Genomic DNA, 71,820 nt, shown 5'->3' with positions numbered 1-71,820 from the left:
GACAGGGAGTACATGATGAAAAAATGTTGGAGAAGTTGGCCACACATGACGTGGAAACTGTCCCCACGCTCTTCGCTCTGGCCGACAAGTGTGCCAGAGCCGCCGAGGGCCATGCGTGGCACTCGGCCCCACAAACTGGAGCTGCCCAGTTGCGTGGCTCGGGGCCGTCCTCTGGGACGGAAAGAAGAAAAGGAAGAAGGACCGCGACTACCAGAAGTCGCGGTCCACCGCTCTGGTGGTCGCAGCAGCGACCAGAGGCCAGGGTGACCCCAACAAACGCCTGCGGCCGCAGAGGGGTGGCAGCGGTTCATGCCTAATGCACTCGAACGGTCGCCATAGCGCCGCGGAGTGCCGCAAGATCATTGACCTCGCAAAACACGTCAGCGAGCGGCGCGAGCAGTCTTCCAAAGACGGCTCCTCGCCTCGCCGCCGCCCCGGCAAGGAAAAGGTGGACGACGGCGAGGTGGCCGCAGCTGAGCGGGACCTCGGGTATCAGTCGCCCGAGGGGGACCTGAAGGATATCTTCGCTGGAGGCTCCTACTCCGGTGAAGACAACTAGACGGACCTCGGAGGGACTCCGTGTTCCTCGGTCTACGAAGCTGAAGCACGCCTTCCTTTGGAGGCCGTTCCGGACCCCCACGGGTCCGGACTGCAGACAGGTACATGCAGAAGTGACCACAGCCAGAGACGAGGGCTCCCCGTGTCAAATGTAGACGGGAACCCTGGGTCAGGACCTAGCCCCATGGCAAGTACCATACCAAGGAGGGCTCCGCAACTCTCCCCCGGCTGGGAAGGACCCTTCGAAGTAACGGGAGTGCACCGACCCAGGGGCAACCATCTAGCTACGACTGGAGGAGTACCTTGCCCCGATGCCAAACATCTCTATAAGTTCTATCCATAGAGCAAGGCTAAGGGGCCGAGTATGTTTCCCTTTTTTGTAACTAGGTGACGCATATGTGTACGACAACCCGGTGGGGTCTGCCCCCATGAACCCGGCCTATTGGTCTGCACACATGCACGACAAGTTATAAAGAGGAAATACCCCCCTCAGCTATGCTCTTGTGATAGTTCCATCTTGCTGCTCCATGGTCCTACCTTGTAGTCTTTCAGACAATACTTTTTAGCTAACCCACCCTTACGGTTTCCATCTGTCTGACATGGCGACATCCGAATTGAACAACCAGGCTTGCAGTTTAGGGCCCCTGATACGAAAGTAGGGAGGTCCGACATCCTGGGGGCCGGCTCTAGAGAACGGGACCCCCGTTCCATAGGGTGGTCCGGAGCCCGTGTAGCCGCTCAGCCAGGTCCTATACCGTGGGCCTACATGCTCCACCACCCCGTGACGGGAACTTAGTATCTAGAGTTATAAGTCCTGCGGGTCCGACAACCTCGAGACCGGAGCTAGAGAACGGACATTAGTCTCCTGGGGTGGTCCGGAGCCCGTGCAGCCGCTCAGCCTGGTCCCGTACCGTGGGCCTGCATGCTCCACCGCCCTGCGACAAGTGTCCTAGTATCTAGAACCACGACCTAAGGGGGTCCGGACACGCAACTTGGCCACCCGGACTAAAACCTGCGGGTCCCGAGCATGTATCAAAGGGCGACTAATGTCAGACGGAGAACCCTATGAGGTGTACTACTAATGCTTCCTAGCTAAAAGTTGTGTACAGATCCAGATCCCGGCGAGTTTGCCTCCCGAGGATTGTTGACAACCTTTTCAGAAACGCTGGTATCCAACCTCAAAACATCAAGCCTGCATCCCAGGCGGGGGGCCAGGTACTAGGGAGGAGTCAACAACATCGCACACAGCAGGAACAGGCGTTGCATAGATAAGTGTTAAATGCTGCTTAGAAGAAAATATTTATTTCTTTACAAAAACAGGGAAAGGCCTGGGGGCCGGTTCTAAAGAACGGAAGCCCGTTCCATAGGGTGGTCCAGAGCTTGTGTGGCTGGTTAGCCTGGTTTCATACCCAAAATCCTGCACACTCCACCACTCCGTGGTGGGTGTCCTAGTATTTAAAACTAAAGTCTCGTGCGCCCAACAACCTGGAGGTCTGGCTCTGAAGAACGGGCACTTGTCTCCTGGGGGGGTCCGGAAACTACGTAGCCGCTCAGCCTGGTCCCGTACCGTGAGCCTGCATACTCCACCGCCCTGCGACAGGTGTCTTAGTACTTGAAGCACCATCTAGGGGGTTCGGACACACAACTTGGCTTCCCAGGCTAAAATCCTGCGTACATATGTTATTACATTTTGCTCTCAAGCAAATGTCGTTACATTCCCTTACAAGCGGGATCCTAGCTCCATCTCTGCAGGAATGGACTACGCTGCACCAGCAAGAGTCGCGCTAGAAGCTGGTTCCAGACAGCCCCACCAATGACGGCGACCACCTCTGCACTAGCAGCGACAACGACCTCTGCTCCGAGCGGCTCGCCAGCAGCAGCGATCACCTCAGGGGGAGCGCTACTGCGGATAGGTCCTCGCCCCCGTCCTCCTACGGGGGGTGACAGCGAGGCCATTAAAGCCAAAGGGCCAGAGGTCCGGCGGCAGGTGGCACTAACGTTCTCACCAGCGGAGGCAACCACCTCTGCAGTGGGCAGCCTCACCAGCGGAGGCGACCATATCAACCCCACCAGTGGCAGCTATCACCTCTGCACCGATGGGCAGCGGCTGCACCAGCGTGCACGAAAAGGTCTTTGCTCCCGTCCTCACTACGGAAGCGAGGACAAGACCATCCAAGAACGCCGCCCCCATGGCGTACGACGCCTTGTACGACCTCCCGGTGCGACCGGTGGCGCGGGAGAAGTCGTGGATGTGGCCAACCCGCGCATGGCGCGACCGTCGCCCGTGCGGTGGACGGGCAGCCACGCTCCGCCCCAGCGGCAGGAGGCAGCGCCGAAGGCGGCTGAGAGCACCTAGAGGGGGGGTGAATAGGTGATCCTGTAAAACTTAAACTTATAGCCACCAAAAACTTGATTAATCGTTAGCACAATAATTGCCAAGTGGCTAGAGAGGAGTCAAAACACAATAACCACAATAAATCAATCACAGAGATGGCACGGTGGTTATCCCGTGGTTCGGCCAAGACCAACGCTTGCCTACTCCACGTTGTGGCGTCCCAACGGACGAGGGTTGCAATCAACCCCTCTCAAGCGGTCCAAAGACCCACTTGAATACCATGGTGTTTTGCTTGCTTTTTCTCAATCCCGTTTGCGAGGAATCTCCACAACTTGGAGCCTCTCGCCCTTACACTTGAAATTCACAAAGAAATACGGAGTAAGGGAGGAACTAGCAACGCACACAAGACTCAAACTCAGAGCAACAGCACGCACACAAGTCGCAACAAGAGCTCGCAACACAACTCAATGAGTTCACAACTCAACAAGAGCTCTAGATGCTATCACAATGAACCAAATGCGCGGAATCGATGTCTTGGTGCTTAGGAGTGTTGTAGGAATGCTTGGTGTACTTCTCCATGCACCTAGGGGTCCCTTTTATAGCCCCAAGGCAGCTAGGAGCCGTTGAGAGCAATCTGGGAAGGCTGATCTTGCCTTCTGTCGACTGGCGCACCGGACAGTCCGGTGCACACCGGACACTGTCCGGTGCCCGATTTCTTTCCTTTTTCAGTGAAGTCGACCGTTGGCAGCCAGAGAGCCGTTGGTGCACCGGACATGTCCGGTGCACACCGGACAGTCCGGTGCCCCCTTCTAGCCGTTGGCTCGGCCACGTGTCTCGCGCAGATCGCGCGGCCGACCGTTGGCCCGGCCGACCGTTGGCTCACCGGACAGTCCGGTGCACACCGGACAGTCCGGTGAATTATAGCCGTACGTCGCCGGTAAATTCCCGAGAGCGGCCAGTTCGCCCGAGTCAGTCTGGCGCACCGGACACTATCCGGTGCACCACCGGACAGTCCGGTGCTCCAGACCGAACAGCCTTTTGGCAGTACACAGCCAACTTTTCTCTGACTCGATTTCTCCTGTTTCAAGCACTTAGACACAATACATTAGTCTTTAAAACAATGTACTAAGGCTTAGAAACATACCTTTAATCTTGATTTGCACTTTGTCCATCCATGGGTATAGATTCACATTTAAGCACTTGTGTTGGCACTCAATCACCAAAATACTTAGAAATGGCCCAAGGGCACATTTCCCTTTCAATCTCCCCCTTTTTGGTGATTTATGCCAACACAACATAAAGCAACTAGAACAAGTGCAATATCACTTCAAATAAAACTCAAATTTATTTTGATTCAATTTTGGCATATATGGATCATCCTTTGCCACCACTTGGTTTGTTTTTGCAAATCAAACTCAAATTTCTATCTCTAAGTCAAATACACATGTTAAGACATAAAGAGAGTCATTCCAAGAGAAATTGATTCAAGATTTCAAAAACTCCCCTTTTTCCCATAATCAATATTTCTCCCCACAAGAAGCCAACTTTTGACAAGAGAGACAATAAAAGAGTTTTGACAAACCAAAAGCTCCCCTTTTTCCCATAATCAATATTTCTCCCCACAAGAAGCCAACTTTTGACAAGAGAGACAATAAAAGAGTTTTGACAAACCAAAAGCTCTATTCTACTCTTTTCAAAATCTCTCAAGTGGTAGCTGATCCAAAACAAAAACTCTATTCTACTATTTTCAAAATCTCTCAAGTGGTAGCTGATCCATTTATCACTTTGGCCTTTATTTTCTCCCCCTTTGGCATCAAGCACCAAAACGGGATCAACCTTGGCCCTGTAACCCCATTGCCTCACCAAAATCTTCAATTAAGAGCAAATAGGCAATAAGAGTTAAAAGATGAACTTGGAAAAGTTACTCTTTTCATCAGAGTGCAGTGGAAGTCTTGCATGGTCCAAGTCCACCTTTTCCCTTTTAATTCTCCTTCGAGACTAAAACAAGCAAACTCAAGCATATGGTTAGTCACAAAGGGTCAAGTTGTAACACAGCTCCCCCTAAATTTGTGCATCACTTTGCAACGGACTTGTGAGGTCCAGGGAGTGTTTGTACAACTTGAGCACCATACTAAACAACAAAATGCAAAAAGGAACATGATCAAAAGCATAAATACATGTATGCTACAATTCAATCCAAGTTCCGCGAATCTAAGACATTTAGCTCACTACGCAGCCTGCAAAAGGTCTTCTCATCTAGAGGCTTGGTAAAGATATCAGCTAGCTGGTTCTCGGTGCTAACATGAAACACTTCGATATCTCCCTTTTGCTGGTGGTCTCTCAAAAAGTGATGCCGGATGTCAATGTGCTTTGTGCGGCTGTGTTCAACAGGATTTTCCGCCATGCGGATAGCACTCTCATTGTCACATAGGAGTGGGACTTTGCTCAGATTGTAGCCAAAGTCCCGAAGAGTTTGCCTCATCCAAAGTAGTTGCGCGCAACACTGCCCTGCGGCAACATACTCGGCCTCAGCGGTGGATAGGGCAACAGAGGTTTGTTTCTTAGAGTTCCACGACACCAGGGACCTTCCTAAGAATTGGCACGTCCCTGATGTACTCTTCCTATCGACCTTACATCCAGCATAGTCGGAATCGGAGTATCCAATTAAGTCAAAGGTAGACCCCTTTGGATACCAGAGCCCGAAGCAAGGCGTAGCAACTAAATATCTAAGGATTCGCTTCACTGCCACTAAGTGACACTCCTTAGGTTCGGATTGAAATCTAGCACACATGCATACGCTAAGCATAATATCCGGTCTACTAGCACATAAGTAAAGTAACGATCCTATCATTGACCGATATGCTTTTTGATCAACGGACTTACCTCCTTTGTTGAAGTCGGTGTGTCCGTCGGTTCCCATCGGAGTCTTTGCGGGCTTGGCGTCCTTCATCCCAAACCGCTTTAGCAAGTCTTGCGTGTACTTTGTTTGGGAGATGAAGGTGCCGTCCTTGAGTTGCTTCACTTGAAACCCAAGGAAGTAGTTCAACTCGCCCATCATCGACATCTCGAATTTCTGCATCATAACCCTGCTAAACTCTTCACAAGACTTTTGGTTAGTAGAACCAAATATTATGTCATCGACATAAATTTGGCACACAAAAAGATCACCGTCGCAAGTCTTAGTAAAAAGAGTTGGATCGGCTTTCCCAACCTTGAAAGCATTAGCAATTAAGAAGTCTCTAAGGCATTCATACCATGCTCTTGGGGCTTGCTTAAGTCCATAGAGCGCCTTAGAGAGCTTACACACGTGGTCGGGGTACCGTTCATCCTCGAAGCCAGGGGGTTGCTCCACGTACACCTCCTCCTTGATTGGCCCATTGAGGAAAGCGCTCTTCACATCCATTTGGTACAACCTGAAAGAATGGTGAGCGGCATATGCTAGCAAGATACGAATTGATTCTAGCCTAGCCACAGGAGCAAATGTCTCCTCAAAGTCCAAACCTGCGACTTGGGCATAACCTTTTGCCACAAGTCGAGCCTTGTTCCTCGTCACCACCCCGTGCTCGTCCTGTTTGTTGCGGAACACCCACTTGGTTCCCACAACATTTTGCTTGGGACGAGGCACCAGTGTCCAAACTTCATTGCGCTTGAAGTTGTTGAGTTCCTCCTGCATGGCCAATACCCAATCCGGATCTAGCAAGGCCTCCTCTACCCTGAAAGGCTCAATAGAAGAGACAAAGGAGTAATGCTCACAAAAATTAACTAATCGAGATCGAGTAGTTACTCCCTTGCTAATGTCACCCAAAATTTGGTCGACGGGATGATCCCTTTGAATCACCGCTCGAACTTGGGTTGGAGGTGCCGGTTGCGCTTCTTCCTCCATCACGTGATCATCTTGTGCTCCCCCTTGATCACACGCCTCCTTTTGATGAACATGTTCATCGTCTTGAGTTGGGGGATGCACCGTTGTTGAGGAAGAAGGTTGATCTCGTTCATCTTGTTCCTGTGGCCGCACTTCTCCAATCGCCATGGTTTGTATAGCGGCTGTCGGAGCATCTTCTTCATCTACATCATCACAATCAACAACTTGCTCTCTTGGAGAGCCATTAGTCTCATCAAATACAACGTCGCTAGAGACTTCAACCAAACCCGATGATTTGTTGAAGACTCTATACGCCTTTGTATTTGAGTCATAACCTAACAAAAACCCTTCTACAGCTTTGGGAGCAAATTTAGAATTTCTACCCTTCTTCACTAGAATGTAGCACCTGCTCCCAAATACACGAAAGTAAGATACATTGGGTTTGTTACCGGTTAGTAGCTCATACGAAGTCTTCTTGAGGAGGCGATGAAGGTAGACCCTGTTGATGGCGTGGCAAGCCGTGTTCACGGCTTCCGACCAAAAACACTCGGGGGTATTGAATTCTCCAAGCATCGTCCTCGCCATATCGATTAGCGTCCTGTTCTTCCTCTCTACCACACCATTTTGCTGTGGTGTGTAGGGAGCGGAGAACTCGTGCTTGATCCCTTCCTCCTCAAGGAACTCCTCCAATTGAAGGTTCTTGAACTCGGACCCGTTGTCGCTCCTTATCTTCTTCACCTTGAGCTCAAACTCATTTTGAGCTCTCCTGAGGAAGCGCTTGAGGGTCCCTTGAGTTTCAGACTTATCCTGCAAAAAGAACACCCAAGTGAAGCGGGAAAAGTCATCAACAATAACTAAACCATACTTACTTCCTCCTATGCTTAGATAGGCGACGGGTCCGAAGAGGTCCATATGTAGCAGCTCCAGGGGTCTTGATGTGGTCATCACATTCTTGCTGTGATGCGCTCCTCCCACCTGTTTACCTGCCTGACAAGCTGCACAAGGTCTATCTTTTTCGAATTGTACGTTAGTCAAACCTATCACGTGTTCTCCCTTTAGAAGCTTGTGAAGGTTCTTCATCCCCACATGTGCTAAGCGGCGATGCCACAGCCAGCCCATGCTAGTCTTAGCAATTAAGCATGCATCTAGACCGGCCTCTTCTTTTGCAAAATCAACTAAGTAAAGCTTGCCGTCTAATACACCCTTAAAGGCTAGTGAACCATCACTTCTTCTAAAGACAGACACATCTACATTTGTAAAAAGACAATTATATCCCATATTGCATAGTTGACTAACAGATAGCAAATTGTAACCAAGAGACTCAACTAAAAACACATTAGAGATAGAGTGCTCATTAGAAATTGCAATTTTACCTAACCCTTTTACCTTGCCTTGATTCCCATCTCCGAATATAATTGAATCTTGGGAATCCTTATTCTTGACGTAGGAGGTGAACATCTTCTTCTCCCCCGTCATATGGTTTGTGCATCCGCTGTCGATAATCCAGCTTGAACCCCCGGATGCATAAACCTGCAAGGCAAATTTAGGCTTGGGTCTTAGTTACCCAACTCACGTTGGGTCCTACAAGGTTAGTGCAAATATCCTTAGGGACCCAAATGCAAGGTTTGTCTCCCTTGCATTTTGCCCCTAATTTCCTAGCAACTATCTTCCTATCCTTTCTACAAATAGCAAAGGAAGCATTTAAAGCATGATAAATTATAGAGGGACAATTCATAACTTTTCTAGGAACATGAACAATATTCTTCCTAGGCACATGATGAATATTTTTCCTAGGCATACCTCTACCATGCATATAGGAAGAACTGGAAGCATACATAGCATAAGAGTCATAGGCATGTGAATCAAAAGTATTACAACTCCTATGAGACTGTCTTCTATCATTGTACATAAAGGCATGGTTCTTTTGCACACTACTAGCCATAGGGGCCTTCCCTTTCTCCTTGGCGGAGATGGGAGCCTTATGGCTTGTCAAGTTCTTGGCTTCCTTCTTGTAGCCAAGTCCATCCTTAATTGAGGGGTGTCTACCAATTGTGTAGGCATCCCTTGCAAATTTTAGCTTATCAAAATTACTCTTGCTGGTCTTAAGTTGAGCATTAAGACTAGCCAATTCATCATTAAGTTTGGAAATTGAAACTAGGTGTTCACTACAAGCATCAATGTCAAAATCTTTACACCTATTGCAAGTTTCAACAATTTCTACACAAGATGTTGATTTACTAGCTATTTCTAACTTAGCATTCAAATCATCATTAACACTTTTTAATTTAGAGATGGATTCATGACAAGTAGATAATTCACTAGAGAGCATTTCATTCCTTTTAATTTCTAGAACAAGAGAATTTTGTGCTTCTACAAATTTGTCATGTTCTTCATACAACAAATCTTCTTGTTTTTCTAAGAGCCTATTCTTATCATTCAAGGCATCAATTAATTCATTAATCTTATTAATTTTAGATCTATCTAATCCCTTGAATAAGCATGAGTAATCTATCTCATCATCATCACTAGACTCATCCTCACTTGAAGAAGCATAAGTACTAGTATCATGAGTGCTTACTTTCTTCTCCCTTGCCATGAGGCAAGTGTGACGCTCGTTGGGGAAGAGGGATGACTTGTTGAAGGCGGTGGCGGCGAGTCCTTCATTGTCGGAGTCGGAGGAGGAGCAATCTGAATCCCACTCCTTTCCGATATGTGCCTCGCCCTTGGCCTTCTTGTAATGCTTCTTCTTCTCCCTTTTGTTCCCCTTTTCCTGGTCACTTTCATTATCGGGACAGTTAGCAATGAAATGACCAATCTTACCACATTTGAAGCACGAGCGCTTCTCCTTTGTCTTGGTCTTGCTTGGCTGTCCCTTGCGACCTTTAAGCGCCTTCTTGAAGCGCTTAATGATGAGGGCCATCTCCTCATTATTTAGCCCGGCCGCCTCAACTTGCGCCACCTTGCTCGGTAGCGCCTCCTTGCTCCTCGTTGCCTTGAGAGCAATGGGTTGAGGCTCATGAATAGGACCATTCAACGCTTCGTCCACATATCTTGCCTCCTTGATCATCATTCGCCCGCTTACGAACTTCCCCAGAACTTCTTCGGGCGACATCTTGGTGTACCTAGGATTTTCACGAATATTGTTCACCAAATGAGGATCAAGAACGGTAAAGGACCTTAGCATTAGGCGGACGACGTCGTGATCCGTCCATCGCGTGCTTCCGTAGCTCCTTATCTTGTTGATAAGGGTCTTGAGCCGGTTGTATGTTTGAGTTGGCTCCTCGCCCCTTATCATTGCGAACCGTCCAAGCTCGCCCTCCACCAACTCCATCTTGGTGAGCAAGGTGACATCATTCCCCTCATGAGAGATCTTGAGGGTGTCCCAGATCTGCTTGGCATTGTCCAAGCCGCTCACCTTATGGTACTCGTCCCTGCACAAAGAGGCTAGCAACACAGTAGTAGCTTGTGCATTTTTATGAATCTGTTCATTAATAAACATGGGACTATCCGTTCTATCAAAGTGCATTCCACTTTCTACAATCTCCCATATGCTAGGATGGAGAGAGAACAAGTGACTACGCATTTTGTGACTCCAAAATCCGTAGTCCTCTCCATCAAAATGAGGAGGTTTACCAAGTGGAATAGATAATAAATGAGCATTAGTACTTTGAGGAATACGAGAGTAATCAAAAGAAAAGTTCGAATTGACCGGTTTCTTTCTCTCGTATTCGTTGTGGTCGTCGGCCTTTTGGGAGGAAGTAGACTCATCGCTGTCGTAGTAGACGATCTCCTTGATGCGTCTAGTCTTCTTCTTCTTCCCATCTTTGCGTCTGTGGCCCGAGCCCGAGTCGTTGGACTTGTCATCCTTTGGCTCGTTGACGAAGGACTCCTTCTCCTTGTCGTTGATCACGATTCCCTTCCCCTTAGGATCCATCTCTTTGGGCGGTTAGTCCCTTTCTTGAAGAGAACGGCTCTGATACCAATTGAGAGCACCTAGAGGGGGGGTGAATAGGTGATCCTGTAAAACTTAAACTTATAGCCACCAAAAACTTGATTAATCGTTAGCACAATAATTGCCAAGTGGCTAGAGAGGAGTCAAAACACAATAACCACAATAAATCAATCACAGAGATGGCACGGTGGTTATCCCGTGGTTCGGCCAAGACCAACGCTTGCCTACTCCACGTTGTGGCGTCCCAACGGACGAGGGTTGCAATCAACCCCTCTCAAGCGGTCCAAAGACCCACTTGAATACCACGGTGTTTTGCTTGCTTTTTCTCAATCCCGTTTGCGAGGAATCTCCACAACTTGGAGCCTCTCGCCCTTACACTTGAAATTCACAAAGAAATACGGAGTAAGGGAGGAACTAGCAACGCACACAAGACTCAAACTCAGAGCAACAGCACGCACACAAGTCGCAACAAGAGCTCGCAACACAACTCAATGAGTTCACAACTCAACAAGAGCTCTAGATGCTATCACAATGAACCAAATGTGCGGAATCGATGTCTTGGTGCTTAGGAGTGTTGTAGGAATGCTTGGTGTACTTCTCCATGCGCCTAGGGGTCCCTTTTATAGCCACAAGGCAACTAGGAGCCGTTGAGAGCAATCTGGGAAGGCTGATCTTGCCTTCTGTCGACTGGCGCACCGGACAGTCCGGTGCACACCGGACACTGTCCGGTGCCCGATTTCTTTCCTTTTTCAGCGAAGTCGACCGTTGGCAGCCAGAGAGCCGTTGGTGCACCGGACATGTCCGGTGCACACTGGACAGTCCGGTGCCCCCTTCTAGCCGTTGGCTCGGCCACGTGTCTCGCGCAGATCGCGTGGCCGACCGTTGGCCCGACCGACCGTTTGCTCACCGGACAGTCCGGTGCACACCGGACAGTCCGGTGAATTATAGCCGTACGTCGCCGGTAAATTCCCGAGAGCGGCCAGTTCGCCCGAGTCAGTCTGGCGCACCGGACACTGTCCGGTGCACCACCGGACAGTCCGGTGCTCCTAGGGATGTAATATGGTTCGGAAAATATCCGTCCGAATCCGGATTCGAAGATGGTGAACGCTGGTTCGAATGGAATTTTCGGATATCCGGACTTTTTTCGGATAACGGATACGGATACGGATATTCTGTTCGGATATCGGATTCGAATACAATATGTCTAATATCCGTCGGATATCGAATATCCGGATATTTTCTCGGATAAATTTTTCGGATATCCGGATATCTTATCCGGATAGCTGTGTGTATTTTGTTGATTTTTTAGAAAAAATTTAATAATACACAAATAGCCTTAGAAATTCATGAAATTTTATGGAGGCATAACATATGTCCAAATATAACCCTCTAAAATATTTGGACCATAAAATCCACAATATGCTAGTGTTTTTTTTATTTCAATTTCACTTGTTGCGTGAATTACACATAAAATCACTCTAAGTATCCAAGTTTCAACATAATCAATACTTCACTTTATCATTTTCACGTGGAGACTTGAGGTTATATTTTTAAAGAATGTTTATTAGTCTTAGTAACTTATTTGCATTTTGATGATTTTATGCAAAATAAATTAATAATGCGCATATAGCCTAAAAATTCATGATTTTTTTAAAAACGCGACATATGTACACATATAATGCTAAAAAAATGTTTGGACTCAAGGAGTGGATACATGATTACAATCATGATATGTGTGGAATGATGTCTTACATGGTATCCGACAAAAAATTCGTTACCGACAATATCCGTGTCCGACTAGTTCCGTATTCGACACACATCTATCCGTATTTGTATCCGAGAACATTCGTATTCGTATTCGTATCCGAAGTTATCCGTATTCGAATTCGAATCCGAATAAAAATATAAAAACAAATATGGTTTCGATGATATCCGTCCGTATCCGATCCGATTACATCCCTAGGTGCTCCAGACCGAACAGCCTTTTGGCTGTACACAGCCAACTTTTCTCTGACTCGATTTCTCCTGTTTCAAGCACTTAGACACAATACATTAGTCTTTAAAACAATGTACTAAGGCTTAGAAACATACCTTTACTCTTGATTTGCACTTTGTCCATCCATGGGTATAGATTCACATTTAAGCACTTGTGTTGGCACTCAATCACCAAAATACTTAGAAATGGCCCAAGGGCACATTTCCCTTTCAGCGGCACCAGAGCCACCCAGGCTGGGGAGCCAGACACGCGGCAGCTGACGGCGCCACAGACGGTCAGCCCCGTGTACCCGGAGTTCGCCTCCTCCGCAAAGCCGGCGAACGCCCTTCTCCCCCGAATGCTGGAGGAAGAAGCGTACCGCCAGCCCATGTGGAAGGCAAAGCTCCCACTCGGCTCGCCCTCCTCCCTAGCGCGGATGATGAACATCCTTGAAGCTGAGGGCAGGGGGGAGGCCGCAGCCCGGCTCGCTTCTCTCCACCACAAGGCTGGTAGTCATCCTTGTGGATGACCACCGGCCGGAGGTTGCGACCGGGCTGCGTGATGAAAATCCTTGAAGCTGAATGATGGTGGAAGGATGACAACTCCCATGGGTTGCACCCCTCCAACAACAGCAAGAAGAAAACAAGACCGACGGTGAAGTCGCCGGAAAAGACGGCCTTGACGCGGATCCCTCCAGAGAACACCGACGCACCCCATCTGGAGGCCCAGAAGGCGAAAGGGTGTGATGGTCGCAAGAGGAGTGAGGCATGTCTACTGCCCGGGAGATCGACCCCTTTCTAAAGGCAGATACCCCCACTCGCGCCCCTGAAGCATCACGAGTGAAGTCTCCCCCGGCGTGCACCAAGGATCCCACCTTATGACACGGGGGCCAGGCCCCGCATGTCATACAGACTAGCCCTAAGAAGGAGCGTGCAACTGCCCAGCGGTTACGCGCCCCTTCATTTTCGGGGCAACCAGCGGTCGGGAAGGCGAACCGCCGTGCAAGGGGCATGCAACCGCCCCACGATTAAGCGCCCCTTCATCTTCGCCGTTTCCAGCGGTCAAAGAGGTGAACCGCCGCGCAAGAAGCGTACAACCGTCCCACGACTGTACGCCCCCTCAGCTCCGCTGCAACTGGCGGTCCAACTCGGGGGCCCAGGCCCACATGTCATGCAACCGGCGCGCCGGTTACCGAGTGCAAAAAAAACGCACCGCCGCTTGCGCCAATGCCAAGCCTTCTCGGGGCCGTCACGGGAGTCTAAAAAAGTAAATTTTTCAAAACCAGTGCAGCGACTCGAAGCAGCCCCGCGCATGGCCCAACAATGCCATTAAGTACGATGGTCACGGGCCAGTCAGCCGTGGGAATAGGCGCGACAGTTGGCATGGCCATAGGCGGGCCGACAGTAATTGCAGCAACAGGCGCGCAGGAGCAGCGGTCCAACCGCCAATCAGACTCTGGTCCCACCTGCAGGCTCGCATCCTCACCTGAGGCGGGCCCGGGGGCCACTGTCGGTACCCTAAATCAGGGGTACCCTCTTCTACAGCATGACCCTAGTATAAGTCCGGGGGACGGCGCCTGACCCCCCCCCCCCCCCCCCGCATGGGCAGGCCAAAGGGTGCCACGTGGCAAGGAAAGACAACACATCCTGGTAAGTCTGAACCCCCACCGAAGGACACCGGACCCCTATACGTATAAGTCCGGGGCCTCCGGGCAGGTCCGAACCTCAGCAGGGTCCCGGAACGAGGAGGACCCTAGTATGAGCAGGGGTCCGGTGTTGACACGTGTGTTGGCCTTGCCCTTCACGTCCTGCTCAGGCGGAGACCCGCAGCTTGTGGCCCATGACATAAGCTATCGGGCCGAACCTGACGTGAAGTCGTGCAACCCCTACATTTATTGAGGAAAGGACGCGCCGCCTACCACTGCGCTGACGAGTGACGTGCCCTCTCAGCATTTAATGTGTCCCGTCCCATCCGCTGGCAGGCGGCGCCAAGGTCATCCAGCAGGCGGCGCGCCTGCTAGGTCTGCTGGCAAATAGTGCGCCCGTGCCGAGCGGCGCGCTATACTCATCCTGCCTTCTACAAGAAGCTTCCTCTGCACGCCGAGGATACGCAGATCTCGGGTGTCAGGGCACAAGAAGATTGTCTCGGCAACAAACATTAGTAGGCTCCAAGCACTATATTCCTTATGTCCCTGGGCCCACATGTCGGGGCCTAGTTCCTTTGTGCATGCCCCCCTTTAGCTATAAAAGGGGAGGCATGCGATGTTACACACACACGCAATCTTAGGACACATCTTAGACTCGCAAGTTCACAAGCAATACATCTCACAGTGGAGTAGGGTATTACGCTCCGGCGGCCCGAACCACTCTAAATCCTTGTATGTTCTTGATTTCTTCCCGTTCATTCCAACGATCAAGCAAAACGCCTAAGCCCCTCCTCATCTCAGGATTTAGGGCGGGTGCACTCCGCCACACGGCCGGAGATTTACTCTTCGACAGCTATAATTAAACTATTTTTTGTCAAAATTATGTAAGTATAAATCTTCTATAATAAACTAACTATGTGCATATTTGGAAGCTCTCAGTTTTTAAAAAAACTGAGGTGGTTCCAAACGTACTAGTTTACGTCCCAGTTTATAGAAATTAAATTACTAGTTTTTAAAACTGAGTTACGTACCAGTTTATAGAAATTGAATTACTAGTTTCTTAAAAATCAAGAAGCTAGTCTTCTTTGGCTAAAACTAGTTTATGTAGGGGCGAAGCCAGGATCTGAAATTAGGGCGAACCATTTAACTAGGACTCATCGAGGCCCATTAAACATAGACTTAGTATTTAACTAAGGTGTAATAAAAGTCATCAAATAAAAATAATACATTTAGTTATTGATGATATTTATGGTAATTAATTTTCTTTTAAGTGTTTGTTATTTGTTTGCCTTTGGAATGATTTTTGATAATTGATTTTGGATATCGAATAGCATTTCTTGTTAAGTAAAAATCCAAATAAATAATATAATAAGTACTAGTCAAAAAATAGTTATTTTATTTATAAATAATTTTGGGTTAATTGTTATGAATTTTATGGTTATTTAAATTTATATTTTGAAATTAGAAAAGAAATAAAAAAACAAAACCTAACTAACCTAATTGGCCCATCTGGCCCATGTAAGCCGCGCCCCTGCTCCCCCTAACCCTAGCCGCCGCGCGCCCTATCCTCCCATGCCGCCGCCGCCCTCTGCTCCTCTCTCTCTTCCACCCGTATCCTTCTCTCTCCTCACCCTCGCTCCTCTCTCCGACGCGCCCCGAGCCCAGCGCCTGAAGCCTCCGCGCCCAGGCGACCGTGACCCCGCGCAGTGCCGCGCACAGGAAGTCCGCCCGCCAAACAGCGCCTCCAGCCGCGACGCCCGGCCACCCCTGCCGCGCCCCTGTGCCACTCCCATGTGCCACGACCGACGCCGATCCCACTTCCCTCTGTAACGGATGTGCCATTAACGACAATAATAGTTGCGGGTTTCTTCCTTCCCCAGCTCTCTCTCCTCTCTATACGTACGGATGCCGAACCCCATGGATCTGACCCTGGCCACTCAACTCATCCACACAGCTTCTCTCTCCTCGCGAGTTGCCACCGTCCGACACCATCGTCCGTCCCCACAATCCGACATCACCGTCTGTCGCTGTGCCCACCGGTGATCTCGACGCCGCCTGTGTCATCCTTCTCTGTCTGTCGACCTCCTACTCCCACAACCGACGATCGTCCGTGCCTCTGCTCCCTCACCGGCCCGTTCTGCTTGTTGACATCGCTGCGCAGGAACTGAGACGAGGTAGAAGAAGCTGAGTTCGTGTTGCGATTAATTCTATTTAGCTGTTTGCAATAGTCTTTGTTTAGATGTAAAAGATTATTTCTAGCTCAAATTAAATATAGATCTGTATTACTAAATATATAGAAATATCTTTTTACAACCATTATTGTGTGCCTACAAATTAAATATGTTTATAATCAATTCACGTATGAGTTTTCTAAATTAGCAAGAGTAAATATTAGATCACCTTTTTAGTAACAAAAACATTTAGATAAATAATTACACGATTATCTTTGCATAAAGGGTGATTTAGACATTAATCAAAGTCTTATATATTTTGTTAGATATTTTTCTATCCACAGTAAGAAAGAATAGAATTTTATAATAATTTTAAAATGACCTAATTAGGTTCTCATACTTTCATAATAAAAAAATGATAGTTTATATTATTAAACATAGTTTTCTTACTAATGAGTTAGATAATTTGTTTCTAATTTAAAATGACTTAGTTAGCTTTCTAGGCATGGTTATTCTGTCCCTCAAATCGAATCCATGTTATTTACACCACTTAGTTTTTCCTAAAGAATATAATTAGTATTCAAGTTGTTTCTATAATTAAAATGTTAGTGTATATATTGACTATGAATATAGCTTTATTAAAAATAATATAGGCCATGTGTTTTATTAAATAAAGATAAATATTTATTTCATTTATATTTCCACATAAAACATGTTTAGGCTTATATATTAGCTATTCATAAAATTACTGTTTAATAATATGTTCTATAATCTTGTGAACACTTAACCTTAGATATATAACATATATCTTTTCTAAAAATGTTAAAAAAAGGTTTAATATCGTTATAACGTATTTTATCATCTTATAAACCCTTAATCTTAGACATATCACATATGACGTTTTATAACAGATTAATTTGGTGAACCTAATATTTGTATATTCTAAATTAAGATATTTTTAGCTCATGTCTTGTTTTATAAAGTATAGATCACACATTTTTGAAAAGAATACCCTCTTATTATAACTGTTACTTGCGGTGTTTTTGAAAAATGAATGCTCTTTTCGTTAGTCTTTCTTTTAGCTTTACGTATGGTGAATGTTGTATGTTATTGAGTAGTGTTTGTTCTTCTTGTTTGTTTGTGTGATATTCAGTGGCTGATCTAGTAGTTAAGAATCAAGTTCTATTCCGATCCGTGGAAGAAACTCAAGTTTTCTATAATCAAGGTAAGTGGACTTCTCCCTCTGCATACTCTGTTTGATCCCAAACAATACATTTAATAAAGTTTATTCTTGGATATATATGCATAATTTGATGGGTTACCTATTTAGATACCCCTAACCTTTCCAACATTACTCCTTGTTTAACCTAGATTATGATCTAATCAAGTAGCTATGCTATTGCTACTACTTAACTTTATGCAGTCACTCCTGTTTATGATATTAATGCTCCAAATGGTAAGTTTACTTTATTGTTGTTAACCCGATGGTTAAACAAGATTATTGCATATTAATTGGAACATGGAGTGATCACCCGGGAAAACAGTGCTACCATGAGAACTATCATGGCTCTGGTCTTGGCTAAATAACTAGGGAAGTCTTATGTTGGGTGCTGGTCGTGATCGACCGGAACGGGAGCATCTAGCAAGCGCTTATAGTTCCGGCTCAAGCAAATTGGATATGGGCATAGTTCCCAAAGCTTTACCCTGTAGTCTGTACTATAAGTTGGTTACAATAGGTGTACCTTATGCAGTTGACCATTTCCATCATTTGCATAATGAGGACTCAAGGGAGAAGCCTCGTAGTGAGACCCTGGCCATTCACCTCGGAAGTGAATACGGGTCTAGCTAACCCGGGCTAGAAGGGAATCGCGACTCATGGGTAAAGATGCGCCACCTCTGTAAAGTGTAAAACTGATATATCAGCCGTGCTCACGGTTATGAGCAGCTTGTATTCCTCACATGATAATTGAACTTGAAGATGGAAATAAATCGAGATCCGATGATCTGCCAATGGTTTGCTTAAGTGGTTTTACTTAAGTGTTTTTTATATACTCTTATACCTTTGTTTAATGGGAATACTTGTGATTCACACTTATTAGTAAGACAGGTGTTGTTAATAAAATGTTGACCAACTAAAATGCTTACTGCTCAACCTTAGCCTCACCTTGTTAAACTTGCATTAGTTTTTCCCTCACTTGCTGAACCCCGACCATAAGTGAGCTCACCCTTGCTTAAATTTTGATCAGAAGTTTGCAGATGAAAATATGATGCTGAACTCCATGGATGCTAGTCTAGTGATACCCCCGGTCATCTTCCTGTGGATGGATGTCCATGTTTCGCTGTACTTTGATGAATAAAGGTTAAGACATTACGTCTGTTCAAAGTGTAATATGTTAATATAATCGTTATTTACGCTTTTATGCATTGATCTTTTGATATATTACACTTGTGACGTCAATATATGTGTGGAAATAGATCCTGGCACACATATGCTATGCACCCGGCTCTGCCCCTTGGAAATGGGTGTGACATAAGGCCGGTCAAAGCCCACAGGACCAGCACAACTTGGAGAAACTAGAGCTTCAATAGGCCTTCGAGAACCAGTACGACTGTACCAAGATGAGGATAGTGAATAGTGATGATTATCATTGTATATGTATTTTGTATGACTATATAGTACTCAACTAAACACTGAACAGAGAACTGAATATTATTACTGTGCTAGTTGTACTATTTTTTCTTTCTGACCAAAGTATTTTAATATGTAGCCACAAAACATATTAGTTTATTTTGGTCATATATACATATTATACTTTTTGTTTATGTATTACTATTGTATGAATATGGGTCGGTCTTGCACATTAAGGTATTCTAGGCTATTTGGGTCGGCTTAGCACACATAACTAATTGTGGGTCGTGTCGTGGCCGATGACTAGGCCCACTTGCTGGCACGACACGACCCATAATTAGGGATATGCTTTTGCAAGCCGTACCTTTGTGGGCTGTACTTTTGTTGACTTGTGTCGTGCTGGGCCAGGCCGGCCCAACATGTACAGGTATAGGGGATATTACCCCATGTGCCCCTGCCGTCGCCCCTGAGTTTATGAAAGTTGATGTGGTTCTAAACACCATTAATCAGTTTTTTAATAAATCGGTTTCTAGAAACTGGCAACAGCATTTGGATTCTTAAAAACTAGGTCGGTTCCAAACATGGCTTATATGGTGTAATTTTAAATGGAGCGATTTTAATAGGATCAACAATTCAGCTTCAGCATAATTTTGGACTAATACGAAGGAAAATAATAAAAAAAATGCATAGGGGTTAGCTCTAATTGGGCCGTATGTTGCATGGCGATGGCGTTCAATGCAGACCGTCGACCCTCTCACCAACGGCCGTCAATTCAGCACCGCTGGTCCGCCTTCCCCATCCCCATCCCCCGCCACCGGCGGCGGCCGTTATTCAGCACCGCCTTCCTCCGGCGACCGCCGCGCCGCCGTTCCCTGGTCTAGGTTCTCGCCTCTTAGCAACCAGAGCGCGCGCCTAAATGAATGCGGTGGCGGAGGAGGACAGGGCGGCGGAGCTGGCCGGCCCGCTCCGGGACCTCCTCCCGCCTGTGGACTTCTGCTGCGCGTACGGCTCCACGCTCCTTCACGCACGCCCCGACGGGACGTCCATGGTCGATTACATCATCGGCGTCGCTGACCCCCTCCAGTGGCACTCCGAGGTGCTAGGAACCCCCCTCCTTTCATTTGGTCAATCAATCCGTCAAATTAGTTCATATCCTTAGTTTGATGTTATTATGAAGGAATTGTTTCTTGGTCGGTGCAGAACCTGGAAAGGAACCCCGCGCACTACTCCCGCTGGATGGCCGGCTTCGGTGCAGGCGCCGTAAGCTTGCTCCTCCCAACACCACAATTTCTGGTTGGTTGTTGGCAAACTGTGTTAATGGTCAACTGTTTCTTGGTCTTTGGAGCTCAGATCACTGGACTGGCGGATCATGTTGGGGTCGGGGTGTACTTCAACCCATTTGTGGAATGGAGAGACAAGGTACCATGAATCGTGGTGCCTTGTGTTCGATGGCATTGTGTTCCACTGGCTGTGCGTGAATTGAGTACTTGATGAAGAAATCTGTCTTTTGGTGGCGCAGAGGATAAAATATGGGGTGGTAAGGATGAGGGACCTGGCAATGGATGTCTTGACCTGGGACAGGTTCTACCTCAGTGGTCGGCTGCAGAAACCGGTATGAAAATGCAATGCCATGCTCTTTAAATATGAGATTGCATAATGCTGATTTTGCTAGATCGGGATTGTGCGCTTTATATGTTCTTGACCCATTTTTAGACCGTTGCTCCAATTATCTTTTGTGGCTGTGGCGATACACATTTTGCTTGATATGGACCATGTTCATGTAACTACTATATTTATTTGTTTCACTGGTTGTGATTATATTCATTGGCTGTCTAGTATTGCGAGTTTCTCACTGCACAATTGTAGTGCCTTTGATGTGTAAATATGGATATGTTGCATTTGTGAAGTTGACATTATCTTAGTTGATTTTGTCTCTGTATTTTGCTAGGTCCATGTTCTTGTTGACAACTGGGATATAAGGAAGGTCAACTCAATTAACCTAGAAATGGCAACTTCAGCTTCTCTACTCCTTTTACCAGCGGAGTTCACGGAGGTTATTGCTAACTTGATGTTTCCTTCCATGAAATTATTTTCTTTGCTTTGCTAGTTGATTCTGGATTTCTGAGCCTCCTTTTATCCCTCTTTGTGCAGTACGACCTATATGCTCAAATCTGCAGTCTATCATATATGGGTGATTTGAGAATGCTGTTTGCGGAAGACAAAGATAAGGTATCAACAAAAGAAATGCATGTTCACCTTTGCTCTATACTCAGTAACCATTTCAATTCGATTTAATATTACATCATTTATGTACTTCACAAAGGTGTGCCTGTCTGTTTGGCACATCCATTTACGTACTTCTCTAAATTGAAAACGGCATGTTACATAGTATTTAACTTCAATTAGTCCTTTGAGAGCCTAGCCTCAAAATCCTGTTGCTTTTATTGGATCTGCATGCCGGGTTCCATCGGCTAAATTGTTGTTTTGTAGTTACTTCTGTTCTTATCTACATGTTTAGTAAGACAGCGTGCTAGTAGGACTCTTTTCGATTTATAATTCCACACTCAATTCCTCCTATGAATCAGGTGAAGAAGATTGTTGAGGGTAGTTTTCAGTCGTTCCAATTGATGTACAGCCCCCTCTTGCAAGAGTATATTGCTGAAGGCCTATTGAAGACATCATCCCATGGACAATATAAAACTTTCCGGCAGGTTTATTACCTTCTGCTCATACTCAGTTTGTTCAAAGAGATAAAATATGGAAGTGCTTTTTATCATTCCTTGTGGACCATACAACAACGTGACCTGTGTACTTTGTTATCCTAAAACTTGGACTCCATGTTAAAGGCCATATCATGTTGTGTGGTCATGTTCTTTTGCACTTGCCGTACTGCCCTATTTGTCTTACCTTTGCTATGCTAAGACTTAGCTGGTGTTTGGTTCCTTCAGTCACCCTCCTAAACTTTAGGGACTAAACTTAAGATTTCTATCTGGGAGACCTCATTTAGTTATATTGTTTGGTAGTTTAGGTACTAAAAGTGACTAACTAAAGTTTAGGAGGCGGGGACCAAACAACCCCTTATTTGTCACTTCAAAATTTGGTTTGAACTTCTACCCTAGTAGCAATTGTAACTACTACACATCCGATCTCAAATATAAGTCCATTTAGTTTTGTTCTAAGTCAAACCATTTTAAATTTGGTTATCGATAGCTAAAAAGTTATGCAGATTAATAACATGGAATTAACGTTACTAGATTCGTCATGAAACATGCCATCCTAATGGGGTCGGAGCGGGTACAAATTTGGAGCCTGCATAGCCAACTGACATACTTCACTAAATGTAATACGTTTGGTTTTGAGTTCTAAGCATTGGAGTCACGTATCTACAGGATTGCGGTCCATGTACAACAAATGAACTGTTCTCTGTTCTTCCGTGGACGATCCAAAGCCAAATGCAAGGAAGGCACACATTGCACGGAAAAGGTTGGGTTATCCTGGTGTTCTTGTAGCCTTTGTTCATTCTATAACACGTTCTCACTGCAGACAGTTTTTTTTTCTGTAGAAGTACCACCACGCACCGTAGTTTCTTCCAAGGAGATGGCAGCAAACTGTGTCCGGAGGGCCCTGAGGCACCGAGTAATGGTTTCAAGCGTGCGGCAAGCAGTGTGTGGTCTGCTCGCCTCTGGCGGTGCAGTTGCTGCTCAATACCTCGGGAAGAAGATGGCGAAGGCTTGGCGATCTAGAGTGCCTTAAGCCAATGCTGCCCCCCCCCACCCCACACACCAACACCCCAATGGTGTACGCTAGGCTTTTGCCAGTTCTGGGTTTCATGCAGTGTATGGCAATCAGTATCGTATGTTTTTCACCGCTGAAAGCCTGATACCGGCTGAAATTTTGTAGGACCAGAAACGTCAATGCTTCAGAATCAACACCACGCATATATTAGTTATAGGCAAATTCGTCTTCACTCAGAGCTAGTTTGGAAATTCAAACCATCTTTAAAATTGAAGGAGATTTGAGCTTCCAAACCAACCCTTAGCACTTCATTGCACCTTGTGTAGCGAAAGATTGGTTCTTGGGGCAGCATTTTCTTTATCACACTCCCGTTCTAAAATAATAGACATTATAGCTCTTGGTTTTTGTCTATATTCAATTGAATGAGGATGAACCTAGACACTTAAAACACATACATTAACTATTGTGTGAATCCAATATTTTCCTAAAACAAATTTTACTCTTAATAGAGGGAGAACTAAAAAAAATCTTTGCCATCTCTTATACTTTGATAATGAACTGTACTCTCTTGGTTCCAAAATAACTGCATATCTTATACTTCAAGTAAAAATAATAATTTTGACTGATTCTATATAAAAATGCTGAGATTTATAATATCAAACAATCATCATTAGATTAACTGCATCATATAATCTATGCTAATTCTATTTAGAGACAAATGTTAATACCAATTTTATAAATTTAGGCAAACTTCAAATTAAGATTTGTTTGACTCCTCGAATTTTGGGATGTAGACTTATTTTGGGATGCGTACTTGGTCCAACAAAAAAAAAACACCTGGACTCTCGAGCGCAGACTCGACGTAGAAGTAGAATTTACAAGTTACAACAGAGCACTCACAGTTATGATTGGACTCCTTGACACAATACAACCTCCAATTTACAAGTTGAAACAGAACAATCACAGTTATGATTCTACTCCGGAGTCCTGACGTACTTCCAACTTCCCCCACCTTTCTCGTAGCCTTAATTTCACCACGTCGCTGACTTCTGGGCATCACATACGGCGGTGAAAACCTTGACTGGTCTCCTGTAACATCTGTCTGAGTTTGTTCACGACTTTCTGCTTGGCACCATTTGCTTTAGCTAATAATACCGCTATTTCTGAGAGCAGTTTTTAGTTAGCAAACATGTTAGTGCTATACACACTTGAAACATTAGGGCAGTGATGGTGTCCTTACTCACCAATAATCACTCTCAGACGGAGATAGCTGACATTTGTTTTGACATTCAAGAACATACGTCTGATTGCACCTGAACACAATTGAACATCTCCAAGACCTTAACAGTCAGTAAGCTAGGATAGGAAGATGATCAATACAATTCCCTCAATTCTATATTATAAGTTATTCCAATTTTCTTGAAGAGTTAAATCATCTCAAGTTTGACAAAAAATTATATAATGAAATAGTAACATTTATCATCACAAATAAGTATCAAAAGTTTTTGTTATTAATTATATTTTTATAGTATACCTATTTGATGTCATAAATATTTGTAGTTCTCTATAATTCTGGTAAAGTTTGAGATGTTTTGACTCTCCAAGAAAGTTGGAATGTAATGTAATTTGAAATAGAGGGAGTATTTCCAGTTGACTTAACACATACCAGACTCCATTTTGTGCTGCTTCTCAAGACCGTGTATAGCACATCTTGCATAAGTGAGAAGCCGAACATGGCGTGGTGCCCCAAGATTCCCTAAAATGGACCTCAATAGTCCGCTGGAATTAAGATCGAATATTTTATAAAAGTCTGGTGGTGCACCAATAGTGAAGTTCACAGCAATAACGTGATGTGCTCTGACAACAGTTTCCTTACTCTGTTCGTAGTATGACATAGAAGTCCGGTGGCAAGGATTCCATAAATGAAGATATATCATCCATCCCAAGAGAGTTTAAGTCCTCCTTCAGACGCCTCTGCTCTTCACCAGACATTTGTGTGCCAAGAGCTGACTTGCTGATAGTTATGGCAGAATGAGTTAAACAAACCTAGTTTACTCAGGAATCAGGAAATAGATTGTGACATCAGCTACAAGCACACGAGGTACACCGAGGATGCATAAGTTTTGCATCAAAATAATCAAGCGGACGCCATCCATCGTCATTTTTTGGATCAAACTAGGAATCATAGAAAGTTCTACGGATGTTAATTCTAGCTCAATACTTAGTGGAACAAACAGACAATGCAAGGTCCATCCATTCACACAAAGTATAAACACTAAATAGTAAATACATTAATGAAAAATAACTGATCCATTTTTTTACTTTATGCAGTCCTATTTGAAACTAAATTTGAACATTGTTTACAAATGATTAAAAATAATTCCTACCCATTAGGATATGTGTGCATTGGCTTCATGTGCGATAAGAATTAAACTATGTAGCATGAGCTTAGCATTTTTATATTCCTGACTCAAGGACGATGCCCTATGAATGCTGATGAGACAAACTTTCTAATATTTATTGCTGAATGATAATGATTAGTATGTCATGGTATACCTTTCTATAGTTCTCCCTGTGAATATTACAGGAAAGTACTTCGCATATTTGCCAACGCCAAACTGTTCGCCTAATTCCAGAATTTTGTTTGAATCCAACAATATCAGTGCTTTCCATAGCCGACAATAGTCCAATCTGAACTTTTGGTCCAATTCTCTATAAATTCCATGATCCAACAGAACTGCAAAAGCCATACACCATTTTAGATGTCCAGATTCTACAAAATAGAAGAGGCAAACTCATTCTGCACAATGGTGAGTGCTCCCATTAGTTACCTCAAAGCCCTACAATTACAACCTCTTTATAAGGATTCAAAAGATTTTATCCATAACTAAATATGTGCCTTTTCAAAAGCAGGAAGAAGGCTCTGCTCCAAAAAGAACAAGGCCTCATTTCACAGGTTAAAATTTGCAATCTCCGGGGATTCCAGAAGCATCAAATCTGAACTATTTAGTTGTTAACGCAAATTAGTTCATTTTAATATATGCATGGCTCAACCAGGCACTTATGAGCACTATATCAATGAAGTACGAGAAAAAAGAAACAAGTGGAATTCATATTCGACAATACCAGATACATTATCATTATGTCTAGTTTTCCTACTTTTGTATCTTGTGTTGTTAATTAATACGGCACAAATTACATTTGAGGTTTATGAAACCAGTTATACGTGGACCAGTAAGATGCTTATGACAACAAGTGCAGCAAAACTACGAGATGCCAGTTTTTATTTCGGCCCTCATAAACCATTGAAAACCCAACTCAGCATTTTTAGTAACATTCAAGTCTAAGTGTTAATAAATATTTGCCCTTCAGAGTCAATCCATCCAAGAAAACATATATTTTGATATCTCCCATTTATAAATTAACCAGTTTGTCTCAGGACTGATTGATTTAATCGTTTACTGGCAGGAGATGCAATATGGACAAGGAACCTAACTGGGCTCAGAGTGTTTTTTTCCCATAGGTACTTAAGGAAAGCAATTTTTATGCAAACATTTCCACATGACTGCACAAGATAAGTAGCACTACTGACTACCCTGAAAAAATCTACAAGGTAAAGAGAGTCCCATTACAACCAAAAGTTTGAAGGGTGTTTCATGTGTTAATTCCTGAAGAGCAAAAATATAATGAGGGGAGAGGGGTAACCACTCTCTTCAATGCAAATAGTATTTCTTCACTACTGTTTAATGATTATAGTAAGTGTAACAATACCATGTTCAGGAGCAAAATGAGTACCTAGTGAAAATTTCCCATGGCCTTCAGGAGAAACTAATATATTTCCAGGATGTGGATCACCGTGAACAAAACCATGTACAAATATCATTTCACCAAAGAGTTCAATCAAAGCCTTAGCTACCTGGAAGATACAAAAGCAGGTGTTTTTTTTGTACCAAGTACAAAGAGACGTAGTTGAAATTAAGTTACAAAAACAAATGATGAAATATAAAAAAATGCATGTGCATAATTTAGAACTTCAGATGGTGTCATGCTTTCAGGTAATAGTCCTGATTAATGACTGTGCATTTTATCGACAAGAGTAAACTATAAAGTATTCCTATGTAAACGAATACCAAAAAATAACACCCCCATTTTTCGATGCCACAAAGGATGAAAATCCATATGCCGTTCCAAACATGTAAACACATGTGTGGTTAAGCAACAAGTACAAGGTACCATCACAAGGAGTGTATGGTAGCAACATCAATGCTACCCATACTGGCCGAAGTTCATCAGAATGATGATACAGGATAACTAGAGAATTAATAAAGTAGTATTTCATTTCATATATTTGCGCACCACCACCCACCAGTCCACACCTTTCCTCAACAAACTTTAGATTTTGGGTGGGTTGGCGCATGAATCAACAGCATGGTACTAGAGAAAAGACCCTGGTTACTACTTGTCTAACACAATTTAAGGAACAATTGCAGACCATTTATATCCCAGTCTATGGCACAGGCATGAGGGAGCTTAGTGAGAGAGAGTGTTGAAATATATTGCACGCCGGCCCTTCCCTCAGCTGTTCAAGCTTCTGCCTTCTGGTGAACCAGCTGGTGATGGTGCGAGAACTTAGAGTGTGTTTGGTTTGAGGAATAAAGTGATCCATCTTCTTCTCACTCCTCACTTTTTTATTTGGTTTGTGGAATAGAATGGATTGATCCATCACCACCCCATTCCTCATAAGCTAATAATTAGTATATACATGAGGAGTGGGTTGATTCCACCAAAATTGATGGAATGAACTTATGATGCATCACCTCATGAAGCATAGAGTGACTCTACAAACCAAACACACCATTAATGAATTTAACAAGGGTTGAGTAGAGAGCCTGAATCTAATGAGTTTATGAATTTAGCTGAAGATTTCTTTTTGCCATATTTGTAATGTGTATAAGGGCGGGCCTAGTGCAGCGGTAGAGCCTACTAACCAGAAGATCCAGGGTTTGAGTCCTAGCCTCTGCATATTATGCGGGTAAGGGTTGGCGTTTAAAGATACCCTTCCCCAGACCCCGCACGGTGCGGGAAGCCTATGGCACTGGGTACACTCTTTTTATATTTGTAATGTGTATACACACAAGAAGGCTTTTGGTTAAATCATTTAGATAGAAAAATACATTAACATCATTTTTTGGTATATTTGTAGGACATAAAAAGCCTTCAAATCAAATGATTCATGACATAAAAATAGATTAACGTCAGAGTGAAGCTAAAAACCTTTGTAGGGCTAATATCTGTTTTCCGCAGGAAGTCCAAGTCGTTAACCTGTCACAACAGAAGAGCAAAAGGGACTAGTAAGTAATTTCTGATTGCTTCTTTTCCTTCTCTCCAGGCTGACTTCCCTTTATTCTTCCTCCATAATCTTTTAAGTAATGGAATACATCTTGTTTTTGATATTTTGGCACATGGTTTAGGTGGTTAAGCAACCAAGCAATTGCATGATGAAATTCTAGGAGTTCCACAAGAAACCTAGTGATAGAAAAATGATGCGCAAACATAATCTTCGTATACATAAGTTAGAGGGGGTAGACTCAGTGCTAGAGGCTCCTACATTAGTAGGGTCTAAGGATTCATTATTTACCTTGTGTCCATAACAAAACTCCATCGTCAAAACCTCCCTGGTTGTAAGTTGCTGCAACAGGTTTAGCTATTGTCACAAAAATGCCAAGCAAGATAGTTCACACCGTAATCAAATTCAGATATGTAAAAGCATAAGTGACGCCACATGTGCAGTGTTGCCAGAGAGAGAGAGAGAGAGAGAGAGAGAGAGAGAGAGGGAGAGAGAGAGAGACCTTTTTCTAGCTAGTAGTTCTGTGTTCTAAAAAAGGCAGGATAAAAGACATCGACACATAGTAAAGGTTTCAATGGTCTGGTCCAATTGGCCTCTTGGGAGCTGTGGAAACACCAGAACAATTGTGTTTTCAATGGTGCGTCTGCAGACCTAAAGTCTTCTTCATAGAGTGTTGCAAGTGTGATCAACGAAGGATCTTTGTGGTGTACAGCAAGGCCGAGGGATCTCCAGACACTACCCCTGCTGGGGTAGGTTCAGGTAGCTGGGTCATCTTTCTCATTTTGTAACTGGTGCTACAGGGGTAGGCTTAGACAGTTAAGATACATCTTTTAAGTTTTAGTGAACTGTTATTCAGCTCTCCTGCATGTTTGAGAAAAAACAAAAGTGACAACCGAACAGTCATTAGGAACAAGTTTATGTTCTTGTTGACCGTGTGTTGTGCATGCATGTGTGGTGGGGCCTATGTGCTGCACAATACAGCACAGTAAAACCAGGGGCGGAGCTAGGATTTCGGGTTAGGGGGGCTGGCAATATAGATAATGCATGCACACATATATATACTGACTTGGTAAAAACACATATAATAATCAAGTCAACGTTTGTTTTGCGATACAAAGGCAAACTAAAAATCTAAAGTGACACCAGAAATTACATAGAAAGGGGAAAAATAATTTGCACCAAGTCTTTAACCTCCACCCGACCATTCTAACTCACATGCAAAAAAATCACGGTACTAACATAAATGAAGGAGGGAGGACCAAAAAAAAAATCCTAAAACATATAATCACCCTACCATTCTAATTCATACAAAAAATCACAGTAATAACATAAATGGAGAGAGGGAAGATAAAAGAAAAACAAGCATAAAACATATACTAGAGATTAACAGAGGGAGAAATAACAAGACAAACAGTAATTTAAATAACCTTAAGTGTCTAACCTCTATCTGATCAATCTAATTTAAATAATAATACAAACTACAAAAATAATAACAAGAACAAAAGAGCAGAAGAAGAAAACATAAACATTAATCTAGATCGTATAAATGCTATTAAAGATCACACAAAGAACATTACAAATAATCACTAATTAGTACTAATTCTATATTTTAGTTAATTAATAGGGGTGTACTAGTGAAGTACTCAGGAGGTTAGGAGGATGCACTCCCTAGCCCCCCTCTCCCTCCACCACTGAGTAAAACAGATAAAATTAATGATTTGACTTTTAAATAGTGGATTTAACCACGATATGTTTATTCTTCTAATTTCTAAGATACTGTTTCAACCTCAATTCCACAATTTTGATTAGGCTCATACCCAGAACACATAAGGCACTTTAACAACACTATTTTTCCTGAAGCAGCTGGCTGTTCTCTCAGAATTCTTAGCCTCCCGCGTAAAATCTGAAAATTTAAAAGATACAATTATTTCAACAATAAAGCCCTTTAGTCCCAAGCAAGTTGGAGTAGACTAAAAGATACAGTTATTTCAATAATACATTATCTGATGTTTACAATAAAAAAAACTGGATGCACTTACCAAGCTCCATTGTCATGGATTTCTCAAATTCAATTAGTATTCTGTCAAATTTATAATCAGGAAAAACCTGCACAGAAAAAGATAAAGCATTGTGCCAGCCAAAAGAACATTATGAAACTATGCTAGAACAGGAGGTGATTCACGTAAATGTTTTGATTGGTAAAAAAATTAATTAGTACAACAATCATGAAAGCATGCCCTACAAATTACAACAATAACACAATAGACAACATGATGGTACAGTGGGTACCATCACACCAAGTCCTGCTTGCTCAAAGCAGTCGACTTATGGTGACTTCCATTCTGCTACATATACAGTCTATGATGAATTAGATGTACTGACTGGCAAATTATTAGCATTTCACAATAAAAGAAGGGCAGACCTAGTGCCGGAGGCTCCTACATGAGTGGGGTCTGGAGAAAGGAAACCAAGGTAAGCCTTCCCCCGTAAATGCGGAGAGGCTGCTTCGAACCCACGGCCTGACTCAGTAAGACCACTCAACCTCTGTTCTTAAGGCGTCGCCTAGGCGTCCGGGTGGTGGTCTAACGCCTAGGCGCCTTGCCCGCCTACCTCGCCTAGGCGTCCAGGCGGTGCTCCAACGCCTTGGACCGCCTTACCGCTTTAAAAACCATGCACTCACCACTGCACCAAGTCGTGCTCTTCTTTGCATTGCACAATAAAAAGGAAACAAAATGTTGGTGTTCATACCCAAGAGACCATTTTTGACAAGAATGACATTGTCATAATGTCTATCTTCATTCGCTGCTCCAATCCAGGATATTGAACCTAGATGTAACAAAAATTGGTATGAAAGCTCGCTACGATTTTCATAGATTTAAGACTAACTCAAGCAAATTTACATGTGTATATGGCAGGATATGTATAGGTATATCATCTATGCGTATGATAGAGGAATATCTGTTGCAGGCGTTTTCTGTACTCTGAATGAACTAAGTGATGATGTTGTGCTCACTGCACCACTAAAAACGATAAAATGGGAAGAACAATATATGCAGCAGAACCATGTTCCTACCTTGTTTACTAACAATTCTACACTTCATTCAACGTTAGACTAAACATATATTATATATACAAGACAAAATTAAACCATAAGAACCAAGTTAGATATACCAATATACTTAAAATAACCACAATAAAGTTTCAACTCGAGGCAATTCTAATGAAATATCATGTTCAGCTCAGTTGCTTCAGTTTCGAAGCAATTCCCTCCATATAGTTTTCAACTCAAGGCAATCCTGATGAAATATTCATGTTCAGCTCAGTTGCTTCAGTTTAGAACCAGTTCCCTTCATATAGTTTTTTATGGGAATGCTCCACTTAAACCATGCCTTAAGGTGACAATCAACACCTATTTAAAAGTGACCCAACTTCTAAATTTACTTCTGGTGTTAATAAAATGCAATGGGTCCAAACTGGTATAATGCGCACCATTAAATTGAAATTGTATGGTATTTTAAAATTGAAAAGCTATTCCATAAATACATATACCCTTCTCAAAGGGTGAATTGTATACTAAAACAGCAGCCATATTGTATTCTAAAAATGTTAGTCACATTGTATCCACACAGATAAAACTGGAGTTGTGATATAAACAAGAACATTGAATTCGTGGATAACTGGATATGACATGTAGCATTGTAATGCAAATTTTCTTGACGGCTCTTTAACACTGTTAGCAACCATCATGATGATATATTCCTTGAAACAACAATATATCTGTTATGGTGGGCGTCCAGTACAGGCGCCGCAACAAGGCTGGTAGTCCTAATTAGGGGGCTGAACCGGCTTAGGCTAAGTGGGCTGTTAGCAAGGCCCTTTTAGCAGTAGAATAAAGAGGCTAAAGGCCTTTTAGGTTAATCTGTAATAGGAGGTTATTTATACCTTAATTGCAATAAAATGAGAACAGGCTGTGATCAACATATTGTTGATCAGCCGCCGCCCTGCCCTAATTTCTCCTCCCCTGCTGTCTTCTCCCAGGCCGTGAGAACTGTTAGACTACCCGTCTAGGGTTTGTGCTATTCCCTGTGTAATGACCATTATACCCCTGTGTAATGGGCCTTGGCCCAGTTACTCTCCCTATTTAATACCACTCCCAACCCCTGATTAGGGTATGGGTTCCTATTCTAACATGGTATCAGCTAGGTTTAGTATTTTTTTCCTCTCCCCGAGCAGCCACAGCCGCCAGGGGACTTTCCCTCCACTGTAGCCGCCGCCGGCCTCCACACAGCCAGCGCCGCCGGCTCCAGCCGCCGCCCTCCCCTGACCCACCTCCGGCCGCCGGCCTCCCTCCCCTCTCCCCGGCGCGCCGCCCTCCCCTGGGTCGCCGCTCCCGTCTGTGCGCGCCCGCCGCTCACAGGGCCGCCGCCCCTGCGCGGCCGCCTCCCTCTGCCGCGACCACCGGTCCAGGCCGCGCGCGGGCACCCGCCCCGGCTCCACGCCCTCCCGGTGCCGCGCCTCCGACGCCCCGCCCCGGCCGCGGACGTCCCTTCGTCCGAGGCCGCGCCTCCCTCTGCCGCGACCACCGCTCCAGGCCGCGACCTCCTCTGTTTCTGGACGCAGCAGGGAGCAGCCGCTCACCTCCACTGCTCCCTCCGGTGTTGTTCTTCAGGCAGGCTTCCCTACCTCGCTCCCTCCCCGACCCGGCTTCTTTCCTTGCCGTGACTTCCTCCAGCCGTCGCTGCCATGGACGGCACCACCTCTGCCGCCACCGGCCCCATCACCCCCGCTGCGATCAGCAGCGCGCCCGCCCCTGGAGGGGCCCCCTACATCACCGGCCTTGCGCCGCTTCCTGCCACCTCCCCGCTGACCCTGCGCCGCGGATCTCCGCCGGGGTTTCCCACCCTCACTTCACCCACCTGGAGCCACGCCGTCACGCCCTCTGCACTTCCCACCGTCGCCTCCCCGCTCGTCGACACCCTCGCGGAGATCCAGGCCGCTGTGACGGCCTCGCGGGAGCGCGAGCGCGCCGCCTCCCTCGCTCTGGAGCGAGAGCGTGCTCTGGGTGCCGCTCTGACCACCCAGATGACCACTACGCAGCGCCTCCTCGGTCGCCCGCCGGTCGCCCCTGTGGAACCCCCGGAGGACCCCCGCGACTCCGACCTCGACGCCGACCTCATCGCTGCTCTTCACGCTCAGGCCGCTGGTCTGCACAACATCCGGGCCCTCGTGTCCGTGGTGTTGGATCCGGCGTCTTCCCACTACCCCCGCTGGCGCGGACAGGTCCTCCTCACGCTGCGGCGGTTCGTCCTCGACGATCACGTCCTCGTCGATCACGACGCCCCACCGCCTCGCTCCTGGTGCCTCATGGACAGCGTTGTCCTCTCGTGGCTCCACGGCACCATCACCGTTGAGCTGCAGGACATCATCCGCGATCAGGCGGACACTGCTCGCCAGGCGTGGCTCGCTCTCGAGGACCAGTTCCTCGGGAATCGGGATGCGCGGGCGCTCCACCTCGACGCCCAGTTCCACCTGTTCTCTCAGGGAGACCTCTCCGTGGGAGAATACTGCCGCCAGATGAAGGGTCTGGCTGACTCTCTCCGCGATCTCGGCGAGCCAGTTGCCGATCGTACCCTGGTGCTGAACCTCCTGCGTGGCCTCAGCCCCCGCTACGGCCACCTGAAGGCTCTCATCAAGAGGAGCGTGCCCTTCCCCACCTTCCACGCCGTGCGGAACGAGCTTCTCCTCGAGGAGCTCACCATGGCGAATGAGGCACCCACTCCTGCCTCGGCCCTCTACAGCGCTCCCACCAGTGGTCAGCCGCCCTCGGGGGGCCAGGCCACCCGGCCTCCGTCGACCGGGGCTCCCACCCGCCCCCCTCCTGCCGTCCCGGCGGCCCCTCGTCCGACTTCTACGACCGACGGGGGTCGTCGCTCCCGCAAGGGCGGCCGTGGGAGCGGCGGCTCCTCTCGTGGTGGTCCCTCCGGCCGGGGTGGCGGCCACGCGTGGCCGTCCTTCTACAACCCCTGGACCGGGACCATCGCCATGTGGCCGGGCCAGGCACCGAGTGCCCCCCGTCCTCCGGCGCCCGCCCTCCTGACTACACCTCACTACGGCGCACCTCCTTATGGTGTTCCCGTCGTGCCCCAGGCTCCGCCCACGCTCCTGCCCCCGGGGACCCACACCTCGACGCCTTGGTCCCCGCCGGCTGGTGGTTGGGACAGCACCTCCCTCGCTGCTGCCTTCAGCACCATGGCGATGACCCCACCCCCCTCCGACTGGGTGATCGACTCCGGTGCCTCGTACCACACCACCCCCACGGCAGGCACGCTCTCTCGCTCTCATTCCCCACTCCCCTCTCACCCATCCTCGATCGTCGTTGGAAACGGTTCCACTCTGCCAGTCACCTCAGTAGGTGCCTCGGTTCTCCCTGGGCCGTTTTACCTCAACGATGTTCTCGTAGCTCCCCACATCACCCACAATCTTCTTTCTGTTCGTCGATTCACTACTGACAACTCCTGTTCCATTGAGTTTGACCCCTCTGGTTTTTCTGTGAAGGATCTGGCCACCAGGACCCTTCTCGCCCGCTGTGACAGCTCGGGGCCTCTCTACACGCTCCAGCCCTCCACCGCCGGCGTGTCTCCACCTCCTGCCTTGGTCTCCACCACCTCCTCCACCACATGGCATCGACGTCTCGGCCATCCTGGACCCGACGTCATGACCAAGATTACCAGTAGTCTCGATCTTTCATGTAGTAGGGGACATTTTGAGGGTCTCTGTCATGCTTGTCAGTTAGGCCGACATACTCGTCTCCCATTTACTACTTCTTCTTCTCGGGCTGAGCAGGCTTTTGATCTGGTTCATTGTGACCTTTGGACCTCCCCTGTACTCAGTCTTTCTGGTTATAAATATTACCTGGTGATTTTGGATGATTTTTCCCATTTTCTCTGGACCTTCCCGCTTCGGTTGAAGTCGGACACATTCACCACCCTCACACACTTCTTCACCTGGGTATCCACTCAGTTTCGCCGCCCGGTCCGTGCTCTGCAGTGTGACAATGGCCGCGAGTTCGATAACAACGCCTCTCGCTCCTTCTTCCTCACTCATGGCGTCCAGTTGCGTCTCTCGTGCCCCTACACTTCTGCCCAGAACGGCCGAGCCGAACGCATGATCCGCACCACCACTAACATGCTCCGCTGTCTCCTCTTCCAGGCGTCTCTCCCTGCCAGCTACTGGGCAGAGGCCCTGCATACTGCCACCCACCTCCTCAACCGTCTTCCCTCGAAGGCGGTACGCCACCCTACCCCCCACTTCGCCCTTTACGGCACAGCCCCTTCCTATGACCACCTTCGCGTGTTCGGCTGTGCCTGCTACCCTAACACTTCCGCTACCGCTCCACATAAGCTTTCTCCTCGCTCCACCCGCTGTCTATTCCTTGGCTACTCCCCTGACCACAAGGGGTACCGGTGTCTGGACCTCACCTCCCACCGCATCATCATCTCTCGCCATGTCGTCTTTGACGAAGATGTATTTCCCCTTGCTGGCTCCACCCCACCCACCGATCTTGACTCCCTCCTCGAGTCCGATCCGCTTCCTTCCCCACCTTCGGCTCCCCGTCTTGCGTCGTTACCTGCTCCTCGTGCGGCCCCCACGACCTCTTCCGCGCCACGCGCGGCCCCGTCGACCCCGCCTGCGCCACGCGCGGCCCCGTCGACCCCGCCTGCGCCACGCGCGGCCCCGTCGACCCCGCCTGCGCCACGCGCGGCCCCGTCGGTCCTGCCTGCACCACGCACGGCCCCGGCGATCCCGCCTGCGCCACGCGCGGCCCCGTCGACCCCGCCTGCGCCACGCGCGGCCCCGTCGACTCCGGCTCGATTCGCCAACCCCGCCCTCGTCTACCATCGCCGCGGCCACGCCACTACCTCGGCACCCCCCGACGCGTGCCCATCGACGAGCGCGGCCCGCTTCGCCGACCCCGCCGTCGTCTATCACCGCCGTGAGCCGGCCCCTCCTGCCGCTCCCGACGTTCCGGTGGCTCACTCCGAGTCATCCGTATACCACCCGGTCGCCATCCATCGCGACCCCGGGCACGTCCACCCGATGGTGACTCGACGCGCTGCTGGCGTTCTCCGCCCCGTCGACCGGCTCATCCTGGCAGCCGCTACGACCAGCACTCCACCCGACGCTTCCCCGGTACCCTCCTCCGTTCGCACTGCCCTCGCCGACCCACACTGGCGTCGCGCTATGGAGGAGGAGTACGCGGCCCTCTTGGCCAACCACACTTGGGACCTGGTGCCGCGTCCACCAGGCACCAACGTGGTCACTGGCAAGTGGCTATTTCGCCACAAGCTGACCTCAGACGGCTCCCTCGACCGCTACAAGGCCCGTTGGGTCCTTCGGGGCTTCACCCAGCGCCCCGGAGTGGACTACGACGAGACCTTCAGCCCTGTCGTCAAGTTCGCCACTGTTCGCGCCGTCCTCTCCCTCGCCCTCTCCCGCGACTGGGCGATCCATCAGCTCGATGTCAAGAATGCCTTCCTCCATGGCACTCTGACGGAGACTGTCTACTGCAGCCAGCCCACCGGCTTCGTCGACGCTGACCGTCCGGACCTGGTTTGCCGGCTGAACCGATCCCTGTACGGCCTCAAGCAGGCGCCACGGGCTTGGTACAGCCGCTTCGCCTCCTACCTGGCCTCTGTCGGCTTCGTTGAGGCCAAGTCGGACACGTCCCTGTTCATCTACAGGCGCGGCGACGACACCGTCTACCTCCTACTCTACGTCGACGACATTGTGCTCACGGCATCCACCGCCGACCTCCTTCAGCGCACGATCGTCGCCCTTCAGCGGGAGTTCGCGATGAAGGACCTGGGGCCCCTCCACCACTTCCTCGGCGTCACCGCCGAACGTCGGCCCCAGGGTCTCTTCCTCCATCAGCGCCAGTACGCCATCGACATCCTGGAGCGGGCTGGCATGTCTGACTGCAAGCCCTGCTCCACGCCTGTCGACACTCAGGCGAAGCTCTCTGAGGACGACGGGCCTCCGGTCGCCGACGCGACGTCCTACCGGAGCCTCACCGGCGCGCTCCAGTACCTCACGTTCTCCAGGCCCGACATCGCTTACGCCGTCCAGCAGGTGTGCCTGCATATGCACACTCCGCGGGAGCCCCATCTCACTGCGCTCAAGCGGATTCTACGCTACCTCCGCGGCTCCCTCGACTACGGTCTCCTACTCCGCCCATCCCCGACGTCGGAGCTCGTGGTCTACACCGACGCTGACTGGGCTGGCTGTCCCGACACGCGCCGGTCCACCTCCGGCTACGCCGTCTTCCTGGGCGCCAACCTCGTCTCTTGGGCCGCCAAGAGGCAGCCCGTCGTCTCTCGCTCCAGCGCTGAGGCCGAGTACCGTGCCGTGGCCAATGGCGTGGCCGAGGCTTCCTGGCTGCGTCAGCTCCTCCACGAGCTCCACAGTCCCCTCCAGCGCGCCACCCTCGTCTACTGCGACAACGTCAGCGCGGTCTACCTCTCCACCAACCCCGTGCAGCATCAGCGCACGAAGCATGTGGAGATCGACCTGCACTTCGTCCGCGAGCGTGTCGCTGCCGGTGACATCCGCGTTCTCAGCGTCCCCACCACGCTTCAGTTCGCCGACATCTTCACCAAGGGGTTACCGTCGAGTGTCTTTTTAGACTTCCGATCCAGTCTCAACATCTGTACAGGATAGAGTTGTGACTGCGGGGGGGTGTTAGACTACCCGTCTAGGGTTTGTGCTATTCCCTGTGTAATGACCATTATACCCCTGTGTAATGGGCCTTGGCCCAGTTACTCTCCCTATTTAATACCACTCCCAACCCCTGATTAGGGTATGGGTTCCTATTCTAACAAGAACCACGGCCTCCTCTCATCGCCAACCGCTCAAGGAGCGGCCACCTACCACACACAGCTACAACCTAAGGAGAAGAGGGCATACCAATCTGGTATCAGAGATGCCGGGCAACGACGACAACACTGCCAGCGAAGTCGCATCTGCTGCGGCGCCAAACACCACCAGCGCAGCCCTGGAGCAGAAGATGGACACCATGATGAAGGCCCTTGCAGATCTCGCCACCAAGGTGTCCAATCTGGCGCTGCATGTGACAGAAATCGATGGGCGCACAACTCCCATAGTGTCCGCCGCCGGCAACCATCCAGGGTTTCCTTACGGTCTCCCAGGTTATGGCGGCATTCCAGAGACACAGGCACCATCGACCTCCACCAGGCCACCACCAGCTACAGCTCCACCATCATCCAACACATTACCAATCCACCAAATCCCCATGCCCCACTCGCCGTCACCTCTTCCATCCTTTCCACCATACATACCACAGCAGCCATTACAGCATATCCCAACCCATCCCACCCCGCAGTCTTTCGACGCAGGAGCTCCGCGACTCTACAAGATGGAGTTTCCAACATTTGATGGGAAGGAGGATCCCCTCGAATGGCTGAACCACTGCGAGCAGTATTTCAGAGGCCAACGTACGATTGAGGAGGACAAAGTGTGGCTCGCCTCCTATCACCTCAAGGGAGCAGCACATACCTGGTATTTCATGGTGGAACGGGACTGTGCAACGGTGACATGGCCTCAATTCAAAGAGCTCTGCAATGAGCGCTTTGGTCCGCCACTACGCACCAACCCATTAGGCGAACTGGCCCGTCTTCGTTTCCGGACAACTGTGGATGATTACCAAGAGCGCTTCTCGTCTCTGTTGTGCCACACCTCTCCGTTGGCACCTGACCAGCAAGTGCAGCTCTTCACGGCGGGATTGCCAGAGCGGATTAAAATCGATGTCGAGCTGATGAACCCACAGAATCTGCAGCAGGCTTCTCGACTAGCAAGGGCATATGAACGTCGCTCTCAGGTCATTGATAGTGGTCAACAGCCCCAGCAGACTGGCAGGGCCCCCAGACCATATGGTCGGCCACCAGTGCTCACACACATGACCGACAATGCTGCCAAGAATACACCCCAGTAGCCACCAACACAATCACCAGTCCCGTTCAAGCGCCTCACCCCCGCCGAGATGGCGGAACGACGTAAACAAGGGCTATGTTACAATTGTGACGAGCCCTATGTACGAGGCCACCGCTGTCCCAGGCTATTCTATCTGGAGGTCACAGACTTTGCTGACGATGAGATCAAGGGTGACACAGATGATGACCAGGAAGAGCAGGACCCAGTGGTTTCCCTACATGCAATAACTGGGATTAGAAGGGAGGACACCATGCAGCTGCGGGTAGTCCTCAACGGTCAGGAGCTACTGGCCCTACTTGACACGGGTTCAACACATAACTTCATCAACTGCAAGGCGGCACAGCAGTGTGGGGTTACTTTGGAACCCACACCAGGTCGCCATGTCAAGGTGGCAAATGGAGACCCAGTTTTCTGCCAGGGAGTAACTCGTCGCGCAGCCATTGACATCAACAAGGAGAAGTTCACCATTGAGGCGTATGCAATTCCCTTGGATACATTTGAGATCATTCTAGGGACAGCATTCCTGAGAACATTGGGACCAGTATTATGGGATCTCCAGGACCTTTGCATGGCCTTCTGGCATGAAGGTCGGCGCATACTGTGGAAGGGTTTGGGGTCCGTCCGAACAGACACCACTACACCAACCACATGTAGCATCAGCACTGAACCCAAGCACATGATGGATCACTTGCTGCAGTCCTTTGAGGATGTCTTTGAGGAACCACAGTCAGTACCGCCAGCCAGACATTGTGACCACAGGATCCACCTAAAACCAGGCACTGCACCAGTAGCTGTTCGTCCATATCGTTACCCCCAATTGCAAAAGGATGAATTAGAAGCTCAATGTGCGGATATGCTTCGCCGTGGTATCATCCGACACAGTACATCCGCATTCTCAGCCCCGGTCCTCCTAGTGAAGAAGCCAGACAATACATGGCGTTTTTGCATTGATTACAGAGCCCTCAATGAACACACTATCAAGGATAAATATCCTATACCAGTGGTTGACGAGTTGCTAGATGAACTCCATGGAGCTCGATTCTACACTAAGTTGGACCTCCGTTCAGGGTACCATCAGGTCCGTATGCACAAGGATGACATTGAGAAGACAGCCTTTCGTACACATCATGGTCATTTTGAATTTTTGGTCATGCCGTTTGGTCTTACCAATGCACCAGCGACGTTCCAGAGCTTGATGAATTCTGTACTGCAGCCCCTATTGCGACGCTGCGTGTTGGTTTTCTTCGATGACATATTGATATACAGTCCGTCCTGGTCAGCCCACCTTCAACATGTCAGAGCAGTGATGACTTTACTTCGCACCAACAGTTTATTTGTCAAGAAATCTAAATGCAGCTTTGGAGCCACTTCTATTGTATACCTGGGACATGTCATCTCAGAATCAGGGGTCTCTATGGACAGTGACAAAGTCGAAGCAATCACCGCCTGGCCAACACCTAAATCAGCTCGTGGGCTGCGAGGATTTCTGGGAATTGCGGGCTATTACCGCAAATTTATTAAGGACTTTGGCACAATTGCAGCTCCCCTAACCAAACTCCTCAAAAAAGACAGTTTTGCATGGTCAGCAGAAGCAGCCACAACATTTACAGCACTCAAGGAGGCACTGTCTACAGCACCGGTTTTGCACCTTCCGGAGTTCACCAAATCATTCATCGTGGATTGTGACGCATCCGGTTCAGGGTTTGGGGCAGTGCTACATCAAGACAACGGCCCAATTGCCTTCTTCAGTAGACCGTTCGCCACACGGCACTTGAAGCTCGCTGCTTATGAACGCGAGCTCATCGGTCTGGTGCAGGCAGTACGTCATTGGAGGCCGTACTTATGGGGCCGTCGTTTTCTGGTTCGAACAGACCATTTCGCCCTCAAGTTCATGTTGGACCAGCGCCTCTCAACTGTTCCGCAACACCACTGGATTAGTAAACTGTTCGGGTTTGATTTTTCCGTTGAATATCGACCCGGACGTTTTAACACAGTGGCGGATGCTCTCTCCCGCAGGGATGCTGAAGCAATGGAGTCCCTAGCCATATCTGCACCATCGTTCCAGCTATATGATGAAATACGCAGTGATGGCAGCAGCAGACCGGAATGGAAACAACTACATGAACAGATCCTCAATGGCACCCAATCGGCGCCATGGCACATCCAAGAGGGCCTAATACTACATGGGTCCAGGGTATTTGTACCACCTACATCACCCACAATAATTCATATTCTACAGCTAGCACATGGCGCAGGACATGGGGGGTTCCAAAAGACATTACACAGGCTTCGCGCAGACTTCTACATTCCAAATGATAGAACTCTGGTTCGTGACTTTGTCAAGTCATGTACAGTCTGCCAGAAAAACAAAACCGAGGCCTTACACCCAGCAGGGTTGCTGCAACCCTTAGAAGTTCCCTCACAAGTTTGGGCAGACATAGCGATGGACTTTGTGGAAGGCCTCCCAAAGGTGCACGGCAAATCAGTCATACTAACTGTGGTGGATCGGTTCTCCAAATATGCCCATTTCATTGCCCTAGGACATCCTTATACTGCAGCCTCAGTGGCACGAGCCTTCTTTGACAACATAGTCCGTCTTCATGGATTTCCACTTTCCATTGTCAGCGATCGTGACCCAGTCTTTACAGGCAGCTTCTGGCGCGATCTTTTCAAGGTGGCTGGGGTCAAACTCCGCATGAGCACGGCTTTCCACCCCCAGACAGATGGACAGTCCGAGGTCGTCAATAAAACTATAGCCATGTACCTGCGATGCCTAACAGGAGATAGACCGCGGGCGTGGGTCGATTGGTTGCCATGGGCGGAATATTGCTACAACACTGCCTTTCACTCAGCTCTCCGCACTACACCATTCCAAGTGGTCTATGGAAGGTCACCACCACCCTTACTGTCGTATACACAAGGAACAGCAGCCACAGATGCAGTCGACGATCTATTAAAAGACAGAGACATTTTTCTCTCGGATGTTCGAGAAAGATTACTGCAAGCACAGGCATATGCAAAACGGCACTATGATGAACACCATCGTGAGCTGGAATTCCAGGTGGGTGACTGGGTATGGCTGCGACTTCTACACAGCCAGGCACGAGCACTAGTTGGCAACAAGAAGAGCAAACTGGGTCCAAGATATGCAGGTCCGTTTCAGGTGCTGGAAAAGGTGGGCACGGTGGCTTATCGGCTGCAACTTCCAGATGACGCTCGCATCCATAATGTTTTCCATGTTGACTTGCTCAAACCCTTCAAAGGTGATACGCCAAGTGCTCCTCCAGCCCTCCCAGAGATGCACCAGGGGAGGGTCCTGCCAACACCTGAGCGCGTGTTGCGCGCACGACTACGCCGCCAAGAATGGCACCTTCTTGTGCAGTGGTCCGGGTCTTCAGCATCAGAGGCAACTTGGGAACCACTGGCTCGGTTCAGAGAAAGCTACCCCAAATTTCAGCTCGAGGACAAGCTGTTTCTCGAGGAGCCGAGAGATGTTATGGTGGGCGTCCAGTACAGGCGCCGCAACAAGGCTGGTAGTCCTAATTAGGGGGCTGAACCGGCTTAGGCTAAGTGGGCTGTTAGCAAGGCCCTTTTAGCAGTAGAATAAAGAGGCTAAAGGCCTTTTAGGTTAATCTGTAATAGGAGGTTATTTATACCTTAATTGCAATAAAATGAGAACAGGCTGTGATCAACATATTGTTGATCAGCCGCCGCCCTGCCCTAATTTCTCCTCCCCTGCTGTCTTCTCCCAGGCCGTGAGAACCACGGCCTCCTCTCATCGCCAACCGCTCAAGGAGCGGCCACCTACCACACACAGCTACAACCTAAGGAGAAGAGGGCATACCAATATCTTAGCAAAAATGGAACAGGAATTGAGGCAGTTGAACAAGAACCTCACCTTGACAGCTACATCTTGATTGTTATGCAATCGACCTCGATGAACCTGAGCAATTGATGCAGCAGCAATCGGATGTTCGTCAAATTCCAGGAATCTGATACTCACATATTAACATTTATGTTTTTTTCACAATATAAGGTACTATAAACAGAATTATATAGCACCTAACCCACAGAAAAACAAACAAAAGTACGAGATAAAGTGCAACAGTTTGTATATTCACAAGTTCAAGACTTAAAATGATGTTGTCATGTACGGTAATACATTCACTAGGCGCAGGCGCGCGCGTGATGTCCGGCGAGCAACCGAGCGCGCGGCCGCAGAGCAGGCAGCAGCGCATGCTGCAAATCAGCCACCAATGGCAAGTGGCTGAGATTAGGAAAGAGGGCTAAAATCAGGTGCTGCAAATCAGCCACAGATAGCAGGGGCTGAGATTAGGAAAGAGGGATAAGAATAGGAAAGAAGCAATCAATCAGGCTAGAGAAAATCAAGGAGACTTGCTCCATTTGTAGGTGGCCGACGGCCATATATACCCAGCTATGCTGCACGGTTATAGCAATAAGGAATTTGTCTCTTCTTCCACCTCCAGCCTCACAAGCCTGCGGTTAGGGGGGCATAACCCCAACCGGAGAGGACGGCCGACGGCTACGAGCTACGTAGCCGTGGTCCGGCAAGTCGGGGATTCCAGGTCCTTGACAGCTTGGTATCACGAGTCCGGCGATCTTCGTCCAGCAATTCCCAGTCCACCGAACCCCCCACCAGCCGCACAACACCACCATCTCCCACCCGCTCCTCTGCCCCCAGCACCATGTCGGAGTACACCCTTGCCGACGTCGTGAAGATGATGCAGGAGATGCAGGCCGACATCTCCGGCCTCAAAGAGAAGTCCGCGTCGTCGTCCGCCGGCGGCACCATGCAGGAACGCCCTCGCGACACCGACCGCCTGCCTAAGTTCCAGAAATGGGACTTCCCTCGGTTTGATGGCAAGACCGATCCTCTCCTCTTCATCAACAAGTGTGAGTCATACTTTCGCCAACATCGTTCCTCGCCAGAGGAGCAAGTGTGGATGGCCTCATACAGTCTCGAAGGCACCGCGCAACTATGGTACATGCAGCTGCAAGAGGATGACGGCACCCCGTCCTGGCGCCGGTTCAAGGAGCAGCTCAACCTGCGCTTCGGGCCGACCAGCCGGTCCGCGCCTTTCTTCGAGCTCACCGAATGCCGCCGCACCGGCTCGGTCGAAGAGTACTCCAACCGTTTCCAGGAACTCCTACCCCACGCCGGTCCGATGGAGGAGGCGCAGCGCGTCCAGCTCTACACGGGGGGGTTGCTGCCGCCGCTCAGTCACTCGGTGCGCATCCTACACCCCGACACTCTCAGCGCCGCGATGAGCCTGGCGCGGGAGGTGGAACAGCTGGAGATCGCCCGCGTCCAGGCGGCGACAAGACCGGCAGCGCGGGGTATTCTGCCGGCGCCCCCTCCACGACCAGCCGCTCCGACACTACCGGCGCCACCTCCTCCCTTGGCCCTGCCAGCGCCGCCGGTGGGTGCAGCACACGCGCGCGGCGAGGGCGCTCGCCGCCTGTCACCCGAGGAGATGGCGGATCGTCGTCGGCAAGGCTTATGTTTCAATTGTAACGAGAAGTACTCTCGGGGCCACAATCGTTTTTGCAGGCGTCTCTTTTTTGTGGATGGGGTGGAGATCGATGACACCGGGGTCGACGGGGACACGGGCGCGGCCGAGCCCAACGCCCCGCTCTTCTCCCTGCAGGCGGTGGCCGGGGTGGCGCCGACTGACACCATGCAGATCGCGGTCACCCTCGGTCCGGCCTCCCTGGTGGCGCTGCTCGACTCGGGCAGTACACACAACTTCATCTCCGCGACGGCAGCACACCGGTCGGGCCTCCCCATCCAGCGCCGTCCACGTCTCACGGCCATGGTGGCTAACGGCGAGCGGATCTCCTGTGCCGGCGTCCTCCGCAACGCGCCGCTCCTCGTCGAGGGCGAACCATACCCGGCCGATCTCTTCGTCATGCCGTTGGCCGGGTACGACGTCGTCCTCGGCACGCGTTGGCTGGGGGCCCTGGGACCGATCGTGTGGGACCTCGCCACCCGCCGCATGACGTTTCAGCGCCCAGGGCGCTCGGTCTCCTGGACGGGTACCCCACGCGCAGCGCAGCCGGCGGTGCGCACCATGACAGGGGGGGATGCGTTGATGGAGGCTCTCCTGGACTCGTTTGGGGGGCTCTTCGCCGCTCCTTCGGGCTTGCCTCCCAAGCGCGCCCACGACCATCGCATCCTCCTCAAGCCCGACGCATCGCCGGTGGCTGTCCGCCCGTACCGCTACCCGGCTGCCCACAAGGACGAGCTGGAGCGTCAGTGCGCCGCGATGATCGAGCAAGGGATCGTGCGCCGCAGCGACTCCCCGTTTTCGTCACCGGTTCTCTTGGTCAAGAAGCCCGATGGCTCCTGGCGTTTCTGCGTCGACTACAGAGCCCTGAACGCCCTCACCATCAAAGACGCGTTCCCGATCCCGGTGGTAGAGGAGCTGCTCGACGAGCTCCACGGCGCCAAGTTCTTCACTAAGCTCGACCTTCGGTCCGGCTACCATCAGGTGCGGATGCGGCCGGAGGATGTGCACAAGACCGCCTTCCGCACGCACGATGGCCTGTACGAGTTCCTCGTGATGGCGTTCGGACTCTGCAACGCTCCGGCTACGTTCCAGGCGCTGATGAACGACGTGCTCCGACCATTCCTCCGCCGTTTCGTCCTGGTATTCTTTGACGACATTCTAATTTACAGCAAAACCTGGGCCGATCACCTCCGCCATCTCCGGGCGGTTCTCGACGAGCTGCAGCGCCACCGGCTCTTCGTCAAGCGCTCGAAGTGCTCTTTCGGCGCGCCGGCCGTCTCCTACCTCGGCCACATTATCTCGGCAGCCGGGGTGGCTATGGATCCGGCCAAGGTGGCCGCCATCCGCGACTGGCCGCCACCTCGCTCGGTCCGGGCAGTTCGCGGTTTCCTCGGCCTTGCCGGGTACTACCGCCGCTTCGTCCACAACTACGGCACCGTGGCTGCCCCGTTGACGGCCCTCCTCAAGAAGGATGGCTTCGTCTGGGACGACGCGGCTATGACAGCGTTCGCAGCACTCAAGGCAGCCGTGTCCTCCGCCCCGGTGCTCGCCATGCCGGACTTCAGCAAGCCGTTCGTGGTGGAGTGCGACGCGTCCGCCACAGGGTTCGGCGGGGTGCTTGTCCAGGAGGGACACCCGGTCGCGTTCTTCAGCCGGCCAATCGCTCCCCGGCATCGCGCCCTCGCCGCCTATGAGCGCGAACTTATCGGCTTGGTCCAGGCCGTTCGCCATTGGCGGCCATACTTGTGGGGTCGGCACTTCACCGTCAAGACTGACCATTTCAGTCTCAAGTACCTCCTCGACCAGCGGCTGGCCACCATCCCTCAACACCATTGGGTGGGAAAGCTCCTGGGCTTCGACTTCGAGGTGGAGTACCGCTCGGGTGCCACGAACACCGTCGCCGACGCCCTGTCCCGAAAAGACACCGAGGAGGGCGCGCTGATGGCTATATCCGCACCCCGCTTCGACTTCATCACGCGGCTACGCCAAGCCCAAGCTACGGACCCGGCCCTCGTCGCCATCTGCGAGGAAATTCGCGCGGGCACACGTACGGCGCCGTGGTCCATCATGGGCGGGATGGTCGCCATGCATGGGCGCCTCTACATCCCGGCATCGTCCCCTCTCCTGCAGGAAATAGTGGCTGCCATACACGACGATGGCCACGAAGGCGTCCTACGCACCCTACATCGGCTGAAGCGCGACTTCCATTTTCCAAACATGCGCCGTGTTGTGCAGGATTTCGTCAAGGCATGCGGCACGTGCCAAAAATACAAGTCTGATCACTTGCGGCCGGCCGGTCTTCTACAGCCCTTGCCGATCCCCTCGGCGGTGTGGGCCGACATCGGCATCGATTTCATCGAGGCGCTGCCCAGCGCCCAAGGCAAGACGGTCATCCTCACCGTCGTCGACCGCTTCAGCAAGTACTGCCATTTCATCCCGCTGGCGCACCCGTACACGGCAGAATCGGTGGCGCAGGCGTTCTTCGCCGAAGTGGTGCGGCTGCACGGCGTTCCGCAGTCCATCGTCTCGGACCGCGACGCCGTGTTCACTTCGGCCTTCTGGACAGAGCTGATGGAGCTCACGGGCACCAAGCTCTTCATGTCCTCCGCCTTCCACCCCCAGACAGACGGCCAGTCGGAGGCAGCCAACCGCGTCATCGCCATGTACCTTCGCTGCTTCACCGGCGACCGCCCTCGACAGTGGCTCCGGTGGCTTCCGTGGGCGGAGTACACCTACAACACTGCCTTCCAGTCATCACTCCGCGACACGCCATTCCGGGTGGTGTACGGCCGCGACCCGCCAACCATCCGATCCTATGAGCCGGGCGATGCACGCATTCCCGCGGTGGCGCAAGAGATGGAGGAGCGCGCTGCTTTCCTCGACGACGTCCGCTACCGTCTCCACCAGGCTCAAGAGTCCCAGCGCCGCGCCTACGATCAACACCACCGGCGAGTCATCTACCAGGTGGGCGACTGGGCCCTTCTTCGCTTACGGCAGCGGCCGTCCGCGACACTGCCACGCTCGGCAGCAGGCAAGCTCAAGCCGCGCTATGTCGGGCCCTACCGCGTCAAGGAAGTCATCAACGACGTGGCAGTCCGCCTACAGCTTCCGGCCGGCGCCAGACTCCACGACGTCTTCCACGTGGGGGTTCTCAGAAAGTTTGTGGGATCGCCACCATCCGAACCGCCGGCGCTGCCAGCCACGCTCAACGGCGCCGCCGTGTCTGCACCTGCACGGGTCTTGGCTGGCCGCCTAGCTCGCGGCGTTAAACAGGTCCTGGTTCAGTGGCAGGGTGAACCAGCGACGGCAGCGACTTGGGAGGAGCTTGAAGACTTCACGGCCAGCTTTCCACAGTTCCAGCTCGAGGACGAGCTGGTTTTCGAGGCCGGGAGAGATGTCATGTACGGTAATACATTCACTAGGCGCAGGCGCGCGCGTGATGTCCGGCGAGCAACCGAGCGCGCGGCCGCAGAGCAGGCAGCAGCGCATGCTGCAAATCAGCCACCAATGGCAAGTGGCTGAGATTAGGAAAGAGGGCTAAAATCAGGTGCTGCAAATCAGCCACAGATAGCAGGGGCTGAGATTAGGAAAGAGGGATAAGAATAGGAAAGAAGCAATCAATCAGGCTAGAGAAAATCAAGGAGACTTGCTCCATTTGTAGGTGGCCGACGGCCATATATACCCAGCTATGCTGCACGGTTATAGCAATAAGGAATTTGTCTCTTCTTCCACCTCCAGCCTCACAAGCCTGCGGTTAGGGGGGCATAACCCCAACCGGAGAGGACGGCCGACGGCTACGAGCTACGTAGCCGTGGTCCGGCAAGTCGGGGATTCCAGGTCCTTGACAGATGTCAATGGCATAGACATGATGAGAAAGTTCTTTCTACTACCCCGGAATTTTGAATTAATGTAAAAACAGGCAAATGATTCATTAAGAATGCCGGAAGGGAATTGCGGAAGTACACAAGGAACAAGCTGGAAAGAACATTCAACACAAGCAGCTGAATGAAAGGTACAAGATGGATTACAGAACTACCAGTATGTGCAGACACAATAGCCAAACTACAAAAAATCCATTCCGGCCACAGGTACCAGTAATAAATAGCCAATCCAAAAAGGATAAACATTCACATACTTACATGTCATACAATTCCTTGCCAAAGTTCTGCTCTATTACTGCTTTAATATCTTGAAACTTGGATGGAGTTGCCTGAGTTTTTAGAAAAAAAATTATAGTAAATAACAAGTAATGTCATATATCTATACAATGTCATTCAGGTAGACACTAATAGTGAACCTGGTCTTGCAGGCAGGAGAGAGTTGATGAGTACTCCTTTGGCACTTGTCTTAGTGAAGATACATATTGACCAGCTTTGACATAAAACCCTCCATTCACTTCACATAGTTTAAGTAGTTTTTTTGCTGACCGCAGATGAACCTACACTCAAGCAAAAAAAAAGGAGTATCATTTAAGCATTCATCTAATCTAAAATCATCTGTAGACTATGGTTACTCACTCTTAAACGCACCAGAAACATTAGATGCTATATCAAAGGGCAGGGTACAACCATTGTAAAAAAAGAATACTATGGCATGCCAGCTCAAATGAGTGGAGAACTCGTAGAATGCAGTATATTCAATTGCATGGTTTAGGTAATAATGATTGGGGTCAGTCAGAGAAAGGATTAAAGATCTAGGTATATGAACTGTCACATTCTAAAATAAAATACTAATTGTACATATTCAATAGAGAGCATAGAAATAACTAAAATTGAGTCCAGGAAGCTACTGACCAAGGCCACGCAGGCATTCAATTATGTTGCCTACTAAGCAACGATTTTGAACTTGTGATCTAGTTAGTACACCAGAAACAATTGATTCATTATGTGTTTCAGCACAGACCAATTAGACAACACAGAAAGAATACATGGTCACATGGTGATCTTGTTGGGTTTCTAATAATTATGCATCACTACCAAACAACTTCAAGAGGACCAGTTAATGTTTCCAAACCTTTAGCTATCGATTTTAAAACAGCTGATCAACGATACAATCATAAGTTCATAATATGGTGGTAAAACAAATGCCTTCAACCAGCTAACAAATACATATAATTGGCACGGCACACCATCACATGCTGGGCAGAACCCATACCTTGGAGAGCTTAACACGGTAATCCGCCGATCCAGCATCCAGACCCCTCAGCGAATACTTGTAATCTGCCATCACAAAACCAATCTGCGACAGCCAACGGCTAGAAAATCGAGCAAAAGCAGCATCCGAAACTCAGGAGTAATAGCAACAGATACGGGAGGGCGAACCGTGTAGACGGAACGGGAGGAGCGAGCGATGCCTTGGTGGAGCGCGGAGGCGACGCTTCGACCATTTTCGCCGGAGGGAGAGGTGGCAGCCAGCGCGGCGCCCGCGGCGGCGGCGGCCAGGAGGAGCGGTGCCCGGCGGCGGCGGAGCATCGCGGCGTGGATGGGGGGTTGGTTTTGGAATCTTCAGTAGCTAACTAGTAGTTAACCGCTAAAATTAGTTAAGAGTTTGTTTGTAACCTAGGTTTTCTATTTCAAAAATAATTATTTTCTATTGAGAAAAATAATTTTTTTAGGAAAATAGAGTTTCCAAACTAACTCTAAAACATCAAACACTATAGTTAATAGTTCAACTAGGAAAGTTGATCATGCCCATTACCACTTGTCACACCCGTGGCCGAGGCAGGTACCACCGCCGGCGTGAGCGGACGACTCCGACGAGTTCCTGGGCGCGAGGCCAAGGACTCCGATGCAACCTCAACGAAAACTCAGATAAGTTTAGGTGGATTTATGTTATTCGATTTCTCAGTGTCTTTTCCCATATAAACTGAAGTATTTATACTGATTACGTGAGATTAACTGCCCACGAACCGAGGCCCATAATCCCCCTCTTAATCCCTCCACTAGATATGTGCCCGTACGTTGCCACGAGAGTTAAAAATCCGTATAAAACATAGATATAGAACGACAACCGTCACTATGATATGCAAAATCCATGTAACAAAATATCACCTTAACACTAATATTATACTCTAAGTATAGACTGAATGCTCTGGTATCTATTCAGAGTCGAAGATTTAACTGGAAAAACTTGATTAATCATTCACTGAACACAACAAGAACCCAATTTGGAAGGATGAGAAAGAACTAAATGCATACGGTTCAACTCATCCTTCCGAATTGAACATTCATCAAAGCTAGCATAGCATACCTACATGTATTGATAAGTAGGTTAAAATAGCTCAAGCAACTTGGGAGATAAATAATGTACTCCTGTGAGTGGCTAACACGACATTTGGTATAAGTTTCATATCCTTATTTTTCACATATGAGCATTCATATATGCTAGTTATAAGCAGCATGTTGTAAAAGTGTTGTGGAAATAATTGAGTAAATTTGACGGTAATTGATAGTTAGTCATCATTTCCTATATATTGTGCACAAAGAGAAGTATGCCTAAGAAACTGGGTATATCTATTAAAAAAACTTAACCAAGGTTTTTAATTAAGAACGCGTGCAAAAATTTGCCTCGACAAGGACTTGTACTTGAGGGGTCTCCAAACTTCCATTTTCTAGGAGTATATATGCAAAAATGTGTGCGTTAATGTTTGAAGGAAGGGATTCCTAGAATCGCATCATTAAATCAAATGAGCTCCACACAATCCTTGTTTCATAAATATTAATGTCAGCAATAAATAGTTAAATTTCTAGCATGTCTTGTGTTGCACAAACTGAAGCACATATTCAAGCCGAACAAGCAAATATACGCAAAAGTGTGAAGACCACAAGACGAGAGTCGACGACGGGTGGTCAGAATTTGTCGGAAGGAGTCGGCAGGTCAGATGTGACGGTAGAATATTTATGCCACTCGATCAGGATCGGTGTCACTGACTGATCCGATCAGGTCCAGATCTCTCCCAAACCGAACAGCGGAGCGAGTCGCCTCACCGGCCCTCTCGCCAACCAACGTCCCGAGGGGATGGGGGCGTCAGGCGAGGACGACGGAGCGGGGAACGGGGGCAAGCGTTATGCGGGGGCACGGCATCACGGTGTCCATTTGTTAGTGAAGCACTTGGTGCGTTGCAGGTCCTTCTAGAACGCGCGCGTGACGCGGGCCAGTTTGCTCACACGCCATGGAGAAGAGACGGGTTGTATGGCCTTATGACGCATGGTCCCAGGATGTGGCTGGGTTCACACGTCATTAGGCATAGCATTCCTTAGTGCATAGTGGCCGATAGCAGTTGTTGGGTAAGTCGGCTTCGATGCTTGCATGCAGTGTGAGTGGAGGGAGCCACGAAGATCGGCTTCGGTGGCTTGCATGTAGCATGAGTGGATGAGGGGGGCACGTCGTTAGTTGGCTAAGATAAGCATTACCGTCTTGCGCTGCAGCCAGTGATATGTGGCTAAACAACCGAGACAGAGAGAGAGAGAGGAGGAGGAGACGCTCTGGATCGAGTTTAGTTTGTATTGCTTGTTTGGTACTCTAATGCCAGAATATTAGTGCTGTTTCATCTCGACATCATCTGACTTTGTCGAGTGTGAACAAAACACTTGAAAACAACGTATACGTGGTATGGTTTTATATATAAGAGCCGTGGGCTGAGGTTGCCTGCTCTGCATGCGGATTACGATGTCTAATTATATATACCCGCCTTCATCTCCTACTGATGTGTCGTCGGAGAGAGGATGGCGTGTATTGGTGTAGCACACTCCCTTAGATAGTCATACCAAGACTAATCAAAGCTCCAGCTAGCTATGGACAAATGGACAAATAAATTTCTCGCCCGGGAAGCCAGGAGTAGGAGGACCTAGGGGCTGGGGCTGGCTGCTGCCGATGCTCCCGTATCAGACAAGTTGACGTCCTGCACGTTCTCACAGCCGTCGGCTACGTCAATACCAACATCTACGTACGCAGTCTACAGCCGTGCCCGTGCGTTATGCAGGATGACAGTTCGGCTTGCATGTAACGTGAGTGGGAGGGCAGCTGCATGCATGCCTGCATAAGGGGAGGTGGGGGCACTTTTTGGTCTACATTAGCTTCTTAATAGTTAGTAGAGATAGAGATTATTAGCTATTTTAGTATATTAATAAATAATTAGGTAATTATTTGTTAGCTAGCAAATTCTACTAATAATTTTTAGTCAGCTAACTATTAGTTTCAGTGCATTCAAACATCACTGAGATTATAGCTCTCAAAACAAGGAAATTAGGATCTCAAAATTAATAAATTCAAAAAAGACAATATTCCAACAACTCCCTATCATTTTCCAAAAAACCTTTTTAAATTTGTTAGGTCACCGACGTACGTTGCTTAGCAAGGACTATGTGGTTATTTGAATGCACTAGAACTAACAGTTAGTTGGTTAAAAATTACCAGTAAAATTAGCTAACTAACATAACGACCTAACTATTAACTAATTTACCAAAAACCCTAAACACTAAACCCTTGAGGGTTATTTGAATGCACTAGAACTAGTTAGTTCAACTATTATCTGGGATGTTTAGATATCTCAACTAATTTTAGCAACAAATTATTAACTTTAGTGCATTCAAACACTCATTATATCTTATAGTGGTCATTTCTAAGATATTCATTGCAGTGCTTGCTTTTTTTCACTGCCTTGGGTTTTCTGATGTAGGAAGGCACGATCATTAATACTGCTTGATGCTTCTTTAATAAAGTTCTGATCAAAGGCCACCACCGTCGGTTCGACCATAGCTGCTTGCCGAAGTGGGCCACCACCGCCTGTACCAGTACGTCGAGCGTGTCAGTTTGATGCGCGAAATCGCAGCATAGCACGCGAAAAGGGGCAAAACAGCGTGGGAATGGAAAAGAGGAGATGGATTGCGAGATCGGTAATTGATTCGTGTGCGGGGTTCTAGGGAGACAAGATAAGAGTCTGTTGGAGACATTTTTTTTTTCTTTTTTTCCATAAAATAAGGCCAGAGTTTAAAGTTCTATTGGAGATGATCTAACAGTTATGTTGTTGGTGTCTTGTTGCGGGTGATGGTGATGTCGTTTCCTTGTCCTTGAAAAGAATTTGGAAATTCAGTTTTTTTTCTTTATTGTTGTCTCAAAAGGAATTTCGAGAATTTAAACTAAACCAAATTTATATAAAAATCATTAATATTTATGACAATGAATAAATATTGCTACATAAACTATAAAATATATGTTCATAGTAAACATGTTTAAAAATATAAATATCAATATTATATTGTGTAAATGTAATTAAGCTTAAAATTTTGACTTCTCTCATACTAAAAATTGTATTCTTTTTAAGTACTATTTTGTTCTTATAATAAACGCTCATTGCATTTTTTTAGAAGTTAAACTTTTATATTTCAATTAGTTATATAGAAAATTAACAATATTAACATATTTAAATAAGTTTATTATAAAATATATTTCATAACCATTAATTTGTTTATGTATTTGATCAAACCTAGAAATGTTTGTGTCGATACCCCAAAACTAGGGTACCCACTCCTGCTGGGTCAAGGTGGTACCCATGTGACTATCCATAGTCACTTGGTGAACAGTCTTCCCCGACTTAGAGCTTGGGCCCGCCCGGCGGTGCCACTGGCCTCCGAGCCGGGTCATCCCATGCCCCGCGGGTGGGAGGATTTGCTTGGCCACTTCAACCATAAGCCTGGGCTCTTATCGATGGGAACCAGACTTCACGTGGGATCGCCGGACCCCCGTCAAGGTGGGTCTAGAGCCGCCACGTGTCCCAGGAGCGAGGGCTCTTTGCAGTTACTTCAGGGGGCAGACCACCACAGGACGGCTCTAGACCACTATGGGTGTTGTTCGGACCTACAACCAAGGGGGTCTGGAGCCACCATGTGTCTGGACCAGTGTTCTTAAGGCGTCGCCTCGGCGACACCTAGGCATCCAGGCGCTCGAGCAAAACTGGCCGCCTTGCTCGCCTTACCCCGCCTAGGCACTAAGGTGGTTGTTTGGTGCATTTGCTCGTCTAGGCGCCTTAAGAACACTGGTCTGGACTAGTAGCAAAAGGACCCGAGCTCCATAACTACCTTTCAGACCCCCGCCAGGGGCGATCTAGAGCTGCCACGTCTATGTGTGTCTCTAGTCATTGATCCCTGCTCAGATGAAGACCCAGCGCTGCCACATGTCATATGACGCATGACGTACGCTATCGGCCGGAGCCTAACGTAGGCCTCTAGCACGGGGGCCACCCATGTTCAATGCGGGTGGAGTGCGCGACTGTTCACACCAATAATAGGTGGCACATATCCCGCATTGAACACAGGCGGTGTGTGCAGCCTGCAAGGCCTGCGTCATTTCAAGTAACCCACACATTACCGAGGCAAGACCATTGACTCAATGTACCGCATGGACGCCCCTCATGATGACCCCTACTGTTCCTCGCGCATAACCAAGGCGTGAGTGAACAGGCGAAGGCGACGGGATGACACCGTTCATACACTCCTACGCACAGCAGCGTGCCAAACTACGTCGCAACCTACTCTAAGGCCTACACCTGCATTCTGATTAGACGGGGCAAGGCTGTAGGGTGTCAGGAGATCCACACGAAGACCAAGAGAAGATATCCAACCACCGCGGAAGAGATCTTGGCCTATTAGGATCCATCTCTGCACCTTCTATACATTTAAGTATTATATTGTCGGGCCAACCTGTCGGGGCTCGGTCACCATGTATGTGCTCCCGTTAGACTATAAAAGGAGGGTACACTCGATACCCAGTTCCAACTCACGGATGGGATACTCTCTCTCAAGCAATACAACTCACAAGTGGATGTAGGGTATTACGCTTCGGTGACCTGAACCACTCTAAATTCGTGTGAATTTGTGTTCATCCATCTCCTTAGGCAAAACCTTCAGAGCCCCCTCCTCATTAGTGAGTGATCAGGGCGGGTGCATTCCGCCACCCGGTTGGAGCATTTTCCACCTCCGATATTTGGCGCTCCAGGTAGGGGTCAAGGCTCTTACCATGATTCCTTGCTTGATATGACATCCCACTCGTCCATCGACAGGCTCGACCAAGGCGATTCTGCACGTATTTGGCGCAAGGCGGAGAAGCGACGCCTCAAGTGGCTCGCCATTAATCTCAAATGGTGCCTTAACACGCGTGCAGCCGCCATCAAGCAGTGGGCGGTAGGAGCCTCACCCATGGTGTTTGAGGATGCCTCTATTAGCACCCCGCCAAGCTCCACTATGCTTGAGGTCACCCCATCACCCTCCAGCCATGCACAGTGGCATTCGAGGTTGTCATTATCAGCCAGCAGCTAAGCACGGGTGAGGCAGCCTCGTTGGCTGACTGCTATGCTCCATGGCATGTGAAGTTGTCGCCCCCGATCTCGGGGAATGACTTCTTGAAAGTCGCCTAGAGGGGGGTGAATAGGAAAATCTGAAATTTATAAAGTTTAAGCACAACTACAAGCCAGGTTTAGCGTTAGAAATATAATCGAGTCCGAAAGAGAGGGCGAAAACAAATCAGAAGCGAATAAGAGCGGATGACACGGTGATTTGTTTTACCGAGGTTCGGTTCTTGCAAACCTACTCCCCGGTGAGGTGGTCACAAAGACCGGGTCTCTTTCAACCCTTTCCCTCTCTCAAACGGTCACCTAGACCGAGTGAGCTTCTCTTCTCAATCAAACGGGACACTAAGTCCCCACAAGGACCACCACACAATTGGTGTCTCTTGCTTTGATTACAATGATCTTGGGAACAAGAAATGGGGAAGAAGAAAGCCAACCAAGCAACAAGAACAACAAAAGAACACAAGTCGATCTTCTCACAAGTCCTAAAAACTAGAGTTGAATTGTGGACTTTGATTTGATCGGAGGCTTTGATTTGTGTCTTCGAGTGTTGTGTATTGTTCTTGTATTGAATGAGGAGTAGTGAATGCTTGGATGCCTTGAAGAGTGGTGGTTGGGGGGTATTTATAGCCCCAACCACCAAAATGTCGTTGGGGAACTTTGCTGTCGAAGGGCACACCGGACAGACTGGTGCGCCACCGGACACTGTCCGGTGTGCCAGCCACGTCACCCAACCGTAAGGGTTCGACCGTTGTAGCTTCTGACATGTGGGCCACCGGACACTCCGGTGGTGCACCGGACAGGCACTGTTCACTGTCCGGTGCGCCATCTGACGCATGCTCTGACTCTGCGCGCGCAGTCGGCACTGTTCACTGTAGCCGTTGCAGACGACCGTTGGCGCAGGTAGCCGTTGCTCCGCTTAGCACACCGGACAGTCCGGTGCTACACGGGACAGTCCGGTGAATTATAGCGGAGTGGCTCCTAGAATTCCCGAAGGTGGCAATTTTGGAGTTGATCTCCCTGGTGCACCGGACACTGTCCGGTGGTGCACCGGACAGTCCGGTGCGCCAGATCTGGGCAACCTTCGGTTGTCTTTTGCTCTTTTTATTTGAACCCTTTCTTGGACTTTTTATTGGTTTGTGTTGAACCTTTGGCACTTGTAGAACTTATAATCTAGAGCAAACTAGTTAGTCCAATTATTTGTGTTGGGCAATTCAACCACCAAAATCATTTAGGAAAAGGTGTAGGCCTATTTCCCTTTCAATCTCCCCCTTTTTTGTGATTGATGCCAACACAAACCAAAGTAAATAAATAAGTGCAGAATTGAACTAGTTTGCATAAGGTAAGTGCAAAGATTACTTGGAATTAAATCAATATACATTTCATAAGATATGCATGGATGCTTTCTTCTAATTTAACATTTTGGGCCACGCTTGCACCACTTGTTTTGTTTTTGCAAACTCTTTTGGAAATTCTTTTCAAAGTATTTTTGCAAATAGTCAAAGGTAAATGAATAAGATTTTGAGAAGCATTTTGAAGATTTGAAAATTTCTCCCCCTGTTTCAAATGCTTTTCCTTTGACTAAACAAAACTCCCCCTCAAAGAAATTCTGCTCTTAGTGTTCAAGAGGGTTTTAGATAATAATTTTGAAAGGGGTTATACCAATTTGAAAATTCTATCAAAAATAAGATACCAATTTAAAAACCTTCTTTTAATACAAATTTGAAAGACTACATTTTTTGAAATTGGTGGTGGTGCGGTCCTTTTGCTTTGGACTAATACTTTCTCCCCCTTTGGCATGAATCGCCAAAAACGGTTACTTGTGAGTGAAATATAAGCCCTTTTCAAACTATCTCCTCTTTGGCAAATAATATGTGAGTGAAGATTATACCAAATTGGAGAGCGGTGCGGAGTGACAGCGAAGGATGAATAATTCGATGGAGTGGAGTGAAAGCCTTGTCTTCGCCGAGGACTCCTTTTCCCTTTCAATCTATGACTTAGCATGAAATATACTTGAAAAACACTTTAGTCATAGCACATGAAAGAGAGATGATCAAAGGTATAAATGAGCTATGTGTGCAAAATATCAATCAAAATTCCTAGAATCAAGAATGTTTAGCTCATGCCTAAGTTTGATAAAGGTTTTCTCATCTAGTGGCTTGGTAAAGATATCGGCTAATTGTTCTTTGGTGTTAGTATATGCAATCTCGATATCCCCTTTTGCTGGTGATCCCTCAAAAAGTGATACCGAATGGCTATGTGTTTAGTGCGGCTGTGCTCAACGGGATTATCCGCCATCCGGATTGCACTCTCATTATCACATAGGAGAGGAACTTTGGTTAATTTGTAACCATAGTCCCTAAGGGTTTGCCTCATCCAAAGCAATTGCGCGCAACAATGGCCTGTGGCAATGTACTCGGCTTCGGCGGTAGAAAGAGCTACAAAATTTTGTTTCTTAGAAGCCCAAGACACCAGATATCTTCCCAAGAACTGGTAAGTCCCTGATGTGCTCTTTCTATCTATCTTACACCCTGCCCAATCAACATCTGAATATTCAATTAAATCAAAAGTAGATCCCCTGGGGTACCAAAGGCCAAACTTAGGAGTATAAACTAAATATCTCAAGATTCGTTTTACGGCCCTAAGGTGAACTTCCTTAGGATCGGCTTGGAATCTTGCACACATGCATACGGAAAAACATTATATCCGGTCGAGATGCACATAAATAGAGTAGAGATCCTATCATCGACCGATATACCTTTTGATCTACGGATTTACCTCTCGTGTCGAGGTTGAGATGCCCATTAGTTCCCATGGGTGTCTTGATGGGCTTGGCATCCTTCATCCCAAACTTGGTGAGTATGTCTTGAATGTACTTCGTTTGGCTGATGAAGGTGCCCTCTTGAAGTTGCTTGACTTGAAATCCTAAGAAATACTTCAACTCCCCCATCATAGACATCTCGAATTTTTGAATCATGATCCTCCTAAACTCTTCACAAGTAGATTTGTTAGTAGACCCAAATATGATATCATCAACATAAATTTGGCATACAAACAAATCATTTGCAATTGTTTTAGTAAAGAGAGTAGGATCGGCTTTTCCGACTTTGAAGCCATTAGCGATAAGAAAATCTCTTAGGCATTCATACCATGCTCTTGGGGCTTGCTTGAGCCCATAAAGCGCCTTAGAGAGTTTATACACATGGTTAGGGTACTCACTATCTTCAAAGCCGGGAGGTTGCTCAACATAGACCTCTTCCTTGATTGGTCCATTGAGGAAGGCACTCTTCACGTCCATTTGATAAAGCTTGAAGCCATGGTAAGTAGCATAGGAAAGTAATGTACGAATTGACTCAAGCCTAGCTACGGGTGCATAGGTTTCACCGAAATCCAAACCTTCGACTTGTGAATATCCCTTGGCCACAAGTCGGGCTTTATTCCTTGTCACCACACCATGCTCATCTTGTTTGTTGCGGAAGACCCACTTGGTTCCTACAACATTTTGGTTAGGACGTGGAACTAAATGTCATACCTCATTCCTCGTGAAGTTGTTGAGTTCCTCTTGCATTGCCAACACCCAATCCGAATCCCTTAATGCGTCTTCTACCCTGTATGGCTCAATAGAAGACACAAAAGAGTAATGTTCACAAAAATGAGCAACACGAGATCGAGTGGTTACCCCCTTTTGAATATTGCCGAGGATGGAGTTCACGGGGTGATCTCTTTGTATTGCTTGGTGGACTCTTGGGTGTGGCGGTCTTGGACCCTCATCATCTTCCTTGTCTTGATCATTGGCATCTCCCCCTTGATCATTGTCCTCCTCTTGAGGTGACTCTTCTTGATCTTCATTGTCATCCTCTTGAGCTTGATCCTCATCTTGAGTTGGTGGAGATGCTTGCATTGAGGAAGATGGTTGATCTTGTGCTTGTGGAGGCTCTTCGGATTCCTTAGGACACACATCCCCAATGGACATGTTCCTTAGCGCGACGCACGGAGCCTCTTCATCATCTAGCTCATCAAGATCAACTTACTCTACTTGAGAGCCGTTAGTCTCATCAAACACAATGTCACAAGAAACTTCAACTAGTCCAGTGGACTTGTTAAAGACTCTATATGCCCTTGTGCTTGAATCATAACCAAGTAAAAAGCCTTCTACAACCTTAGGAGCAAATTTAGATTTTCTACCTCTTTTAACAAGAATAAAACATTTGCTACCAAAGACTCTAAAATATGAAACATTGGGCTTTTTACCGGTTAAGAGTTCATATGATGTCTTCTTGAGGATTCGGTGAAGGTAGAGACGGTTGATGGCGTAGCAAGCGGTGTTGATTGCTTCCGCCCAAAACCGGTCCGAAGTCTTGTATTCATCAAGCATGGTCCTCGCCATGTCAAGTAGAGTTCTATTCTTCCTCTCCACTACACCATTTTGTTGTGGTGTGTAGGGAGAAGAGAACTCATGCTTGATGCCCTCATCCTCAAGGAAGCCTTCTATTTGTGAGTTCTTGAACTCCGTCCCGTTGTCGCTTCTAAACTTTTTGATCCTTAAGCCGAACTCATTTTGAGCCCGTCTCAAGAATCCCTTTAAGGTCTCTTGGGTTTGAGATTTATCCTGCAAAAAGAACACCCAAGTGAAGCGAGAATAATCATCCATAATAACTAGACAGTACTTACTCCCGCCGTTGCTTATGTAAGCGATCGGGCCGAATAGGTCCATGTGGAGCAGCTCAAGCAGCCTGTCGGTCGTCATGATGTTCTTGTGTGGATGATGAACACCAACTTGCTTTCCTACCTGACATGCACTACAAACCCTGTCTTTCTCAAAATGAACATTGGTTAGTCCTAAAATGTGCTCTCCCTTTAGAAGCTTATGAAGATTCTTCATCCCAACATGGGCTAGTCGGCGGTGCCAGAGCCAACCCATGTTAGTCTTAGCAATTAAGCAAGTGTCGAGTTCAGCTCTATTGAAATCAACTAAGTATAGCTGACCCTCTAACACTCCCTTAAATGCTACTGAATCATCACTTCTTCTAAAGACAGTAACACCTGAATCTGTAAAGAGACAGTTGTAGCCCATTTTACATAATTGAGAAACGGAAAGCAAATTCTAATCTAAAGAATCTACAAGGAAAACAATGGAAATAAAATGGTCAGGAGATATAGCAATTTTACCAAGTCCTTTGACCAAACCTTGATTTCCATCCCTGAATGTGATAGCTCTTTGGGGATCATGGTTTTTCTCGTGGGAGGAGAACATCCTTTTCTCCCCTGTCATGTGGTTTGTGCACCCGCTGTCAATTATCCAACTTGAGCCCCCGGATGCATAATCCTACAAAACAAATTTAGGCCTTGTTCTTAGGTACCCAAACGGTCTTGGGTCCTTTCACATTAGAAACAAGCACCTTGGGTACCCAAACACAAGTCTTTGAGCCCTTGTGTTTGGCCCCAACATATTTGGCAACTACTTTGCCTGATTTGTTAGTTAAAACATATGATGCATTAAAAGTCTTAAATGAAATGTTAGGTTCATTTGATGCAATAGGAGTTTTCTTCTTAGGCAATTTAGCATGAGTGGATTGTCTAGAACTAGATGCCTCACTCTTATACATAAAAGCATGATGAGATCCAGAGTGAGACTTCATAGAGTGAATTCTCCTAATTTTGTGCTCGGGATAACCGGCAGGGTATAAAATGTAACCCTCGTTATCCTGAGCCATGGGAGCTTTGCCCTTAACAAAGTTAGACAATTTCTTAGGGGCATTAAGCTTGACATTATCTCCCTGTTGGAAGCGAATGCCATCCTTAATGCCAGGGCGTCTCCCATTATAGAGCATGCTTCTAGCAAATTTAAATTTTTCATTTTCTAAGTCATGCTCATTAATTTTAGCACTAAGTTGAGCTATGTGATCATTTTGTTGTTTAATTAGAGCAAGGTGATCATGAATAGCATTAACATTAATATCTCTACATCTAGTGCAAATAGTAACATGCTCAACGGTAGATGTAGAGGGTTTGCAAGTATTTAACTCAACAATCTTAGCATGTAAAATAGCATTCTCATCTCTAAGATTGGACATAGAAACATTGCAAACATTTAAATCTTTAGCCTTAGCAATTAATTTTTCATTCTCAATTTTAAGGCTAGAGAGAGATGCATTCAATTTGTTAATCTTAGTAATCAAATTAGCATTATCATTTCTAAGGTTGACAAGAGAATCATCACTATCATTTAATTTCTCAACCTTAGCAATCAATTTATCATTTTCAAATCCAAGGTTGGAAATAGTGTCATGGCAAGTGCTTAGCTCACTAGTTATTTTTTCACATTTTTCTATCTCTTGAGCATAAGCATTTTTAACTTTAACATGCTTCTTATTTTCTTTAATAAGGAAGTCCTCTTGGCTATCCAAGAGTTCATCCTTCTCATGAATAGCACTAATCAATTCATTCAATTTCTCTTTTTGTTGCATGTATAAGTTGGCAAAAAGGGTGAGCAAATCATCCTCATCACCACTAGAGCTAGCCTCATCACTAGATGTTACATATACCTTCTTCTTTTTGCCGTCCTTTGCCATGAGGCATTTGTGGCCGACGTTGGGGAAGAGAAGGCCCTTGTTGACGGCGATGTTTGCGGGAGTCGGTGGAGCTCTCATCGGAGTCCCACTCCCGGCAAACATGGGCATCACCGCCCTTCTTCTTGTAGTATCTCTTCTTTTCTCTTCTCTTTCCCTTCTTGTCGTCGTCTCTGTCACTATCACTAGATAATGGACATTTAGCAATGAAATGACCGGGCTTACCACACTTGTAGCACACCTTCTTGGAACAGGGCTTGTAATCTTTCCCCTTCCTTTGCTTGAGGATTTGGCGAAAGCTTTTAATGATTAAAGCCATCTCCTCATTGTCGAGCTTGGAGGCGTCGATGGGAAGCCTACTCGATGTAGACTCTTCCTTCTTCTCCTCCGTTGCTTTGAAGGCGACGGGTTGCACCTTGGGTGTGGAGGTGGCGCCTCGCTCGATGATTTGTTTGGAGCCTTTAATCATTAGCTCAAAGCTCACAAACTTTCCTATCACTTCCTCGGGAGACATTAGTTTATATCTTGGATCACCACGAATTAATTGAACTTGAGTAGGGTTAAGAAAAACAAGTGATCTAAGAATAACCTTGACCATTTCATGGTCATCCCATTTGGTGCTCCCAAGGTTGCGCACTTGGTTCACCAAGGTTTTGAGTCGGTTGTACATGGCTTGTGGCTCCTCCCCTTGGTTGAGCATAAATCGACCGAGCTCCCCCTCGATCGTTTCCATCTTGGTGATCTTGGTCACCTCATCTCCTTCGTGCACGGTCTTTAGTACGTCCCAAATCTCTTTTGCACTTTTCAACCCTTGCACCTTATTATACTCCTCTCGACTTAGAGAGGTGAGGAGTATAGTAGTTGCTTGGGAATTAAAGTGTTGGATTTGGGCGACTTCGTCCGCATCATAATCTTCATCCCCCACGGATGGTACCTGTGCTTCAAATTCAACAACGTCCCATATGCTTGTGTGGAGTGAGGTTAGGTGATATTTCATCATTTCACTCCACCTAGAATAATCTTCACCGTTAAACTTCTTGCGCCACTCCACACCGTTAGCCTAATGGAACGAAAAGTAATGGAGTATGTTTGGAAATGCGAGGATAGCGTAAGGGGATCTTATTAAACTTCTTGCGCTCATGGCGCTTAGAAGTGACGGACGACGTGTCGGAGCCGGAGGTGGAAGGTGACGAAGAATCGGTCTCATAGTAGACCACCTTCTTCATTTTCTTCTTCTTGTCGCCACTCCGGTGCGACTTGACGCGAGGAGGTGATTCCTCCCTCTTCTTGTTGGCGGACTCCCCCAATGGAGCCTTCCCGTGGCTTGTGATGGGCTTCTCGCCGGTCACCATCTCCTTCTTGGCGTGAGCTCCCGACATAACTTCGAGCGGTTAGGCTCTTAATGAAGTACCGGGCTCTGATACCAATTGAAAGTCGCCTAGAGGAGGGGGTGAATAGGCAAATCTGAAATTTATAAAGTTTAAGCACAACTACAAACCGGATTTAGCGTTAGAAATATAATCGAGTCCGAAAGAGAGGGTGAAAACAAATCACAAGCGAATAAGAGCGGATGACACGGTGATTTGTTTTACCGAGGTTCGGTTCTTGCAAACCTACTCCCCGTTGAGGTGGTCACAAAGACCGAGTCTCTTTCAACCCTTTCCCTCTCTCAAACGGTCACCTAGACCGAGTGAGCTTCTCTTCTCAATCAAACGGGACACTAAGTCCCCACAAGGACCACCACACAATTGGTGTCTCTTGCTTTGATTACAATGATCTTGGGAACAAGAAATGGGGAAGAAGAAAGCCATCCAAGCAACAAGAACAACAAAAGAACACAAGTCGATCTTCTCACAAGTCCTAAAAACTAGAGTTGAATTGTGGACTTTGATTTGATCGGAGGCTTTGATTTGTGTCTTGGAGTGTTGTGTATTGTTCTTGTATTGAATGAGGAGTAGTGAATGCTTGGATGCCTTGAAGAGTGGTGGTTGGGGGGTATTTATAGCCCCAACCACCAAAATGGCCGTTGGGGAACTCTGCTGTCGAAGGCGCATCGGACAATCCGGTGCGCCACCGGACACTGTCCGCTGTGCCAGCCACGTCACCCAACCTTTAGGGTTCGACCGTTGGAGCTTCTGACATGTGGGCCACCGGACAGGCACTGTTCACTGTCCGGTGCGCCATCTGACGCCTGCTCTGACTCTGCGCGCGCAGTCGGCACTGTTCATTGTTCACTGTAGCCGTTGCAGACGACCGTTGGCGCAGGTAGCCGTTGCTCCGCTTGGCACACCGGACAGTCCGGTGCTACACTGGACAGTCCGGTGAATTATAGCGGAGTGGCTCCCAGAATTCCCGAAGGTGGCAAGTTTGGAGTTGATCTCCCTGGTGCACCGGACACTGTCCGGTGGTGCACCGGACACTGTCTGGTGCGCCAGACCAGGGCAGCCTTCGGTTGTCTTTTGCTCTTTTTATTTGAACCCTTTCTTGGACTTTTTATTGGTTTGTGTTGAACCTTTGGAACATGTAGAACTTATAATCTAGAGCAAACTAGTTAGTCCAATTATTTGTGTTGGGCAATTCAACCACCAAAATAATTTAGGAAAAGGTGTAGGCCTATTTCCCTTTCACTTCTTCTACCTGTTACTGGATTTTAGACCCATGGCAACAAGAGCTACACCTTTGTAAACATGGCTCCCTCCTTGAAGTCCATTGGTAGGGTTCCATGGGTCACGCCAGGGCCCGTGCAGTCCACCACGCTGACCTACGCCCTGGCTCCCTAGCACGTGACGAGGTCCTCATCTGCTGTTGACCAAGACCTATGGCTTTCTCGGTCTCCACCGTACTAGTGAAACCCAACAGGAAAGCTAGTAAGGGCCACACCTTCATCAACCTCGCCATGCCAAAGGTGGCCACCGACTGTGGGAACACCCTCAGGCGCCTCGGGGGCCCTTGCGAAGGCGAGGCCAAGGCCCACATTGATCTACAATTGTTGCCCCTAACCAATCTCCATCCTCAACCATCATAGAAGAAGCCCAGACCGCTGCTTACCCTTTGACTCCAAAGGGCAGAGTGGCGCCAGGACCTGCGCGGTCCACTGCGTCGGCCTACTACTAGGCTTAGCAGCGCCAAGGCCCAACTTGTCATCCATGACACGAGCCTCATGGTGTTCAAGGTAGCCACTGATGACCACCGCCAAGCGCTGCCCTCGGCTATCACCAAGGCAAAACGGGTCGCTGCTTACCCTTCGGAGTCTGAGGGTAGGCAGTGCTCACTCGGCATAGGTCAGCCCCATGCCTTTTATTTGTAAGGCAGCATGACAATGAACTCTTCCTTTGTAATATGATAGCATTTATCTGCGATCTAGTCCGGTAAGGCTCGCCCACGTAAGCTCAATCTCTGGCGCCATATTTGGCCCAGTCCGATGGGGTCCGCGCTTGTAAACCTAGTCCCTGGCATTCATTACGTAGATCTCATATCCAGTTATAAAGGAAGAATTTGTTCTCATCCATCGGTTTCTTTTCCTCTTTACACATGTTGTTTTCTCTACCCCTTCTATAGGTCCAAACATATGTTGTAATCATGAAATTTGAATGATATAACTAACCTCGCACCTGATTTGGGACCCAGCTTGATGACGAACAAGGAATTGATTACTAGAAACTTAGTCTAAGGGAAAAGTCCACGTTCTCAAGGGTGGTCCGGAGCTGGGTAGCCACTTAGCCGAGTCCATACCGTAAGCCTACACCTTCCACCGCCCTAGAATAGCTGACTTAGTACCTTCTAGACTAGGTACATGGGAGTCCGGACTTTGTCCAGATTCAGGGGCTGGTCCCAAAACTAGGTTCAACAAGGTTCAACTCCATGATTCGGAGGATTGAATACAACAAAGTAAAGAGCCTGAAGGTGTGCTGCTAGGCGTCAATTGTCACACCCGAATTTAAGGGCAAATCCAGGCATGAATCAAATGTGTGTTTGGATCAAGTCTCACACATATGATGACTCATGGTAGATAAACGAATGTCACATCTTTACTATATAATAGGAGTTCTATGCAATATTGCTAAATAATTATATCATAAGAAGGCAATGATCCCCTGCAGCCATAGTTGACTGGGAGACGACGACATAGACCTCTCACGAACTCATCACGACCACCTTCAATCTCCTCATCTTGCGGTACCTATTCTTCACATGCGGGATGTGAGTACAGCAAGGGTGAGCTCACATATGTTCATCGATCAACAAGTTGTGGGAAAATGTGCATGAACTCACTTACGATGGGAGCTTATATGAAGTGTAAGGCTTACCAAAGAAGATGGTTAAGGCTGAGCATTGTTTTTAACAAGTTGGTCAAAATTTTATTAGCAGTTACTAAGTATAAACAGATACCAACCCAAATAAATAAGAGATCAAAATTAATAATAACACCCACAATGCAATGCATATGACATATTAAGTTTAATTCCATAAATAATCATATGAGAGTCCTGTGTCGATCATGACCGTGAGCACAGCTGATATACCAGTTTTACACTATGCAGAGGTTGCACATCTTTACCCACAAGTCGTGTTACTCATTTTCCAAGGGATCCCGACTTCCCATTCATCTCTACCGAGGAGATGAGGCCGTGTAGCAATACGAGGCCTTTCTAAAGTTCCACTAGTTCGAGAAAACCTGCTATGGATTCAAGAAGAAGGAAGCATAGGAATTGAAAGGGAAATAGGCTTACACCTTTTCCTAAATGATTTTGGTGGTTGAATTGCCCAACACAAATAATTGGACTAACTAGTTTGCTCTAGATTATAAGTTCTAGAGGTGCCAGAGGTTCAACACAAACCAATAAAAAGTCCAAGAAAGGGTTCAAATAAAAAGAGCAAAAGACAACCGAAGGCTGCCCTGGTCTGGCGCACTGGACTGTCCGGTGCACCACCGAACAGTGTCCGGTGCACCAGGGAGATCAACTCCAAACTTGCCACCTTCGGGTTTCTGTAATTGCCCTCCGCTATAATTCACCGGACTGTCCGGTGTGCCAAGCGGAGCAACGACTATCAGCGCCAACGGTCGTCTGCAAAAGTGAACATTGCGTGAACAGTGCGTCGACAGCGCGCGCAGAGTCAGAGCAGGCACCAGATGGCACACCGAACAGTGAACAGGACCTGTCTGGTGCACCACCGGACTGTTCGGTGGCCCACATGTCAGAAGCTCTAACGGTCGAACCCTAACGGTTGGGTGACGTGGCTGGCGCATCGGACAGTGTCCGGTGGCGCATCGGACTGTCCGGTGCGCCCGTCGACAGCAGACTTCCCCAACGGCCACTTTGGTGGTTGGGGCTATAAATACCCCCAACCACCAACACTTCAAGGCATCCAAGTTTTTAGCCAACACATTCAATACAAGAGCTAGTGCATTCAATTCAAGACACAATTAGAGTGAATCAAAATCTCTCCAAGTCCCAATTCCACTCAAAGCAATAGTGACTAGAAGAGAGAGTTTTGTCGTGTTATTTTGAGCTCTTGTGCTTGGATCGCTTTTCTTCTTCCTCCTTTCTTGTTCTCAACTCAATTGTAATCAAAGCAAGAGACACCAAGTTGTGGTGGTCCTTGTAGTGGACTTAGTGTCCCGTTTGATTGAAGAGAAAAGCTCAATCGGTCTAGGTGACCGTTTGAGAGAGGGAAAGGGTTGAAAGAGACCTGGTCTTTGTGACCACCTCAACAGGGAGTAGGTTTGCAAGAACCGAACCTCGGTAAAACAAATCACCGTGTCATCCGCCTTATTTGCTTGTGATTTGTTTTCACCCTCTCTTTCGAACTCGATTATATTTCTAACACTAACCCCGACTTGTAGTTGTGCTTAAACTTTATAAATTTCAGATTTACCTATTCACCCCCTCTAGGCGACTTTCAATTGGTATCAGAGCCCGATACTTCATTAAGGGCCTAACCGCTCGAAGTGATGTCGGGAGCCCACGCCAAGAAGGAGATGGTGACCGGCGAGAAGCCCACCACAAGCCACGGAAAAGCTCCATCGGGAGAATCCGGCAACAAGAAGAGGGAGGAATCACCTTCCCGCGTCAAGTCGCACCGGAGTGGCGACAAGAAGAAGAAAATGAAGAAAGTGGTCTACTATGAGACCGATTCTTCGTCGCCTTCCACCTCCGGCTCTGACACTCCGTCCGTACTTCTAAGCGCCATGAGCGCAAGAAGTTTAGTAAGATCCCCTTACGTTATCCTCGCATTTCCAAACACACTCCTTTACTTTCCGTCCCACTAGGCAAACCACTGGTTTTTAACAGTGAAGATTATTGTATGTGGAGTGATAAAATGAGGCACCATCTAACCTCACTCCACGCTAGTATTTGGGACATTGTTGAATTTGGTGCGCAGGAACCATCCGTGTGGGATGAAGGCTATGACTCGGACGAGGTAGCCCAAATCCGGCATTTCAACTCCCAAGCCACCACTATACTCCTCGCCTCTCTAAGTCGAGAGGAGTATAATAAGGTGCAAGGGTTGAAGAGTGCCAAAGAGATTTGGGACGTGCTAAAGACCGTGCACGAGTGCTATGTGTCTAGCGGAGGAGAGCTAGCGCCGTAAGTACATGCCGTTGTGGCAGCCGGAGAGATTTTGGCACCCAACTGGTGTGATGTCGTGGCCGTCGGAGGAGTGCTGGAGCCTGGCGGAGGGACAGCTGTCGGGGCTGTCGAGTCCTTGCTGACGTCCTCTTGCTTCCGTAAGGGGGCTGAGAGCCACCGTCATCACAGAATACGCGGGGCGCCATCATTGCCCATCTGGTGGAGCGAGCTAGATGGAACGCCGGTCTTGTTCCCCGTGGCCCGAGTCAGCACAGGGTAGGGTGATGATGGCGCCTCCTGTTGACGTGGCTGGTCTGCGCCCTAGGTTGGGCGATGTGGAAGCTCCTCCGAGGCCGAGGTCGAGTCTGTCTTTCGTGGTCGAGGTCGAGTCTGAGCCCCTGGTTCAGGCGAGGCGGAGACCGTTGGCTGAGGCCAGGGCGGAGTCCGAGCCCTGGGGTCGGGTGGAGCGGAGTTCGTCGTCTTCTGGGGCTGAGCCCAAGTCCGAGCCCTGTGTCGGGCGGAGCGGAGTTCGTCGTCTTCTGGGACTTAGCCCGAGTCCGAGCCCTGGGTCGGGCGGAGCGGAGTTCGCCGTCTTCCGGGGCTTAGCCCGAGTCCGAGCCCTGGGTCGGGCGGAGCGGAGTTCGTCGTCTTCCGGGGCTTAGCCCGAGTCCGAGCCCTGGGTCGGGCGGAGCGGAGTTCGCCGTCTTCCGGGACTTAGCCCGAGTCCGAGCCCTGGGTCGGGCGGAGCGAAGTTCGCCGTCTTCCGGGGCTTAGCCCGAGTCCAAGCCCTGGGTCGGGCGGAGCGGAGTTCGCCGTCTTCCGGGGCTTAGCCCGAGTCCGAGCCCTGGGTCGGGCGGAGCGGAGTTCGCCGTCTTCCGGGGCTTAGCCCGAGTCCGAGCCCTGGGTCGGGCGGAGCGGAGCTTCCTATGGTGCCTTCGGTCGGGCCTGACTTCCTGTCAGTCTCACTCTGTCAAGTGGCACCGCAGTCGGAGTGGCGCAGGCGGCGCTGTCCTGCTGTCAGGCCGGTCAGTGGAGCGGCGAAGTGACGGCGGTCACTTCGGCTCTGCCGGCTGGGGGGCGCGCGTCAGGATAAAGGTGTCAGGCCACCTTTGCATTAAATGCTACTGTGATTTGGTCGGTCGGTGCGGCGATTTGGTCAGGGTTGCTTCTTGGCGAAGACAGGGCCTCGGGCGAGCCAGAAATATATTCGCCGCTGGAGGGGGGCTTCGGGCGAGACGGAAACCCTTCGGGGTCGGCTGCCCTTGTCCGAGGCTAGGCTCGGGCGAGGCGTGATCAAGTCCCTCGAATGGACTGATCCCTGACTTAATCGCACCCATCAGGCCTTTGCAGCTTTATGCTGATGGGGGTTACCAGCTGAGAATTAGGAGCCTTGAGGGTACCCCTAATTATGGTCCCCGACAGTAGCCCCCGAGCCTCGAAGGGAGTGTTAGCACTCGCTTGGAGGCTTTCATCGCACTTTTTTGCAAGGGGACCAGCCTTTCTCGGTTGCGTTTTGTTCCGGTGGGTGCGCGCGAGCGCACCCGCCGGGTGTAGCCCCCGAGGCCTCGGAGGAGTGGTTTCACTCCTTCGAGGTCTTAATGCCTCGCGTAACGCTTCGGCTGGTCTGATCGTTCCCTCATGCGAGCTGTCCGTAGCCCGGGTGTACGGTCGGGTCCCAAGTTCTCGGGCTGGTATGTTGACGCTGTCAACGGTTCGGCCAGAGCCGGGTTTGCGAGAGCAGCCCCCGAGCCTCTGCACAGGGCGAGAGGGCGGTCAGGGACAGACTCGACTTTTTTATATACGCCCCTGCGTCGCCTTTCCGCAAGGAGGAGGGGGGGAAAGCGCCATGTTGCCCTCGATGGGCGCCGAACATGGTGTCTCCGGTGAGCTGCAGGCGGGTAATCCGAGTGGACGTCCGTGCCCCGTTCGTTAGGGGTCGGCTAGGGGCCCAGAGGCACGCCCAAAAGTACCTGCGGGTGATCTGCCGGACCCGGTCCCCTGGCGATGGGGTCCGAGGGCTCGATGCCTCCCTCTAATGGGATTCCGTTACAAGATCGTTCCCGCTGGTCTCAGAAATTTCCTAGGGTACCTCGGGAGCGCAGCCCGAGCCTCGGTTATGTATCAAATGTACCCATGGTCATCCCTCGCTCTGTGTCTGAGGCGGCTGTGAACCCTTCGGGGGTCAGCCTTCGAACCCCTGATCAGTAGTGGGCGCGGAGCCCGAGTAGCCTGAGGCGGCCGTTGAACCCTTCCGAGGGGCCGGCCTTCGAACCTCTGACCAGTAGTGGGTGTAGGGCCCACACGACCTGAGGCGGCTGTCGAACCCTTCCGAGGGGCCAGCCTTCGAACCTCTGATCAGTAGGGAGGCTCAGAGCCTGGTTCCTACACGGGGAAGGATCCTTTTCGGGGTATCCCCCTTTCCCGGTCCCTGCTGCAAGAGAGCGAAAGAGGGAAAAAGGAAAAGGATACGAAATCGAACGACGCGGCGTACCTTTTTTGACGCGGTCATTATGGCGAAGGCGGAGCGTCGCCCGCTTCTCCTGCCAGAGGCGCCGCCTGTCCCGCCACGAAGTTAATATGCGACGGGGCGA

At 48.5% G+C, this 71,820-nt stretch overlaps 2 protein-coding genes across 6 annotated transcripts; one reads left to right on the top strand and one right to left on the bottom strand.

The window, feature by feature from the left end:
* The first annotated feature begins 19,897 nt into the window (after positions 1-19,897).
* LOC100216668 (uncharacterized) lies at positions 19,898-23,031 on the top strand. The gene is made up of 9 exons (NM_001143077.1): positions 19,898-20,223; positions 20,328-20,387; positions 20,478-20,546; positions 20,647-20,739; positions 21,076-21,180; positions 21,279-21,356; positions 21,713-21,838; positions 22,517-22,610; positions 22,690-23,031. The coding sequence occupies exons 1-9, from the start codon at positions 20,044-20,046 to the stop codon at positions 22,878-22,880; spliced, it is 996 nt and encodes a 331-aa protein (NP_001136549.1). The 5' UTR covers positions 19,898-20,043; the 3' UTR covers positions 22,881-23,031.
* A 552-nt stretch (positions 23,032-23,583) lies between these two features.
* LOC100279251 (uncharacterized) lies at positions 23,584-50,248 on the bottom strand. 5 transcript variants are annotated; one of them, XM_035966865.1, is made up of 16 exons: positions 50,069-50,248; positions 49,902-49,985; positions 49,045-49,185; positions 48,887-48,957; positions 43,115-43,208; positions 30,958-31,035; positions 30,249-30,315; positions 30,027-30,112; positions 28,501-28,551; positions 28,137-28,184; positions 26,658-26,778; positions 25,419-25,599; positions 24,739-24,876; positions 24,529-24,641; positions 24,107-24,202; positions 23,584-24,025 (listed from the first exon to the last, which is right to left on the bottom strand). In XM_035966865.1, exons 1-16 carry the CDS (start codon positions 50,216-50,218, stop codon positions 23,919-23,921), a joined length of 1,626 nt encoding a protein of 541 aa, XP_035822758.1. In that variant the 5' UTR covers positions 50,219-50,248; the 3' UTR covers positions 23,584-23,918. The 5 variants fall into 5 exon arrangements, with proteins under 5 accessions (XP_035822758.1, XP_035822759.1, XP_035822760.1 ...); XM_035966866.1 differs by having other exon boundaries at positions 24,107-24,193; positions 50,069-50,247; NM_001360949.1 differs by having other exon boundaries at positions 23,707-24,025; positions 24,107-24,175; positions 50,069-50,225.
* Positions 50,249-71,820: the final 21,572 nt, after the last annotated feature.

This window comes from Zea mays, chromosome 4 (genome assembly GCF_902167145.1).
Source record: "Zea mays cultivar B73 chromosome 4, Zm-B73-REFERENCE-NAM-5.0, whole genome shotgun sequence".
Taxonomy (NCBI): domain Eukaryota; kingdom Viridiplantae; phylum Streptophyta; class Magnoliopsida; order Poales; family Poaceae; genus Zea; species Zea mays.
The sequence above is the reverse complement of the archived record's forward strand: the minus strand, read 5'-3'. Positions and strand labels throughout refer to the sequence as shown.

Bases quoted from the DNA above. Each gene is read 5' to 3' on its own strand.
- LOC100216668 (NM_001143077.1), top strand. From the start codon at position 20,044: ATGAATGCGGTGGCGGAGGAGGACAGGGCGGCGGAGCTGGCCGGCCCG. The intron at 20,388-20,477 runs GTAAGCTTGCTC...TTTGGAGCTCAG, and splicing joins CCGGCTTCGGTGCAGGCGCC to ATCACTGGACTGGCGGATCA. The intron at 20,740-21,075 runs GTATGAAAATGC...GTATTTTGCTAG, and splicing joins GTGGTCGGCTGCAGAAACCG to GTCCATGTTCTTGTTGACAA.
- LOC100279251 (XM_035966865.1), bottom strand. From the start codon at position 50,218: ATGCTCCGCCGCCGCCGGGCACCGCTCCTCCTGGCCGCCGCCGCCGCG. The intron at 24,642-24,738 runs GTAAGGAAACTG...TCTTAATTCCAG, and splicing joins TATGTCATACTACGAACAGA to CGGACTATTGAGGTCCATTT. The intron at 24,203-24,528 runs GTATGTGTTAAG...CTGACTGTTAAG, and splicing joins GCAGCACAAAATGGAGTCTG to GTCTTGGAGATGTTCAATTG.